The sequence below is a fragment of the Lemur catta genome, chromosome 13 (assembly GCF_020740605.2).
Source record: "Lemur catta isolate mLemCat1 chromosome 13, mLemCat1.pri, whole genome shotgun sequence".
NCBI lineage: Eukaryota > Metazoa > Chordata > Mammalia > Primates > Lemuridae > Lemur > Lemur catta.
The window spans coordinates 23,231,558-23,303,298 of record NC_059140.1 but is presented as its reverse complement, the minus strand read 5'-3'; the positions used below and the strand labels follow the sequence as shown (position 1 = coordinate 23,303,298).

The 71,741-nt window shown below is 46.2% G+C and overlaps 1 protein-coding gene across 1 annotated transcript; it reads right to left on the bottom strand.

Annotated features, from left to right (window-relative positions):
* Positions 1-24,227: 24,227 nt before the first annotated feature.
* LOC123649063 (solute carrier family 15 member 1-like) lies at positions 24,228-57,662 on the bottom strand. The gene is made up of 23 exons (XM_045566988.1): positions 57,524-57,662; positions 57,328-57,344; positions 56,877-56,958; positions 56,636-56,777; positions 55,634-55,753; positions 53,019-53,118; positions 52,715-52,805; positions 50,851-50,934; positions 48,358-48,440; positions 46,181-46,267; positions 45,522-45,611; positions 43,209-43,253; positions 43,052-43,084; positions 42,881-42,969; positions 42,243-42,324; positions 40,131-40,250; positions 38,918-39,064; positions 37,448-37,497; positions 31,850-31,957; positions 31,243-31,351; positions 30,232-30,375; positions 26,518-26,625; positions 24,228-24,632 (listed from the first exon to the last, which is right to left on the bottom strand). Exons 1-23 carry the CDS (start codon positions 57,660-57,662, stop codon positions 24,441-24,443), a joined length of 2,262 nt encoding a protein of 753 aa, XP_045422944.1. The 3' UTR covers positions 24,228-24,440.
* Positions 57,663-71,741: the final 14,079 nt, after the last annotated feature.

Genomic DNA, 71,741 nt, shown 5'->3' with positions numbered 1-71,741 from the left:
GAGACATTGTGTCTCCCTCTCCCATGGAAGGATTCTGTCCTCCCATTAGTCCAGCTGAGGACACAATTTTATTAATTAAGCAAGACAATCGGGTACCTGGTTCAGGAAAACAGCCTTTTAAATCATAGCAGTGGGACAGGCAGATGAACCTGAGCATGTCAGTACACATAAAAGGTTTCTCCAGGGTAAAACAGACTGAAAGAGATTTTCAAAAGCAGAATCTCTTGAGCAATCATCAAGGCCGATGTGATTAATGGGGTGGGCATTGGGCCTCTCCCGGTCCTGCAAGGCAGAGCCTCTTTAACTTCTGTGCCCTTGCCACTTGCCTCACCCAAGTCCCTTCCCCGGTGGTTTGAGCCTTCTTCTTCCAGCTCCTCCAACCACTGGCTTCTGGAATTGTTCCAGTCTCAAACCTTCTGCTCCAGACCATGACTTTGCAGGGGGAATTGAGCCTGCTCAGCCCCTGGGTCCAGTTCTCCACTCGGCTTAATCACACCCAGACTCCCCTGGAGAAACAGATCGGACTTAAAGATTCCATCAGAGGGAAATGACTGTGCATCCCTTTGATGCAATGTTGTGTTTCTTCCACCAGACCCCACACCCTTTATCTGAGATCAACACAACCAGAGCAGGAGTTTGAGCTGGTTCAGCTAGGAAAATACCATTCATACCATGACAATACCAAGGTGTATGGAAGACCTGCAGAGACCAAGTGATAGTGAGGAGCCTAAACCAGGAAAGACGCTTGTGACAAAATGTTCCAGTGAAATAGGATTGGAATGTGCATGATGCCAAGATTATAGCCTTGTGCAAGAATATTTCTCAAAGATATGCTATCAGAAGTATCTAGGTCTTGAGTCTTAGGGCTGCTGAATTAGAACATTTGGGATAGAGCCTAGAAATTTGAAATTTTTTTAAGCCAGTCAAATTTAGCAGTGGGCAGTTGTATACCAATTTCAGTGACACTGATGTTAATAAGTTCTGATAACCTGCTACCATCAGACCAGCCAAGTAATTTGAAGTTTAAATGAGTTTTCCAGTTAGTTCTTCTGCACTGGACAGAATGACTATCATGTAAAGAATTGTGTGCTCAGGACATTACACTGCAGCAAAGACTTGTCATCCCAGATTTAGTGAGATTTAAAAAAATTTTTTTTTTGCTGCCTATTTATTCATTTATTTATTTAGAGACAGGGTCTCGCTATGTTGCTCAGGCTGGCCTTGAACTCCCGGCCTCATGTGATCCTCCTGCCTCAGCCTCCCCAGTAGCTGGGACTACAGGTGTGTGCCACCACACCAGAGCCTAGTGGGATTAATGATGGACTTTTCTTAACCCATAATTTTCACTACTGCTATTTTACCTTTACAAATAAAAATAAAGTATTTTACTTTTACACTTAAAAATAAGTGAAAATAAAAATTTAAAAATATATGAAGAAGGAGGAAAAAGTGAATTGCATAGAGAAGGACCCAGAAACAGGACACAGGTAGGCAGCCACTGAATGGCCCAGGTGACAGATGATGAAGACAGGGCCTTTGCAGTGAAGTTGTAGAAAGACAGGACCTTTCGACCTAGACTTAGGAAACTCGGGTTTGACGCCAGCTCTGGGTTACAAGCTGTTAACTTGGGGTACGACACTGAGCCTTAGCATGTTGTGGAGTCTTAATTGAATCATTACTGACAGTATTGAGCACTTTCTATGTACCAGTCCCTGTTCTCAGCGCTTCACGTATCATCCAATCCTTACAGAAACCCTTTGGGAGAGTAGTATTATGCCAATGTTTCATATGAGAAAACTGAGAAACAAGTTAAGCAACTTGCCCAGCCACTCAGCTAGGAAGTGTAGGAGCTGGGAAATAGGTGGGAACCTGCTTTGCCAGGCCTATAGCTCTATATAATGTCAGGAGACAGCATGTTTCTTTTTAAAGTGGCAGTGATCCCTTTAATCAGAAGGAAACCTTTAGATTCTTCTTGGTGACTTCACACACTGCTCTGTTCCCAAAGGGTCTCTGAGAGCCGCACAACCTGAGATGGACACCCAGAACTAGATCAGCTGGGAAAACACCACCCCTGCCTTGACAAGGAAGTATTATCATGGAAAGCCCGTAGAGGTCAGCCTTCTCGCACTACACCTGCCTTGCTACTCGGTGTTACCGAGGTGTTACCTGCACTTTGAGCTCCGTGAACTGGCTCCTTAAGCCAAAGCTTGGGTTTCCCTGTCAGCAGATCCGGGCTCAAGTCCTAGCCCTGCCACCTGCTGGCTGCGGGATCCCCTGCAACTCATTTAACCTATTGGCTTTCAACCCCACCTGCTGCGCTTGGAAATTACCAGGCATTGGGCATTTAAAAAGGTGACTCTGGACAGAGTGGGTAAGTGAGTCAAAATAAAATGAAAAAAAAGAAAAAAGAAAAGAAAAAGGTGACTCTAAGGTGCAACCATGCTGAGACCCCTGATTGACCCCTCCAAACGTTTGGTTCCTTTTGTGTAAAATGGGGGATCCAGTCATAACCAAAACTTATTGAGCACTTACGGGGAGGGGGGTGTATCAGAAAAAGCCCATGAATCCAGTACTATCTTCCTCTGTGTTACAGTTAGCGTGTGGTTAGTGGCAGAACTGAGACCCCAAACTGCTGTTGCGACTCCAGGCCGGTTCTCTCCACTGTCCCACTTTGCTCCAGCAACAGATACTTTTCACGCGTGGTCGTTCTGAGGATCAGCTAAGAAACCTGGAGCACAATGCCTGGCACATGAGTCAAAAGAAGTAACAGGCTCATTATTAACTTGAGATTAGAATTTATTCTAACCTACATCTTTCTAGGTATCCTGGAGTTCTCTCTCTATATATCCCCACCCCCACCAATTAAAGCAAGGCACTGTGTTCCTTTTCAGTGATTACCAGATGCGTAAAAGTCAAAATCAGCGCCCTTACCTTCAGTCCTAGATCTCCCGGACCAACTTTGCTCAGCTACAGTCTACATCAGGTGGTCCTTTGGGGTCACTGGAATGTGTCTGTTTGCTGCGGCAGAAGAGGACACTGGCTTTCCAGCCAGGGCGTGGGGGCTTGGAGGTGGTGAGGCTGCAGCACAGCTTGAGCCATGTCCCTTTTGTCTTCCTGAGGGCTCTGTTTCAAGAAATCTTTGCCTAATGTCTTCAGGTATCTGAATGACTGACTTCCTGATGCAGTCCCCAAATCTCAGGGCTATGGCCCCAGGGGGTCAGCTGAGGGCTGTGCCTTCTCAAGGTGACGGTTTGAACCCCAAGGATGTGAGCAAAGCCCTCCTTGAAATCCCCGCCCCCTTCTGCTGTGTGGCTGGGAGGCACCTGGAGACTGTTAAGGTGCGGACTGCTGGGTCCCTCTCCAGAGGCTCTGACTCAGTACAGCTGTGCTGGGGCCTGAGCCGGGGTATTTCTAAGCGGTTCTCAGAGGCTACTGATGCTGCAGGTCCAGGAACCACACTTTGGAGACCACGGGACCAGAGAGACAGCTGTTACCATCACCTGAGTCTTGTGAGGCTGCCTCTTGGGAATTCTAACAATGACTTTGAGGCCACCTCATGCCTGGCCTGGTATGCCCTCTCACATTCCTTGGTCACATTGGAGGATGGAGGACCATGGGGAGTGGTAGGAAGCAGGAAGTTTGGAACTCATACCTGGGACTGGACAGGGATGGTCTAGAGTTAGGGAAATCTTACATGCTAGTATTTTTTTTTTTTTTTTTTTTGAGACAGAGTCTCACGCTGTTGCCCAGGCTAGAGTGTGGTGGCATCATCCTAGCTCACAGCAACCTCAAATTCATGGGCTAGAGCATTCCTCCTGCCTCAGCCTCCTGAGTAGCTGGGACTACAGGCATGCGCCACCATGCCTGGCTAATTTTTTCTATATATTTTTAGTTGTCCATATATAATTTCTAGTTTTAGTAGAGACGGGGTCTCGCTCTTGCTCAGGCTGGTATCGAACTCCTGACCTTGAGTGATCCACCCGCCTCGGCCTCCCAGAGTGCTAGGATTACAGGGGTGAGCCACTGCTCCCGGCCCCATGCTAGTGTTAAATATCAAAGTCGAGGGAGAAATGCAAACCTTAAATGCTGAGAAAGTCTTAAAGGTAACCCGTAGACAGGTCCAGAGGCAGCAAGTGTGGGATGGTGATGCTGGGAAGTGGGATACACCGCCAAGATGGACCCTCCGGCAGAAGGACTGGATGTTCTGGGTGCTTTGCATTTTTGGGTGCAAAGGCAGCAAAAAGGGAGGTGGGGTCCTGAGCTCATGGGGGAGTAACTAAAGCCACAGGGAGTCAGAAGACTACAGACGCACTCTGCTCCGACTGGGGCCGGGGCAGGGGGCCAGAGTCCTGAGAAGCTACCCTGGCAAAGCCATGTGAAAATATCCATGTGATGGACATATGCTTTTCCCCACAGGAAACCTAAAAATAAACTTTTTGTATGATTCCTACTGAGGCAAGAAATTGATCTTGGGAAACCATTTTGGTAGAAATTGATGTTGATGGCTTTGACACACCGTAGACAAGGAGCACCCAGGCCTCTCTGTGGCTGGTCTGGCCCGCCGCTGTGCTGGTTCTGTCCCAAACCCAGAAACATGCCCTTCCTTCATCGCGAAGTCGCACTGTCTTCCTCTACAATGTGATTACGAGCAAGCAAGATGGCTCCACTGGGGTCAGGCGCGGTTAGCGGCTTTCTCTGCAGGAAACAGCAAAGCCCTAGCACTGTCCTGAGCTTCTCCCAAGCTCTTCCATTAATCATTCAGACTCCCTTGGACATTTCCAGACCAAATGAGGGCACATTGCTTTAAATGAGAAAAGAATTTGACCCAGCCTAGGAGTGATTTTTTTATAAGGGAAAAAACTGTACACTGACTCATCGTAATAAAAAACATTTTCAACTCACTGCTCTTCAACCGGTAAACTGATTTTATCGGAGCATCTTAATAGCAATAGGCCAGTGCACGTGCTCTGAGAGGCACTGGAACCAGGTCAAAGGAGGCTCTTTTCCTTCCCCGAGAGCCTTGGATCTGAAGGCTCCGCATTCTCCACGGTAAGCACATTTTAGTTCTGTCTGTCGTGTGTTTTCCTCTTAATGGGGTTTTAATTGCACTGAAATCTATATTGGCTAAAATAAGGTCCAGTAATAGACAGGAAGTATAGTAAGATGAGTAAGCACAGAAGGGGAACAGGAAGTGGAAAAAATGCAAATGTGATGGCCGAGAGCTAATCGTGAGAAAGGCCGGGAAGGGCTGACATGGGCTTCACACATTGTGTAATAACGATGCGGGAGGGCCTGGCCCACCGTGGACAGACAGGGGAGCTCGCTGATGCTCAGCGCTGCTCCTCTGAGGGGTTTTTGAAAGCATTTCCCTAACTCAAAAAAGATCTGTGAAGTGAAACTCAGTGTGTTCATCGGGCTGAGTGTTCACACAGGCGTTGTTTTGAGAATTTTCTCAGGCCAAGACCATGTTACTGTTGTCACCATCTGGGGGACAGTTCTGCGTCTATTGTTGGCCACACCTTAATGACAAGGTGGCCTCTAAACACCCTGTGACCTGGTCGTTTCAGCCACACAGATGCTTGTTGGCATTTGCTTTGTTGAGTCCTTTCTTTTCGCCCCAGTCCCTTAATGCTGCAAGGCCTACAGGATTTTTGTGAACAGTAACAAAAATAAAAACAAACAAATAAACAGAGAACAATACTGGAGTTGGCCAGGACATTTTGTGTCTAATTGGCCAGGACATTCTGTGTCTAATCTAGTCTCTGACAATGTGGACCTTTGGGGGCCTGAGTGTTTTTTAATAACCCCCAGCACATCCCACACAGCCAAATTTACACTCAAAATATGGGAGAATCTGTTTTAGTGAAATAGAAGCCTTTTCCCTGATGCTTTAGTGCACAGGACGAAAGCAAGGGACATCTCCTCTGAATATTTTTGAGGACAGTTATTCCATTTCATGAAGGAAGAGCTTGGAAGGTACAGAAAACTATATCCCCTGAGGTGTGGTTCGGTCTCTGCCTAAGGCTGGTGCTTGGGATGGACCCGAGGCCGGCTGTGTTTGTGCTTAACCACTGCTGTCCCCAGCCACCGGATTACCCCGAGGGGTTGCCAAGGGGCACTACTAATTCTGCTTAGGGGTGTTCCCAGCATCCTCCTTCCTGCCTCCAGCCACGCTGCCTGCAGCTCTGTCAGGGTAAGTTCTACTGGGGGCTTTTGTGTGCTTTGCTTAGAGTCACTTCCTGTGAAACTCCAAAAAGATGCCCCCAGAGCTGATGCCTCCATGACTGGTGTGTCCACATGGGGCGGTGCTTCCTGAATATCAGAAAGCCACCTCAAACTCCTGTCTGGTCATCTGTCCCAGGAAGGCTGGGAGGAGCGGCTAGGAAGAGGTGGTGGGACCCTTGGGCATGCAATGGAAGGTTCTGGAGGTGACAGAGCTTTATGCCACCAGCTGGCACGTGGCATGACATCTTTCATAAGCCTTGGCCTGTGGCAGATCACTAACACCCAGCCCTGGAAAGCATCCCGGCCTCCTGGGCACATCACCATGGATTTACCTTGGCAGGAGGGGAGGACAGTGCCCCAGCCATCCTTGGCCTGGGAGGAGTGTCCTCTCTTCTAGACAAGAGCAGCAGCTGATTCTTACCTTGGTGGACATGAACAAAGGCCACTCAAAGGAGAACAAGCAAAGGCCATGTATTCAGAGCTTGCTGTAGCAAGAGAGTCAGCCACCATCACTTGCGTTTGGCAGAGATTCAAACGCAGGCAGGGGAGTGGGAGAGCTTCATAGTGGACACAGGGGATGGCTTCAGGTGTGCCCTGAAGGCTGTTGGCCTGGGGCAGGCACTCCCTACGACAGGGCAGCCTGTGTGATTGGTTACAGGGCACGGTTAGCTTTCTCTGGTTGGTCCTAAGTTAGAAGGGGGGGGACAAAAATTGGGGAAGCTGTCAGCTATTAACCAAGTCCTGACCACTTGGGCCTATTATTAGAGGAGTTATGGTTTTGCTTCCTGGGCTGGTTGCTGGAGACAGCGGGTCAGAGTTCTATTTTTGTGGATGGCCTGGCCACTGTCCATTTGTGCATTCAGTCTCTTGCCTTCGTCTTATTGCCCAGGTGTTCCAAGGAAGGATAAGAGAGACTGGAGACCACCGAGGTCAAGGTGGAGAGTGGGGCGGAGGAAAGGGCTCCTCAGCCCCAAACCAAAAGGTCCTGAGGAGGGCGGCTGGCACCTCCCTCTAACGGTCTAATCACGGAGGGCAGAAGGAACCACCAGACCGACACCAGACCAGACAGAGCACGGCCCTTTCTCACCTTCCCCGTGGGCTCCAGTCCTGTGCGCTGGTGACCTCATTTCCCTCCCGACACTCTTGCCATGAGTAGCCCATGAAGGCCCTAGAGTACCTCACCCTGGGATGCCCTCACATACACACCCAGCTCCAACGCCCATTCTCTTCTCCTCCTGCCCTCAGCCCTCACCTTCTCCTTCCAAAGCCCCATTCTCAGAGTGTGAGGTCTTGGGGCATTGCAAAAAAGCAAACACACCCTAAATCTATCGAAATAAAAAAAAAGGAAGAAGATAAAATTCGTATGGAATTGCAAGGGGCCCCCAAAAGCCAAAACAATCTTGAAGAAAGTCAAGGGACTCCTCCTTTTCAATTTGAAAAGCTAATACAAAGCTGCAGTCATCCAAACAGTGCAGTCCTGGAATAAGGAGAGCCACATAAACCAAAGGAAGAGAACTGAGAGTCTAGAAACAAACCCCTCCCTCCATGGCCAGGTGACTTTTGACATCGGTGCCAAGTCCATTCAATGGGGAAGAACAAATGGTGCTGGAACAACTGGATTGCCACCCGCAAAAGGATGAAGTTGGATCCCTGCTTTACACCATATGTAAAAACCAACTCAAAAGTGGGGAAAAAATGAAATCCTAACCCCTAAGCTGATGGTATTAGGAGGTTGGGCGTTTGGGAGGTGATTAGTTCGTGACAGTGGAGCCCTCATAAATGAAACCAGTGCCCTCATCAGAGGCCTCAGAGAGCTGCCTCGCCCTTTCCACCACGTGAGGACGCAGCGAGAAGGTGCCCTGTGTGAACCAGGAAGCAGGCACCAAATCTGCAAGCACCTTGACATTGGACTTCCCAGCCTCCAGAATTGTGGACAATACATTTCTGTTGTTTATAAGGGGGGGGAAAAAGCACACAGATTAAGGTGTGAATGTGCCTGCAGTGCCCTCCCCAGTAGTTGGCATCTCTAAAGAAGCTGACACAGCTCCCATGCCTGATGGTTCTGGAATGGGACTCAGGAAAAGCTGCCCGGCAGTATGGGAGGGCTGTATCTTGGGGTGGGGGATTCATGTCCTGGGCAATGGCAGGGCCTCTTTAACGTAGTCGGCTTGCTGGAGTGAGAGGACAAGTGAGCTGAGGAATCTGATGCCACCCTGCAGTGGTACAATTCATAGCAGCCTCACCACCCACCTGGCCTCAGGGGCCAGCAACTGCCCTCCTGGGTAGCTCACAGAATTCTGTTCCTTTAGATTTCTGCTCAATACTTTGGTGCTTATAGAACATGTTTTGCCCATAATGCAGAGTCTGCGAGTACGAAATCTGTGGCTTGGCATCTGGAAGAGAAGCCAGAGTGCTGGGTCCGAGCCACCTTTGTTCAGTCAACAGAGAAGATTCTGTGTCTCCCACCTTGGCCTTGACATGAAGTTCATGTGCCTGGTGCTATACAAAGTGGTAACATCTACTCCCAGACCAGAAAAACCTCTCCTCTAATTTAGAGACAAAGAAAATAATCTTATTATCAAGTAAGCATTTAAACCAGAATGTGGTGAATATCACAGGTGCTCTGCTCAAGGTGGATGCGCCCACTACATTAGGCGGCTTTTGCAATGTGGGGCCAGGTGACACGGAGGCCCTTCTCCTCCAAGGAAACTGGCAGATCAAAGGGATGTCCCTTCCTGGGTAATTCCATTGCAAAGGGGTGACTCTCAGGTCCTGCAGGAAATATTCCTGAGCTGTAAGACTGGCTTATTTAGCCATTAAAAAGATTCCTATACATTTGAACAGGATAGAGAAAAATTCTGAAAGAAAAGGGAGAGGTGGGGGCGTCTCACTCTTTTCAACTGGGAGAATTATGCCCCTTATGTGCCTGATTTCAGGAACCAGGAGCTGGTTCAGAGGGACTGCTCTGGAAACCGGCCACTGATCAAGCCCGGTGTTGATGTCACCTGTGAAAACTAGCGGGCATGGACGCAGTTTTTCCCTTTCAAATGACTTTGTATCATCTGCCTGCCCCCTGCAGCCCAGAGTGAGAGCCTAGGGGTCTTCACTCTTGCCAGAGAAACACTCTCCAGCCAAGGGGGTATTATGAGGGCTGACGTCACCCTTTCCTCCTCCTCCCCTTCCCCACTAACTCCACGGATCTCACATCTCACGTTTTATCTCTGGTCCTGACTCACCAGATAAGGTTTCTATAACAGAGATTAAGGACAAAAACAAATGGGAGGCGGTGAGTCAGAGCCGTTCAACAAGGGATTTAAGCAGCCCTGCTCTACAAGGTGACTCAGGGCGCTGATGCCTTAAGCAGAAGACCAGAGCCTGCCAGGGGATCACAGTTGCTGCACACAGATGTGTTCTCCTTTTTCCTCTGAGTAGTTTCTTCCCAATCCAGTCCTTTCTGGAAATCCAGCCCCTGTCCCCTCTACTACTTCTAGGACTCTACGTGCGGTAGGTGTCCCACTGTTTCTAAAACACCCCCTAGAAGCTTCAGGCACCTGTATGGTAGGTTTCTAGCAAAGCTATCAGACGTTGAAAAAAGATCTCAAGTAAGTCATAAATGCAAACCCTCTGCCTCCAGGGAAGGCATTGCCTGATGTCTTCAAGGTGGTAAGTGCAGTCTTATCTTAAATAAAATATCAACATTGCCACAGTCTACTGAACATTCATGCATTCGTTTACTCGGTCATTTAACAAAAATGTTAAATGTATTGATGGCCAACTCTGTGTCGGCCAGTGCTCTAGATGCTGTGGATATAGGACAGATCCTGCCTCTGTACGTCCCTACGGAGAGACAAACAAGTATGTCGAGCTGTGGGGTTTGAGCCACCCATTCCCCAAGGATGCTTAAGTGAGCCCTGGCACACTCCAGGAACCAGCTGTGTCCTGTCCCATGGTCTGAATCCCATGTACCTCATATTCCTGAAAACTGCTTAGGGAAAAGACCAGGAAGCCTTTCTTGCAAAGTATCTAGTAGCAGATGAGGATGCAAGGAGGCTTAGCTCGGCCTTGGCATCTGGCCAGTCTGTGGTTCAGTTCTGCAGTGGGCTCGCCTTGGGAAGGTGGGACAGCCAACTTCCTTGCCGTGGTGGACATCCTGACCTTGTGTACCGAGACTGCCAGTAAGTCTCACCAGTGTAGTGATGAAGCTGTTCAGATTTATTGTTATACCTGAATACCTACTTTTAAATATGAGTTAATATTCTAAATCACCATGTAATGAAAATAACATGTAATAAACAGAATGTTTTTTAAGCAATGTGAAGGTCTCAGTCCATCGGACTGCTTTTTTTTTTTTTTTGAGACAGAGTCTCACTCTGTTGCCCAGGCTAGAGTGCTATGGCATCAGCCTAGCTCACAGCAACCTCAAGCTCCCAGGCTCAAGCAATCCTCCTGCCTCAGCCTCCTGAGTAGCTGGGACTACAGGCATGCACCACCATGCCTGGCTAATTTTTCTATCTATTTTTAGTTGTCCATATATAATTTCTACTTTCCAGTAGAGATGGTGTCTTGCTCTTGCTCAGGCTGGTCTCGAACTCCTGAGCTCAAACGATCCACCTGCCTCGGCCTCCCAGAGTGCTAGGATTGCAGGCATGAGCCACCATGCCTGCCCCCATGGGACTGCTTTGATGGACTTGCATCCTTACCACTGACCCAATCTTTAGGTTCAGGAGTTAAAGAATAGATAAATCTTTACCTTTGACACTTGCCACTTGGAGAAGAAGGGAAGCTTAATAACTTGGTGACATGATTAACATCATCAGTACCTTGCCCTGGCAAAGCTAAGCCAAAACAAACAAACAAACAAACAAACTTGCTCCCCCACCGACTTTAGTGGAAAGTGAGTGACTAATCTTATAAAAATGTGGCTTAGTGACCACAAGCGATATTGGCTTTGTATTGAAATGCCAACATTTAAAGACTGACTTCTAAAATTTTTAAAGATAACCTTGCAATAAGATTTAAATAATGTTTGATGAAATTTCAGATTTATTTTTGTAGCCCACAAGTTTAGTCTTTGATGATTATATCTGGCTTTGGCATCAACTGCATATTGATTTTAACACTCAGCCATTTCCGTTCAGCCGAAGTAAACATGCGAAGCACCTGCAGTCTCACGGAAGCCTCGTAGGCTGAGTCTACGCCACTCTAATGACTGGTCTGTAGGGATGTCAGCCGGGGACAGTGAGAGCAAAGGGTAACCAAGATAGCTGAAGAAGTCGCGATTGCAGAGTTTGTGATTGCATCAGTCTTACAGCTCACTTGACGCCAGATTTCTTTCTTGAGCCCAGTGCCCTGGTTGGTACCAGCATCTTAGCACCTGGGTCCCCTTCTTGTCCCACTCCTGCTCTGAGTTCTTTTGTTCAGGGGCCTTGGTTCCTCCAGTGCTGGGGCCTTGGCTGTCCCCCACGTCTACCCTTGAAGCCCTGAGCTTGTGGCTATGCCCCTGTCGTCCACTGTCAGCGTCTCAGAAAGAACTTCCTACCTCTCAGAGTCTCTCCCCCTGACCCCTCTGTATGTCCCCTCCTGTGGCCGTCACTTAGCGGTGCCCCAGCTCTCTAGGTTGAGTCAGATCTACTCCGTGTTGGCATAACCAGAAAACTCCGTGGCAAAGGCGCAGCTGCCATGTTGCTAAGTGTAGCAAATGGGCTCGATCAGAGCGGTAAGAAAAATAAGGCAGAATTCAAGAAATCTTTGAAATAAAAATAAAAGAAGAAAAACTACGTCATAGATACAGGTATTTAGAGAAATAGCACTTGTACCAAGCCAGATAACACTTGGCCTTGAGTTGATACTGACTGTATCAGTGGACGAGCGCGAGGATCCCACGAGACCCGGCCAGGTACCGGGGAGGGCAGGCTCCCAGCCGCGGTATCCCACTGCACCTCCACTGCCCGCCCGCGACAGTGGCGTCGGTGCTCACAGATGCTTGCCATATAATTAAATGAATTGGAAGCCCTTTTGTGTCTGTCTTTCCAAAGCATGCTCATTAATATCTGATTTAATAATTTATAATACTTGTTTTTTCAGTTTAAATTTTTTATTCTGAAGAAAATCTCAGGCATCAGAAAATATACAAAAATAGTACAATGAATGCCATATACCCTTCACCTAAATTCTCCAATTTTAGCCATTTTTACATCTGTGCTTTCTTGCTGTCATTCTCTGGCTTTCTTTCTCCTGCTGTCTCTCCCCTTCACCCATCTCATACGAACAAAGACATTATCTTACCTAACTAGAGTGCAATTAGTCAAAGTCAAAAGATTTAGTAATAATGCCTCCTATTATCTAACCAGTTGTCTGGCAATGTCCTTTAGAGCAATTATTTTAGATTGCGTTGTCATGGCTCCTTACTTTCCTTTATTCAGAACCAGATCCTCTGCTCTTTCTTTTTGGGCTCCCATAATACATTTTTGTTGTTGTTGTTGTTGTCGTCTTTATGACATTGGCATTTTGTAAGAGTTCAGGCCATTTGATCTGTAGACTATGTCCTCATTTTATCTTTGGTCGTTTCCTTATGATTGCAATCAGCTTTCCTCTTGATTAGAATTGGGTGTTTACTTTTGGCAGGGTTCCCACATAAACCATGTCGGGTCCTCCTCAGTGCGTCACATTAGGAGGCAGGTGATGGCAGCATGTCCCATTGTGGGGAATCACTCAGTCCCGGGAGGGCCCTCCCACTCTCTCCAGTGCCAAGTCCCCTTTTTTCCCTGCCAGGGGTGGGGAACCCACGGCCTTACGATGACTTGTGGCCTTCTATGTCCTTAAGTGCAGACTTTTGACTGAATCCAAATTTTACAGAACAAATCCTTTTATTAAAAGGGATGCAGCAGAGAAAGATGGAGCTTTTTTTGCCTTCTTCGGTGCTTAAAAAAGAACAATCTTGAAATCAGAAGGCTGACTCACTCCGACTTTGAGATATAGCCTGTACCCCACTGGCTATATCTCCAGAGAACTCAGGGTTCTCTGGAGAAACAGAACCAATGGGATGTGTGTGTGTGTGTGTGTGTGTGTGTATTAGAGAGAGAGAGAGACATTTACTTTAAGGAACTGGCTCATGCAATCATGGCGGCCGTCAAGCCTGCAGGGCAGGCTGAGACCCAGGGAAAAGTGGATGTTGCAACTCAAGTCTAAAGACAGTCTAAAGACAGAATCCCTCTTTTCCTCAGAAGACTCTCTCTTTTTCTCTCAAGGCCTTCCACTGGTTGAATGAGGCACCCTCCACCCCGCAACAGATCGTGAAGGGTGATCTGCTTTACTCTAACTCTACTGATTTAAATTTTAATCTCTTCTAAAGAATACTCTTACATGCCAGAAGTGGATCTCTAAATTAAAAAAAAAAAATACCCTCACAGCAACGTTCTGGTATTTCATCAAATATTTAGCCTAGCCAAGTTGAGGCATAAAATTAAACATCACCCCCATCAAACTTTCACCCAGTGGTTTTAGCACCCACTGATAATTTTAGCCTTAATCAGTCATTACAATGATGTTTCGAAATGGCACAAGTTCTAATTCTCTCATTTTTTTCTACAATTTTTAGCCGTTTAAAACATTAGAAAATTGCAGGTAAAGCTAAATTCTCTTCCCACTGTTTCCTAGTGGTATGGTATGTATATAATTATTACTTTGATGTTTATAATTCCATATCATTTCATTTTTTAAATATTTAAATCTTTGCTTCATGTGAAACTTATTCTGAGTACAGGGTGACCTCTGGAATCAACTTAATATTTCCCCAGATAACTACCGTGTTTTCCTATAACCATTTGTTGAAAAGGACTGGTTTTTCTCCCACTGATTTGATATGGCTATTTTATCAAATTCTAAACTCCCATATAATTGGGGTCTATTTTGATTTTTATATTCCATTCCATTTGTTTGTCTTTTCATGCACCTATGTGTTAGGCTTAAAGACTTCACCCTCCCCAAACTTCCATCCAAACCTCCTATAAAACCACCCTTCTCCCCTTCCTAGGGGTGTATTAGGCACACTAGCCTTTGCCAGACCCCTAGGGCAATACAGGAATGAAATGCAAAAGGGGAACTTACTTTCCTTATCCATCCTGATAAGGACTACTGCATATATCTCCCAGTTGTTCCGTAGGGAGATAAAGGAATGGAATGGAAGAAGGGAACTTACTTTCCTTATCCCTCCCAGTTGTTTGAAAAGTACTTATTCCTCCAAGAAAAACACTCTATAAAACCCAAGGCTCTCCCCTTTTCTCTTGTGGACACATATTTTGGCCTCCACACATCTGCACCCAGATGCTTAAAATAAACAGCATTTTGCTACACATGAGGCTTTGTGTCTCTCTCTCGGCTCTGGACCTAACACTATGTTCCCTGTTTTAATTATAGAGGTTGTAGAATATGTTGCATTATCTCTTGGGAGACAATTGTGTTTGAGTCTCTTGCATTTTTGTACATCTTATGAGCTGAAGATGCCTTTGTCTTGGACAATCTTTACAAGGCTATTTAGAAGATAGAGACAGCTGTGGCAAAGGGCAGGCAGGCTTATGCCTAAGGTGAAGGACTTGGATTTCCTAAACTCAGGGCTCCTCCCCTTAATGTAAATAATCCGCAGTGCAAGCAGGTGTCACCTGGCCCTCTTCATGTCACCTTGTGGGAATTAGGCTTGGGGAACCCATACAAGAAAATACTGGTAATGTAGACTTTTGGCTTTCCCTGGGAATCTCACAGTCCTTGAAAGCATCCTGCAGTCATCTCTCCTCAGCGCTCTTCTTTTTTAGAGTTTTCTGGTATTCTCACATGTTTATTTGTTCAGAGAATTATCTAGTTCCAACACAAAACCAATCAATCTAACAAAAACTTCTAATATTTTTATATGGCGCATGTTAACTTTATAAATCAGTTCAAGAGGCCGGGCGAGGTGGCTCATGCCTGTAATCTTAGCACTCTGGGAGGCTGAGGCGGGAGGATCACTTGAGGTCAGGAGTTCGAGACCAGCCTGAGCAAGAGCGAGACCCCCTGTCTCTACTAAAAAATAGAAAGAAATGATCTTGACACCTAAAAATATATAGAAAAAATTAGCTGGGCATGGTGGCGCATGCCTGTAGGCCCAGCTACTTGGGAGGCTGAGGCAGGAGGATCACTTGAGCCAAGGAGTTTGAGGTTGCTGTGAGCTGGGCTGACACCACAGCACTCTAGCCTGGGCAACACAGTGAGACTCTGTCTCAAAAAACCAAAAAACAAAAAACCAAATCAGTTCAGGAAAAATCTGTACCTTCATTGTCAAATATTCCTCTTTCCTGTTCTCAGGGTCAACTCTGTAATCAAGGTCCTTATCAATATACACTGGAATTACAGCCCTTCTTATCATCACATCTTCGATTTTTAAAACAACTGGTTAGGAGACCCTTTGGAACCTTATGATGAAAAAAGCATAATGGCCAAAATGTGGGCTGGCATTTGACAGAGCCTGTCCTCCATCTGTGAAGCAGGTTAGGAGTGAGCCGACCCCACCGGGCTGCGGGAAGAGGACACAAGTTAATGTACGCAGGGCAGGCACGGGGAAGGCTCAGTGAATGGTAGCACTTGTTATTATTTAGGTCATTAAATATGAGATTTCTGATTTCAAATCAAAAGTTTGGTCTATTATATCTCAAACAAGAAGCAGTGCAATTAATCAAAGTATGCACCTAAACTATCAACACAGTTTCGCCATCTTAACGGTAGCTTGTTTATGCCAGCAGCAAAGAAGCCTGGAGAGGGAGATGAAATTACGAAAGGCGTTTTCCACAGCTGGTTGAGAACTGAATATTTTTCCTTGCAAGAAGTGGTCCAAAGCCTGGAAATGTGGGAGTCAGTTGGTGCAAGTTCTGGTGAATACGGTGGATGACAGAGAGTTTCCAAGTCCAGTCTCTGTAATTTGAGCAGGGTTGTTTTTTGTGACATGTGGTCTTACGAGAGGTTGACCTCTTGTCTCTGTTGACCAATCTCAGCTGCTTAATCGCAAGCATCCTCATCATTTCATCCAGTTGGTTGCAGTAGACATTCACTGTAATCGACTGACCAGGTTCTGTGAAGCTGTAGTGGATAATACCAGCGCTGGACCACCAAACAGACACCATTAGCTTTTTTTTTTTTGATGAATATTCGGTTTTGGACTGTGTTTCAGCACTTTATCCAGTCATTGTGCTGAATGCTTGTGATTGTCAAAAAGAATCTATTTTTTTTTTATCACATGTAACAATACGGTGTAGAAATGGTACACCTTTATGTCATGACAGCAAAGAAAGGCAAGCTTTTAGACAATTTTTCTTTTGATGTTTAATTTATGTGATACCCATCTATCCAGCTTCTTTATCTTGTTGATCTGTTTTAAATGGTCTAATATTGTTGGAATAGTAATGTAAAACCTTGTTGTTAATTTATGCTTAGGTTGAGATGAATTTGCTCCCACTACAGTTTTTAGTTTTTATCCACCTTGGTCTCAGGTTGTCCACGTGGCTCATTTTTAAGATTAAAATTACCAGAATTAACCTTCTTAAACCATCGATGTTCTGTGTGTTCATTGGCTATATCCTTTAACACTTGGTTGATATTTTGAGCTGTCTGTATTAGACTGGTTTTATGACAGAACTCATATTTAAAAATAATATGAATATTTGACTTATCTATGGTTGTACAAAAGTTGTTCTAAAAAAATTTGAAAGATAATCACAAGTCATGCGTTTGAAAGAATGAGGATGTACCTTTATAATAAAAATAAAACAAGAAGTGTCAAAGTGCAATGTCACAGATATTAACTGTCAAACTTAATACTTAAGGAAATCAGACATTTCATACTTAATAACCTAATGTAATTGTTCCTTTTTTGTAATAGTGATCTTTCATCTCATTGGGTCCTAAAAACTCCAGTTCTAGCTATTTTAATGTGTGCAAAGCTGCATGGTGAGGGACTGAGAATTAAGTCTTACAATATGGAAATATGATTTATTGAACTCCTATTGAACATGGAATCCTTAATTTGATTAATATGGTTCCTATCATCTATAAATAAAATCCTCTCCCTCAAATTTATCTTTTAATTGAAAACATTTTACATTTCTTAGGCAGGCTTCTACTTAATCATTTTGGTAATTTAATGAGAATGAAAGCCCTGCTTATTCAGAAAGGGATAGTAATTGATGATTTTGTTCTATGTTGGAGCTGTTATGATAATTCTGAGTCCTCTGTCCTTGGAATTGTTTGGTTCATAGATGAAACTGACAGAAGGCACTGCAGACTCAGAGGTTTACTGGAATCTGGCAATTTGCTCTAATCTAAGAGGTATTTTTTGATTCTCAATATTTCATTTGGATCTTAAAGGTCCTGCCTTGAGGTCGTAATAAAGTGAATGATTTCCATAATAATATGCTAACCTTTTCTTAAAGCCTAAATCTAACATGCAAGGGGACTCTTAAATTGTTAGAACAAGTCACTCAACACGGCCACCTTGTCCAGAGACAGGGGAAGTCTGAAGGCCTGCGTGTGCCCTGTGGAGACGCCAGTGGGGGTGAGGCCTGGTCTCCCTCCCCCGGGTCTAACAGACTGCGGAAGACAATTCTCACCACGGCTCTAAGACCCGTTCTAAGTGGGGAAGCCAACAGCTAGTTACCATCACCTGGTGAGCAGGGGTGAGAACCCCTGATTGGCACATTCCTCTGGAAGGAAGTGGTCACGGAGCAGTGCGTTTTAGGAGGAGTTGGAGAGACAGCAAGAGCAGGGCACTGACATCACAGGCATCTGTGGCGACGTCTGCAGTTTCTTCTCTCCCAGCCCTGGAGGCCAGAGTCTGAGATCCAGGTGCCAGCAGGGCCACGTTGCCAGGGAAAATGGTTTCCAGCTGGAATTCTATATCAATTCTGAGAAACAGCTGGAGAATCTCTCCAGGAGTCCAGACAAATGAGAAGTCCTCTGTGGCCAGTCCCAAGATCAAAACTTCTAGAACTATAAATAGTCAGCATCTGACGAGGCCTTCTGTTGTATGGGCATGAAAAATTCCCAATAACATATTTCTGGCATTTACAAAAGCCTTTTGGCCTCCCATTTTCCCACAAGTGTGTTCTTCTGCCATCTTGTGGCCAACCTGGGGAACTTCCAGACAAGCAGTTTGCTGTGACCTCATCAGTCAGAAGAAAAGTTCAAGGGCAGCTGGGCTTGCCCAGCCATTTGGCAAAAGGCCTGTGGTCATTTGACCAGACCCTGGGGCCATCCAGCTTCTCAGCCTCCCCTGCTTTAGAAACAGGGAGGCAGGAGGTGACTGCTTTGTTCTGTGGCTCCTGCAAGGGGACAGCTGAGAGAAGTGCCCTGGGGCCGCATCTCCAGAGCCCAGCCCCGCCCAGCCTCTGTCCTCCCACGTGGACACAGCCCCCACTGTGATCCCAGTCATGGCTGGAGCCCGGGGATGTGGTCTGGGTGCTCAGAAAATGCCTGTAAACTCCATGAGAACAGGGCTTTATAAATATTAAATATTTTGTACCCCCAGTGAATTAAGCAGCATTTAGCGCACGGTAAGCTCTTCCTAAATATTTGTTGACGAAGGAATAATTGCTAGCATTTATAGAGCATTTGCTATGTCCAAGCGCTTTGTATATATTAATATTTTCTCATTAAATTAACAAACTCATCCGCTTTGTCAAGGACTGTCCTGGGAATGCCCTCAGTCCTGGACACATGAGGACAGTCGGTCCTTTTATAGTAAATTCTTGAAACACCTCTCTGAGGTTGACACGATCACTATCCCCATGTTTCAGATGAGAACACTGAGTCTCAGAATTTTAATATATTGTCATTATCACGTTGTCACACAGCTCGTAAGAGGCCCCCTATTTGAGGACTGTAATCCAAACCTTGGCTTCTGCAACCTGCATTCTGTCCACTGTTCTAGACTATTCCCTGAGGTGAAGCGCAGTTCGTGGGGACCTGCTCTGGGGAGCCTGGCACCTTCAAGCTGTGGGTGGGCAGGGCTGTCGCTCTCCAGGGCTCCCCGGGCTGTGACCGTGAAGGTGTGGAGGAGACGGGAGTTGTCCTCAAGTCCTTTCTGAAGGATCACGTCAGGCAAATGACAGAAATATAGAGGTGAGCTGATGGAGGTGGGGTGGGAAGAGAACTAGAACAAGAGAACCCCCTCTTCATAGTAGTTGAACCTTGACATGTGTGCGGACTGGAAGTTTCTACCCAGGCAAGGTAGCCAGGAAGGCAGATGGAAACGTGGATTTCCTACTTCCCAACTGTGGTTCCTGTTTCCAGTCACACACTGTTCCAGTCACTTCTCTGTCTGCTGGGAACTAACAGCCTAGCTGTGGGCACTCCTAGAAGGCGAGAGAACAGGGTGACCATAAGCCACAACCAAGCTTGGGGTTGTCTCTGTCATGCTGCTAGATCTTGGGCGTGTCACTTAACCGTAGTGTGCCCTCATTTTCTGACATGTAGCGTGGGCTTGCTGATGGCACTTTGAGAGTCAAATGAAATAAAATCCTGGAAGCCCTTAAGACCAGGCCGTAGTGAAATAGCCAATTTCTTTCTCTCTTCTCCCACATTCAATCCGTCAGAGATTCCTGTTGGCTCTACCTCCAAAGCGTGTCCAGGATGTCACCACTCCTTCCACCGCACTGCCAGCCCCTGGTGGGAGCCGCCCTCCTGGGAGGTCACTTGAGTACCTTGTATGGACACTGACCTCTTTCAGTTGACTTTTAAGACAGCAGTTGGGGGTGGGGGGTGGTGTTCCTGCCACACAGCAGTCAGCTCATGTGACTTCTCTGCTCAAAACCCCCCAGGAGGCCGGGGACAGTGGCTCACGCCTGTAATCCTAGCACTCTGGGAGGCCGAGGTGGGTGGATCGTTTGAGCTCAGGAGTTGGAGACCAGCCTGAGCAAGAGCGAGACCCCGTCTCTACTAAAAATAGAAAGAAATTATATGGACAGCTAAAAATATATACAGAAAAATTAGCCGGGCATGGTGGCGCATGCCTGTAGTCCCAGCTACTAGGGAGGCTGAGGCAGTAGGATCGCTTAAGCCCAGGAGTTTGAGGTTGCTGTGAGCTAGGCTGATGCCACGGCACTCTAGCCTGGGCAACAGAGTGACACTCTGTCTAAAAAAAAAAAAAAACCCAGGGACTTCTCAAAAGCCAAAGTCCTCACCCTGGCCTGCAGACCCAAGATGAGATACACACCCCTTCTCTATCTGCCCTCAGCAACCTGTTCCCCCCGCTCCCCACTCCTGTGTGCTGGTGCCCAGGCTGGTCTTTCGAGACTCCGAGGTGCCTACCTTGGGGCCTTTGCATGGCTGTCCCCTCTGCCGGGCACTCTCTGCCCTCGGCTCACATGCCACCGACCCATGAAGCACCCTCTGACCTTCTGCTCTACTTTTTAAATCCATAGCACCTCCTACCTTCTGCCATACCACATAATCTTCCCTAATTCCCTTACTTATCACATTTATTGTTCACGGTCCATCCCCTACTGCTACAATGCAAGCGCCCACAGACTCCGGGCCCTGGGTTCTCTTTGTTCCCGGATGTGTCCCCAGGCCTGGACTGTGGCCTGGCCATGATGGCTGCTCGGTGAGCAGGTGCTGGTTGGATTCCATGGAGCAAGAGCTCGCCCAGGCTCCGCTCTTTACACCATAAATGCCTTGTACCAAGCCAGGGAAGCAAGCACTGTCTCTACCTTACAAATGGTGACGTTGACTCCTGCGGTCCCTGCCCAAGATCAAGGCGCTAAGAAGGGAAGAATCAGGAGCCAGACTTAAGTGTTCTCACCCAGGTCCGGCTGTCCTGCCATGGACACCCTCCTGGGAGTGCAGCTCAGCCGGGCTCTGGGGTGCTCTGCGTGTGTCCCCACCCCCTCAGTACCTTCCTGGCCCACTCCCTCCCCCCATGCAATTTGCCCCCAGATTGCCTGTTTTTGCTGAAGGAGCTCCACTTGCCACAGGTCCCTCCCAGCCCACACTGCAGAGAGCCCACCCCACTCCGACTGTCCTCTGGTTTGGGAGCCACCGCCCTCAGCTACTGATTCAGTACCTCACTGGGTGTTTCCGGGGGTTCCATTTGTTTCTCTCGCCTCGTCTCCCCTGTTCGCTGTGTAGGGAAGATGGACACACAGGCGCTCTCTCTGGGGTGCCTGCTGCAGGGCCTTAGGAAATAATTAGTGGACGCACATGGGTTGTGAGTTTCCGTAGCTGGGTGGGACCTATTAACAAATTCTTTCCAGGTTTGTAAACCGAACCAAGGATTCAGGTCAGACCCATGACCTCACCAGTGACTTACTGAGACAACACTCCAGGCTGAGCCGGGCAGCTGGGTCGAGCGTTCTCTCTTCCCCACGGGTGTGACGTGGGGAAGGGGCTCTTGTCCCACTTACCAGCCACTGCCAAGCTGGGGACACACGTGCCAGCCAGGTTCTGGGACAGATGGCCTGGGCCTCCCTTCCCTCTCCTTCCTGTGGCGATGGGGACACGGAACTTTTTAGGAGCAACCTATAAAATAGAAACTTTTTCTTGACTCAGCCAGGAATAGGACAGTTCCCAAGCCCAGAGGCCTGTTGGCACCTATTCTGACTCCCAGAAACCAGAAAGCTCTTAAGGCCTCACACTGGCCTCCAGAACATTCAGGCCTAGAAAATGCATGGCTGTTTGTTCCAGGGGGACCAGGATAGCAACCTACCAGATTCAGTTCCTGTTCCTTTTGAATCTTTTTGTTTTTTGTTTTGAGACAGGGTCTTCCTCTGTTGCCCAGGCTGAAGTGCAGTGGCATCATCATAGCTCCCTGCAGCCTCAAGCTCCCGGGTTTCAGTGATCCTACTGCCTCAGCCTCCTGAGTAGCTGGGACTATAGGTGTGCACCACATCCAGCTAATTGTTTTCTATTTTTTTTTTTTTTAGTAGAGACAGGGTCTTGCTATGTTGCCCAGGCTGGTTTCAAACTCCTGGTCTCAAGAGATCCTCCCACTTTGACCTCCCAAAGTGCTGGGATTACGGGCCTGAGCCACTGTGTCCGGCCCCTTTTGAGTCATTAAATGTATGTGTAGAGTGTAGGAGTCTCATTAGAATGTGCCAGACAAACATCAAGTGAAAACCTGAGGGGTTCTGAAGTGATGGAAGCAAGACAGAAAGCCACCCTCCTGCTGCTGGGGTTGTCACCTGAGAACCTGGGAGCCCTGGAAGCCCGGGCTCTCTCTCTGCTCACTGCCCGGGATCAGTGCCTGAGACAGAGCCTGGCACACAGCACATTCTAGAAAGCCCATGAGCCCTGGGCATCCCAGCCAGGATGGAGGCAAGTGGAAGGAGAATTGCCTTCTCATTTCTTCCACCCTGGTGGCCTCTGGGATGAGGGGGAAGAGGAAGTTTGTGTTTAATGGGTACAGAGTTTCCAATCTGCAAAATGTAAAGAATTCTGGAGATGGATGATGGTGATGGTTGCACAACAATAACAATGTTCTTAATGCCACTAAATTGTACACTTAGGAAAATGTTAATGCTATCACATGTATATTTTACCTCCATTTAGAAAAATAAATAGGTAAAAGAGCCCACCATTTCTCAGCTGTCCTGGGTGTAGGCCCAGGGACTTGCCTAACCCTAACCCCAACCTGCCTCTCCTCTCTCCCAGGTGGCGGCCTCTCCAGGTGAGACACTGGTGACCTCCAGAGCAGATCGCCAGGACCTGGCTGGAGGAGTCACCCGCTGGGACTCCACTGGCGATGGGGGCCTTCAGAACTCAGGTCTGGCATCATCACGGGAGCCCTGACTGCTCTGAGGCGGCACACGTACTCGCTCCTTTCCGTGTAGTCCTTGGGAGCAGGTTTTCCAGCCTCTGCTCCCCACACGCGGCCCCTCCTGTCCACCGAGGCCAGGCCCGGGGTCCCTCCTGGCTCCCCAGCAGACAGCCGCCTCTCGGAGACCCTGCAGCTCCCACTCTGCCTCGCCCCCGCCCCCTCCCATGGCCTTAGCCATCACAGGTTGGCTTTTTGTTATAGGTGAGGAGACAGGATAGTCTGGTGGTCAAGAGACAGGGCGTGCTCTTGGCTCAGACATGCTGGGGTTCAAATCCTGGCTCAGCCAGTTGCTGGATATATGGCCTTGGGCCAGTTACTTAAACTTTTTATTCCTCATGATAAATATCTACAGGATGAATTAGGCATCGTTTTTTATTTCTTTAATATTTCCTCTTTGTTTTTTATTTTTGCTATCCAATCTTTGTCCTAGGCATTAAGTGTTTATAATGTTTTGAGAGAAGTTTTACTCCAGAAAAATGTGATGGGGATTGAGAGAAACGCTGTGAGATGGTTCACAAATATGCACTTCATGATCCTAGTCACAAAAGAGAAGTCTTTCTATCTGTCTACCTATGTATCCATCTGTCTGTCCAGCCTGGGGAAAAACAGGACCAGGGAGAAACAAACCTTGATGTTTCATGTCCCTGGGATTTTTCATATGTGCATATTGCTTTTGTTAATACTTTTATCAACTTCCTATGAAATTCTAATGAGCATATACTGCTTTTTAATCCCATAACATGTTAAAGTTTTCTTACACAGACACATGAATACTTACTCTTAAGAACAGAAATTTATTTCATACCATTGACACTTCAAAAATCATTACTGGCCTTCACCAAAGCAGTCTTTTGAGTTATACATAATTTAAAAAGAGGTAGGAACTGGAATAACAAAACAAAACAAAAAAACTGAAGTTCAAGTTACCAGATAATACTAGCTGGTACTTATTATAGACCGTTCTACAACCTATAAATTGACTTTTGGCATTGGTTCCTGCCTCATTTAGCAGAATTTTCAGAAATGTGTTAAAAGGAAAACAATATGGAACTTTGTTGCAAAATTAAGTTAGTCCAAAACAACTTCATTTGTGTGATAGGAAAGGAGACAAATGCAGGGTATGTTCTTAGGGTTGTGAGAGTGTGTGTGTGTGTGTGTGTGTGTGTGTGTGTGTGTGCGCGCGCGCACGCGCGTAAAAAGAGACTTCTTGCAGGGTTTTAGAGTTTTAGATTCATTGCTGGCTTCATAGCTTTCATGGTTTGGCTGCCAATTCTGAAGTCTTCCCCACCTGGGGCCATCCATGGGGTGTCTGTCCTGCCACCTGGGGACAGAGGTCATGGCATGTGCTGGGCCCAGTCCTGCTCCACTTGCTTCCTGGCCTTCACATCTGTGTCTCTGACATGGGCCCTGACGTCGTATACAGGTTACTCTTTTCTGGGCTCTTTTTCTTTTCATCTTCATCAAATTGAGCTTCAATCTCTGCTGGGTTGACATAAGTGTAGAATCGAGCCATGATGGCAAATATTACACAGACAACCAGAAGCAATGCAGCAAATAGGATGTATTCAGCCCACTTTGGAGTTGGAGTTGGAGCAAGGAAAAAAAACACAAAAATAATACAGGTCATAATAATGTATAGATTGTGTGTATTTATCTTGCTATGTCCGAATGGAAGGTGATTTGAAGTTACATTATGGAAAATTGGTAAGTGACTAATACAGATACAGTATGGCCAGTTTTTCTGGAATGCCCAAGATAGATAGATGCCAACATAAATGACATTTTCCTAATAGCACTGGGGCACAGCAACAAAAGACTTTGGGAAGATGAGAGAGAATTTCCAGAAATCCCAAGCCTTCAGCCACGTGGCTGCTCCTGGAAGGATGAGGCCCAAGAGAACACCAAGCAGCACCTTGGGGGATAGAAGAATGTGCTGAACAGTGTCAAGTCAAGACCCCCGTGTCACCCCCTGGAAACACCTGGAGCTCATGAGCACATGGCATTAGCACGTCCCCTGATGGAACCCGGTGCAGGAAGTAGTGAAACGGCTGGGATAAGACAGCTCCCTTAGGAGGCAGATCTGCTGCAGTGCCGGAGCAAAGAGTTTAAATATCAGAAAAGCCCTCACTTTATTGTAGCTGGAAAAATTACAACCACCTGTAGAATGGTTTTACCTTCAGGTATGGAACTTTATGAAAGTTTATGGATAATGTGTCTGCTTTGGGGCTGTTAAGCTGCACTCATGGAAGCTGGGAGAGATGTTTCCTTTGGGAGTAAATCACATAAGGGTGCATGTACATTTTTTTTTAATTGAAAAAAATATAACTAATCACCACTGACTAAATCACAAGTACACATTACATTGCTTTTTTTTTTTGAGACAGAGTCTCACTCTGCTCACTCTGTTCCCCAGGCTAGAGTGCCATGGCATCAGCCTAGCTCACAGCAACCTCAAACTCCTGAGCTCAAGCAATCCTACTGCCTCAGCCTCCTGAGTAGCTGGGACTACAGGCATGCGCCACCATGTCCTGCTAATTTTTTCTATATATATTTTTAGTTGTCCAGCTAATTTCTTTCTATTTTTAGTAGAGACAGGATCTTGCTCTTGCTCAGGCTGGTCTCGAACTCCTGAGCTCAAACAATCCACCCGCCTCAGCCTCCCAGAGTGCTAGGGTTACAGGCATGAGCCTCCACGCCCGGCCTTATATTGCTTTTCTAAAAACAATCAGATCACTAAATTTTATTAAAAAGATATTCTGAGTTACCCACTCCATGTTCCCTCAAGGGTGCATGGACTTTAACCCAATATGTTTATTTTGGTCGTCAATTCCTGATATAGTTTGGCTATCTGGCCCCTCAAAATCTCATGTTGCAATTTGATCCCCAGTGTTGGAGGCGGGGCCTGGTGGGAGGTGTTTGGGTCATGGGGTTGGATCCCTCATGAATGGCTTGGTGCCCTGCCCGTGGCAGTGAGTGAGTTCTTGCTCTTAGTTCACCAGAGAGCTGGTTGTTTAAGAGACACTGGCACCTCCTCTGGTGCTCCCTCTCCTGCCATGCGCCACACCTGCCCCCCCTTCACTTTCTTGCATGAATAAAAGTGTCCTGAGTCCTTTCCCAGAAGCAGATGGTGGCACCATACTCCTTGCACAGCGTGCAGAACTGTGAGCCAAATAAATCTTTTTTCTTTATAAACTACCCAGTGTCGGGTATTCCTTTATAGCAGCACAAAACAGAGTACGGCAATGACCAACTGCATAACACCAAGTGGACACAAGAAGAATCATCAGACACTGCCATAGGCTATTTGGTGACAGCCCTATGGGGCTGGCCTGGCAGCTTTATCCAGCCATTAGCCCAAATGGCCCTGTAGACCATGCAAACAGCTAGGGAGGGTCATGACGACTATTAGTATTGGCAGATAAGACAGGGCTACATGCGATCTCCCAGCCACCAAGTACCTGTTTGCTGAACTGGCCTGCCCCTGCCACGATGAGCACAATGATGTTGCCAACAGCCACCGTCAGCAGCCAACTTGCTTGAACCACTGTCTTCATGTTGGAAGGAGCCTGAGGAAGCAAAGCAAAGAGAATCCCAGTCTAGATGTCGGCCTCACAGCAGGAGAACACAACTCACCGGTTCATTTCATTGAGCAGTCTACCCTACAAGTGCATGTGAAATGTCAGGTTGGTTTAAATGTGCAAAGGTTCATCACTTGGGTAACATGACAGCCAGACACACAGGAGCACACAAGAGCCCCTGCGTCTCACTCCACATCCTTGTCGAGCTGATTTTTAGTTAAATGGACAAATCTACAGACAAATTCATTCCGTCTCTGAAGAAGAATTTCCAAGCAAAGCCATCAGCATGGCATGTTCCTCCCCACAATGGAGGCTTCTCTCCAGGCTGTAACCTTGCCCCTGTGTGGCTTTCCTGCCACCTTACCAACATCTCTCTGCAAACTCTTGTCACCTGTATTACAGTCACCTCGTTTATGAAACTGTGAGGTCATCACAGAACGGGATTGTCTAAGTCACATTCACCATCTTCACTATAAAAACGGAAGTGACTAGGCATGGTGGGACACAATGACTATGACTGCAGTTTTGTCAAAATAGTTCAAACATTAAGCTCTGATGTGGGTGGAACAAACCTGGCCTCATTAGCCTTGAGACAGTGTAGGGACAGGGCTTGGGCCCCTACGGAACCTGAAAGATAATGAGGACATGGGCCTGTAACTGAGCACTTCTGTGCATAGCTGGTGCCATGTGGCTGGTTCAGAACGTAGACCCTACTGACTCTCAGGACCCTGGAGTGTCACTAATACACTTTCTCCTCCTCAGGACTCTCAATCTCTAGTGTATGACGTGGGAATACGGACACACGTGGACATGTGCACTCTCAAAGCTGAACCAAGTAATATTCTTTTTTTTTTATAATGTATAATTTGTAATTTTTATTTCAATAATAAAGACATACTAAAAGACACAATGAAGGAGTCAGAGGCTGGAACCTAAAATTAGAATCCCTTGGATTTCAACAGCTACAGATGCAGACTGACCAGGGGTGCCCTGTGGCGAATCAGATATCATGGCTGGGTAAATGATGGCAACGCAGATTTGAAACTGTGAACAGTATTTGGTGAAGTTCCAGACAAAATACATTTTTCCCTTGCCTTACAATGATAGGTACATTTCTGGAAATTTGGGTGATATTACAATGGTGAAAAAAATACTTTTGTTTATATGTAAAGCAGATTTAGGTTCTGGGCTCAGATCATTTGCAATAGGTTCTTTTACCTCCAGGAATGTCCAGCCACGTGGCACACATGGAATTCTTTGTTATACAGGATTGTCCAGCTCTTTACAGGATGTCTAGCATTCCTGCTCCTATTATGACAATAAAAATATCCCCCCCCACCCCCCGCCCCAATAGTTCAAAATGACACTGGAGGTGCCACTGCCTTCACTGAGAAGCACTGACTGAGAGGGACAGAAGTAGACAGCCAAGCCCCTGGGAACAAGAAGGAATCCACAGTGGCCAGAGTTCTGAGAAGGAGGAAAGGAGAGAGATGAGGTCAGAGAAATTGGCAAGGTCCCTATTATACCTCATTGGCCACAGTGCAATCCCAAGACTCAATGCCAAGGGCAATGGTGGGGGCCACTGTTAGGTTTTCTGCGAGGGAGTGACATGGTCTGGCCTTGCTGTGGAGTGGTCACTCAAAACTTGTTACTCAGCAGATTGCACTGGACTTTTCTGAGAATTTCACACCCTCGTTCATTCACTTCATTCATTCAATACATAAGGATGGAAGTGTGTCTCAGTGATCTATTGCTGTTACAAGCTACACCAAAATGTAGTAGCTCAAAGTAACAGTTTGTTGTTTTCCCTTATTCTATGGGTTGGCTGGACAGTTCTTCTGCAGGTCTCACCAGAGTCACTCATGCTGCTGTCTGTATTCAGCTGAAGGGTTGGCTGGGGACTGGGCACAGCTGTGACAGCCAGGATGACTGGCTCTCTCTCCATGTGCCTCCTTTATGTGGGGCTACTTCTAAGTATCATGCAGCATTCCAGGAGTGCAAAGGAAGGACTGGGCCAGGCCTCTCGATGCTTAGGCTCTGCAACTTGTGCAGCCTCACTATTGCCATGTTCTATTGGTCAAGACCAGTCACAGGGCTGGTCCGGGTTCGCCAAGTGGAAAAAGAGACTCTACCTCTTCCTGGGAGGAGCTTCAAAGTGGCATCACCAGCAGCGGCACTTTTGGAATTTACGGCCATGAAACATTGTACCTAGCTCTGGACCAGGCCCTGGGGTTACAGCCTGCCCCTCTGCGGCCTCTACAAAACGTCAGAAAATGCTATGAGCCCAGACTCGAGCATTTGGGCAGGCCTGCCTGAGAAGTCTCCGAGGTTTCCAAGAAAGACAACTGTCCTTGCAGGAGCCCAAGCAGCACCATGTCTGCCCTGGGGGAGGCCGGAGGGATCCAGGGGACATTGCTAATGGCTGTTGTGATATCATTTTTGCGGGATGGAGTGGAAACTGCCCTGGTTCCAGACATCTGTCTTTCTACTCTCACTTGCAGGCTGGGTGACACTTGCCATTTTGATTTCTTCTTTGGTCAAATACCCTCAAAGCCCCCTGTCCTGCTCGCTGCGCTGTGAGGATCCACAGGTTTCTAAGGGACTGGATAAACTCCAGAGGGACAGACGCGGCACTCAATGAACAGTTCACTGAACTGGAGGGCCAGGAGCCGGCGCCGCTGAGGTGACGGGAGGGTTGTGGGGATCAGTGCGTCTTGCCAGCAGGCATGGTGAAATCGCGCGGTGCAGAGTGCCCATGAGTACACCTTCCCCCTTCTCTGCCTACTCTCACCCTCCCTCTCCCTCCACTCCCTACCTCTCCTGTTTCATCTTCTCTCTCCATCTCCCAACATGTTCTTTCCATCCATCCTCACTTCCTGCCCTTCACCGCCTTCCCACACCATTTCTTTTTCTATCTCCTTCTGCTTTCCCTCTTCTAGCTTCCTCCCTCTTCCCTCCCTCTCCTCTTCTCTCCTGCTTCCCTCTTCTCTGCTCTTCTCCTGGCCGCCCTCCTCCTACCTCCTCTCTCCCCTCTCTTCCTATCTCACTTTTCCTCTTACCTTCATGCCTCCACCTGCTCTTTTACTCCCCTGGTTTCCTCTCTCTCCTCCTTGCCTCCCCTCTGTCCCTATCACCTCTCTCATTCCTTCACCAGCTCCTTTCCTCCAATCTTCTGTCCCCTCACCTCCTCCTCCTGCCCTTTATCATCTCTCTCACTCACCAATTCTTTCCCTCAGTTCTCTCTCCTCCTCCTCCTCCCCCTCTCACCTCCAGCGCCACCTCTCCTCCCAGTCACCTCCTCCCTTTTGTCCCCACATCCCCTCTTCCCTGCACCTACTCCCGTGGACCTCCCCACCGTCTTCCCTCCTGCCTCCCTCGCTCTTCCGCTCCCCTGCTCCCCAAGTAATGTTCTTATTCAGTAAAGACAAGACTTGCTGATCTCAAGGGCCTTGTTTTGGGGAAGATGCCCTAATGCTTTCTAGAACTTTCTAATACTATAAACATACAGCCATGTCCAATTTAAATTACGTCGCACCAGCATTTTCTGAAGGCAGGGGTATGGCAGAGGGGTGGTAAAAAAGATGAACAAGAGACCTGAGCATATGAGGACTTCAATCCCGTGACGGAGAAGGCCACCTCGGCACAGGTGATAAGGAAATACTGTGGGATTTGCAGAGCCATGTTCACTGTGTTGGGTGAAATATCTTCAAACTCCTTTACCTCGGGGCAGCCATCGTCCTACGCCAACAAGGCAAAAGAGGGAAAAGAAATTAAAGTCAAGATGGCGTCTAAAATAAATTTTTTTTTTTTTTGAGACAGAGTCTCACTCTGTCACCCTGGCTAGAGTGCCATGGCATCAGCCTAGCTCACAGCAACCTCAAACTCCTGGGCTTAAGCGATCCTCCTGCCTCAGCCTCCCAAGTAGCTGGGACTACAGGAACATGCCATCATGCCTGGCTAATTTTTTCTATATATATTTTTAGTTGTCCAGCTAATTTCTTTCTATTTTTTTAGTAGAGATGAGGGTCTTGCTCTTGCTCAGGCTGGTCTAGAACTCCTGACCTCAAGCGATCCACCCACCTCGGCCTCCCAGAGTGCTAGGATTACAGGCATGAGCCACCACGCCTGGCCAAAATAAAGTTTTTTTAAATAGGCCAGTTGAGTATGACTTTCCAGGCTTATGTGATGTGATTTATCAAGTAAGTACACATTTTCAACATAAATACACAACACTGCATTTTATGTTTGTGGTGGGATAGCCTTTGTAGGATTTGAGAATATGTTCAATAGCATTTTCCTCTTAAATAAGAGAGTAGATTAGGTTGGTTTAGAACATTGCCATCTCTTTGAACTATAAGATCCTAAAGTCCATGTTCATAGTGCATAAGGGAGCATCAGACACTGGTCAATGTGAACTTTTAGCCAGAGGAAGTCAGTCTGTTTAATTTAGTTCTAATCGTTATCTTAAGTCTATGTTAAAGAGTTAGTGGTGAATTAATTCTGAGCCCATTTAAGACACAGATCCTAATAGTACTCTAGTTAAATCATTCCTATGTCCTAAGTGCTGTGAGTAGCACTTGGGACACACTGCAGGGAGTCACTCACCTTCCTTTTGATCACAAAGGTGTAAGCACTGCCAAACCCAAGGTAGAAAGATGTGAAATCACGTGGACACTGCGTTGGAATCTCTGCTGAGTTTATTGTGAGGCTTTGCCTATTAAAAGAAAGAACAATATAGGTTAACACTCTTGGTATTAAAAGCTTCAGTGTATTTTTTTTTTTTTTTTTGAGACAGAGTCTCACTCTGTTGCCTGGGCTAGAGTGAGTGCCGTGGCGTCAGCCTAGCTCACAGCAACCTCAAACTCCTGGGCTCAAGCAATCCTACTGCCTCAGCCTCCCGAGTAGCTGGGACTACAGGCATGCGCCACCATGCCCGGCTAATTTTTGCTATATATATTTTTAGTTGGCCAGATAATTTCTTTCTATTTTTTTTTTTTTTTTTTTTTTTTTTTTAGTAGAGACAGGGTCTTGCTCTTGCTGTGGCTGGTCTCAAATTCCTGACCTCGAGCAATCCACCCACCTCGGCCTCCCAGAGTGCTAGGATTATAGGCATGAGCCACCGTGCCCGGCCTTAAAGCTTCAATGTATTTTTGAAAGAAAAAAACTTGAAATCTTTGAACTTTGAAGCAAAGAGTTCAGTACAGGTACTTACATGCCAGAAGGAAAAAACTGATATTCGCTGGCATTGTAACTGGTGACATCTTCATAAACCTTCCCACTCACGGTGACGTTGATGACCTTATTAAAGGTATTCACAAATCTGAAACAGGAAACCATCTGTCTTGTAACTCTGAGGTCCCCAAACCCTGCTGCGGCCTGGTACAGTCCACGGCCCGTTAGGAAAGGGCACAGAGCTCCGCCCCCTTTCTGTCCCCCCAACCCCTCCCTATCCATGGAAAAATTGTCTTCCAGGAAACTTAGGGAGGGGGACACACAGCAGGAGGTGAGTGGCTGGAGATAGCTAAGCTTTATCTGTATTTACAACCTTACCGCTGTACCCCATCCATGGCATCACCTCCTGAGCTCTGCGTACTCCCCATACACCCACCCCCCCATCCATGGAAAAATTGGCCTCCAGGAAACCAGTCCCTGGTGCCAAAAATGTTGGGAACTGCTTTGTAACTGAACTATGGAATAATTTATTCTAGGTCACAGTACCTGTAACTGAAGTTGGGCAATGCTCTCTTTTTATTAAAAAAAAAAAAAAAAAAGGAATTCAAGATGTTTACAGAACACTTCTAGAGAATAAAGGCAGAAAGTCAGCAATGCTAGCTTTGCCCTTGCTCACTCACTCATGAAAACACACCTAAAAGAACGTACTGATCACAGTGTTTATACGTGCCAGGTATTGTCCTAAGGACTTTGTGAATATCACCTAGTTCCATGATACTTCAGGATATTCAGCAGGGACTGACATAGGTACTGACCCTTCCCTTCGAGAAGGCAGCCATGCCTTGTGTTCCTTGCTTCAGAAGCTTTAGAGCTCAAGTAATGAGGGACCAAAGCCAGACGTTGCCCAATCCCTAAAAGACAGCCCCCAACTAGCTCACCCATTTCCTACCTCTAGGAGGCTGAGGCAGGAAGGGCTCCCAGGGTTGGGGAGGAGAAGTGGCCAACCAGGTAATGAGAGAGTTTTAACAGAGATACATTTTTAAGGATATAAAGTAACATTTCAGGCTGATCACACTTCTTGTTTTGTTTGTTTTTGAGACAGAGTCTCCCTCTGTCACCCTGGCTATAGTACAGTGGCATCATCACAGCTCACTGTAACCTCAAACTCCTGGGCTCAAGTGATTCTCCTGCCTCAGCTTCCTGAGTAGCTGGGACTACAGGTGGCCTGGCTAAATTTTTCCATTTTTAGTAGAGACTGAGTCTTGCTCTAGCTCAGGCTGGTCTTGAACTCCTGACCAAAAGTGATCTTCCTGCCTTGGCCTCCCAGAGTGCCAGGATTATAGGCATGAGCCACTGTGCCTGGCCCTGATCACACTTTTATTATATTGTGAATAATATTTATATGGTCATATTGCAAATCCTGTTTATTGGTCTGTTTTTTAGACTCAATCTAGCACATGGAAAACACAGAAACATAAACATGATAAATGTTAACAACGTGAAACACACTGGAGCTGAGGTGAAAAATGAAAGCTAATTTCTTTACCCTTTATATTAGCAAGTTAATAGATGTGATTCTAATCATATATTCTGTGTTATTTCATGTTTTAGTGCTAACTAGTAAAAGCTATATCAGAAATTGTTGTCGTGACAGGAGAATGGGGAATAGGGTTCAAAGCTGAAGTGAATAGGGAACCTACTCTTACTTTTTCCCAATTTATTCTTATTTTTCATTCTTATTAAAAAATTATTAAAAACTTACAGTAAATTGGCTTTTTGACATAGAGTTCTATGAATTTTAACATGTATCTAATAATAGATTCATAAATACTGTCCCAATCAGATTACGTGGCCACCCGAATGGTACTATCCTTAGTCAAACCTCTCCTCCACTTCTAAGCCATGACAACCATTGATGTGTTCTGTGTCCCTATAGTTTGTTTTTGCTTTCCCAGAACCTTATGTATTATAAATGGAATGACAGAGCATGCAACTTTCTGAGACTGGCTTCTTTCACAGCATAATGCACTTACAGCATAATTCATTTGCAATTGTTCCTCTTTTTTGCTAAGTAATATTCCACTGTATGGATGTCCTATAGTCTATTTATCCATCACCTGTTGAAGGACATTTGGGTGATTTCTGATCTTTGGTGATTATGAATACAGCATCTATAAACATTCCTGTACAGGTTTTTATGTGAACATAAGTTTGCATTTCTTGCAAGTAAATATCTAGGTGTGGGATGGCTGAGTCGTATGGTAAGTGTGTGTTTACCTTTATAAGAAACTGCCAGACTGTCTTCAGAGGGGCTATATCATATTGTACTCCCACCAGAGATGCACAGGAGTTCTAGCTGCTCTGCATCCTCACCAACACTTGGTACTGTCAGTTTTTAAAAAATTGTCATGGCTATCCTATAGGTGCATTATAACTCACTGTGGCTTAGTTTATATTTCCCTAGTGACCAATGACATTGAACCTCTTTTCATGTGGTTATTTGCCACTTGTGTTAACGTATCTCCTCTGGTGACATGTCTGTTAAAATCTTTTGCTTTTTTTTTTTTTTTTTTTTTGTGTGTGTGTGTGTGTGTGTGTGTGTGTGCTGTTTTTACTGGGGTATGAGACCTGCGGTGGGAAATGTCACTGTGGGGTATGGTCTACCCCTCCTCACAGGGAGTGTCCCTTCTAATCTTCCTGGGGTGCTTTGTGGAACATTTTCTTCTTCCTGGAGTTGCTCTGGCTGCCAGCAGCCCCTTCAGGCCCATGGCTGACTGTTCCCTGCTTGGAAGAGGATTTCCTCTCTTTCCCAGAGGTGCTCTTGTTGCCCGCCTACTCGGGATCACTGACTGCTCTTCTCTCCTTGGGTGAAGATTTCTTCTTCTTGGGAAGACTCACGCTGCCAGGGGCCTCTGCAAGGTCACGAAACCACCTCCTGCTTGGAAAGAGGTCCCTTTGTCTTGGGTTTGGAGACAGACAGATGGGTGGTCTTGCATCCCATTCTCCTGAGAAAACTCCTGGGGCTTTTGCTTTTTCTTCTTTTTGGGTTTTTCAACCATCTTCTCACGCTCCTCCCGAGTACTCTTGCTGTTTTCTGAAGCAGCGAGGACAAGAGCCACCAGTCGTTTCTTCTCCTGTGTCTCTGGTTTCCGATAATCTCAGCAGCAGCTTCCTCTGCCTGAAGCATGGCTTCCTTCCTGACATCCAGACTCTGTCGTGGACTCTCTCCAGTCTCACAGGACAGCTGCTCCTCAGCTGGTTCTGGAAGCTTCTCCACCGGCACACTCGCGGGCACCTCAGAGAGGCAATCGATCGGTGAAGCAAGGCTGCATCTGTTTGCCAGGCGCTGCGGCCTTTGTACTTGGCAGCTGCTCGGCCCAGGAAGGTGGAGGGGACGGTGAGTCCAGATTTCGGTGTGTTGCCCCTTGTCTCCAGGGCTCTGGAAACTTGGTCCCTTTGCTGGGTCCTGGGAATCACTCAGACACCAGGACTTTGCTTTATTTTTTAATTGGATTATTTTCTTATTATTGCGTTGTGAGAGTACTTTATATATTCTGGATACAAGTTCCTTGTTAGAGATGTGATTTAAAACTTTTCTTCCAGTTTGTAGCTTATCTCTTCATCCTCGTAAGAATGACACTGACAGAACATTTTTAGTTTCGATGATGTCTAATTTATCAAATTTTTCTTCTATGGATTGTACTTTTGGTGTCATATCTAAGGGCCCAAGATCACAAGGATTTTTTATGTTTCTTATAAAAATTTTATAGTTTTACATTTTACATGTAGATCTATAATAAATTTTGAGTTAATTTTCATATAAGATGTATAAAAATTTTTATATAAATTTTATATAGGAATTTTGCATAAGATGTGAGGTTTAGGTCAAGTTCATTTTTTACATGTAAATGTCTAAATGTTTCAACACCATTTGTTGAGAAGACTTTCTTTAATCCATTGAATTGTCTTTGCACCTATGGCAAAAATCAGTCGGCTTCACTTGTGTGGGTCTATTTCTGGACTGTTCCATTGATTTATGGGTCTATTGCTCTGCCAAAACAACTTTGTCTTGATTATTGTACCTTTAGAGTAAGTTTTAAAATTAACAGTAGTAAGACTCTTTCCACATTATTCTTTTTCAAAATTATTTTAGTGATTCCAATTCATCTAACTTTCCGTATAAATTTTAGAATCAGCTTGTTTATATCTATAAAAATAATGCTATGATTCTTAAAAATTAATTTATTTTTATTTATTTATTTTTTTGAGACAAAGTTTCACTCTGTTGCCTGGACCAGAGTACAGGGGCATTATCATAGCTCATTGCAACCTCAAACTTCTGGGCTAAATCAATCTGCTTGCCTCCTTAGCCTCCTAAGTAGCTGGGAGTACAGGAGTGTGCCACCACACCTGGCTAATTTTTTTTTCTTTTAGAAGTTTTTGTTTGTTTGTTTTTTGTTTTCATTTTTGTTTTGAGACAGAGTCTTACTCTGTCACCTCGGCTAGTGTACAGTGGCATCATCATAGGTCATTGCAACCTCAAACTCTGGGCTCAAGCGATCCTCCTACTTTAGCCTTCAGTGTAGCTGGGACTACAGGGGCCCACCACCACGCTCAGCTAATTTTTCTATTTTTGTGTAGAGACAGGGTCTTGCTATGTTGTTCAGGTTGGTCTTGAACTCCTGGCCTCAAGTGATCCTCCTGCCTCAGCCTCCCAAAGTGTTGGGATTATATACGTGAGCCACCACACCCAATTCAATGATTTTTTGATAGGAATTGAACTAAACCTATAGATCAATTTTGGGAAAATTGACATCTTTACCATACAGCCTTCTGGTTAATAAAAACAGATGTCTCTCCATTTACTTAGCTCTTTGTTGATTTCTTTCCTAAGCATTTTATAGTTTTCAGCACTTAAATCCTGCACATATTTTGTTAGACTTATGTCTAAGTCTTTCATATTTCGGGGAGCAATAGCAAAAATGATATGGTTTTTAAATTTCTGTTGTCAATGGTTCATTTCTAGTATACAGAAATGTGATGGATTTTTCATTGTTGCCTTTGCATCCTTTGATCTTTCTAAACTCACTTATTGATTCTATGAGCTTTTTTTGGATAAAGTCCTGGGGACTTTCTATGTAGACAACTGTCATCTGGGTGTAGGAATAGTTTTATTTCTTCCTTTCCAATCTAGATGCTTTTACTTCTTTTTCTTGTCTCATTGCTCTGGCAACCAGAAGGATGTTGAATGGGAGTGGGAGAGTGGAGACTCTTCCCTTGTCCCTGATCTTAGTGCAGAGCTTTAGACTTCCACCGTAATGTTAGCCCGAGTTTCTGTAGGTGCCCCTTTTCCCTCCTATTCCTAGTTTGCTGAGAGCTGTTATCACGCACGGATGCTGAATTTTATCAAATACCTTTTCTGCATCAGTTGATAATATCATGTGAATTTTCCTCTTTAGTTTATTAAGATGATGGCTTTTATTGATTGTTTTTTTTTTTAATATTAAACCAGCCTTATATTCTTGGGACAAACCCCGCACTCTCCTTTTATATCCTTGTTACACCTGGACTTTACTACGGGTTTGTATTACTTCCATAAGAAGCTGATATAACTTAAGTGTTGAAGAAATATACATACCTAATTCCATTTTGTCCTTTATCTGGCTTCTTGCTAAGGCCATCATTTACCTGAGAGACAAAACAGTAATATAATTTCAAAATATTACTCATTAGAATAAGTTCAGATGAACTTTTCAGTCTCTGAGAAGGCAGCGTTGACACTTATCCTAGGAGCTAAGGGCCTGATTACATTTGAAGGGCGATTTCTTCAGGCCTGATTTTCCCTTAAGGCTAACATGAGCCTCTACAGTGTTTGATCCTTGCTGGCCTGTGGTTCCAGGGAACACTGCTGTCCGAGAACTTAGAACAAACCACTCAACAGCTCCCTAATTAAGCAAATGACCAAGAGTCTTAATTCTGTATAGCAGTTCTGTAGAATCTCACTTAGTTTCACCTTACAGAACGCCTGCAACTCTTCATAGCTGCTTCTTGTACTGAATGTCATATCTACATATCTATATTTTGTCATGAAATATTTTTTGTGTGTAGTATACTACTGCTTTTACTTGACATATTCACTATATTTTTTCAGGGACTGTTCTAATTTTCCGACTACTCGGTGCAAATGTTTAAAATTAATGTAATTAAAAATATATTTAAAACTTCATCCCAAAAAGTGTCTGAGGAAGAGAAAATTAAAGCTATGAATGACTTCAAAGTGCCCTTATTTCTGGGGAAAATAGGGGACTTCCAAGGGAAAAGGAATGTACTGTAGTTGACTATAAATATAATCTGTTAACAAATAAGTACAATTTAAACTTATTTTAGTTCAAACCAAAACCCAAAACCCAAAAAGACTCTGAGAATACACCTGTGTATTCTGTGTGACTTGTGTATACACAGAAACACACACAGAGGCACACGTTTGCTCAGACCACATACAATGTCTAGAAGTTTTTTTTTGTTGTTGTTGTTGTTGTTTTTGAGACAGAGTCTCATTCTGTCGCCCTGGCTAGAGTGCTGTGGCATCAGCCTAGCTGACAGCAACCTCAAACTCCTGGGCTCAAGCAATCCTCCTGCCTCAGCCTCTCGAGTAGCTGGGACTACAGGCATGCGCCACCATGCCCGGCTAATTTTTTCTATATATTTTTAGCTATCCAGCTAATTTCTTTCTATTTTTAGTAGTGATGGGGTCTTGCTTTTGCTCAGGCTAGTCTTGAACTCCTCGAGCGATCCGCCCACCTCAGCCTCCCAGAGTGCTAGGATTATAGGTGTGAGCCACCGCACCCAGCCTAGAAGTTTTTTAAAAAGTTTTATTTTTTAATTAATATTAAACCTCCCCATCCCCCAGTCAAAGTTTTCTTGGAAGTACTTGGAAGTCGAGTACACTTTCCAAAGTGGATTTGAAGACTGGCATTCTTGAAGAAGGGGTAGACTGAGGATGACCGCATATAATACTACACAGGGGCAAAACAAAGTCACACCAATAAGAAGCCCTGTCTCACGTCCCCAGCAGCAAGGACCCAGCTGTAGGTGCTGAACTACTTACCACGTGGTAGTAACTGGGGTCCCACACGAGGAGGGTGTGGCGCTGGCCCTGCTTAAAGTCCTCAGTTACGGCAGTGACTGGTGAGCCAGCAGAAGAAATGTTTATACTTGTCAGTTTGTCTATGTCAAAAGTCATAAATTCATCTGTCTACAGATAGGGAAGGAGTCATGGTTAGTACCACAGAGTCTGGTTCGGCACTGTGCACCTGCACACTGGAACAGCACATAATTTGACAGTCCATGTTTCCAAGTTCATGTTCGTACATATCAAAACATGCCTGTGGGGAGCTGGCATGTACGTGCCTCAGTCTCCTCCCTACTCTTACGTTCTCTGTCATGAGGGTTTTTAGTATTAACACTACCCCGGGAATTAAGCTTCTCACCAAGCATTTCACTTTTATTTTGCTCTATGAAGATAAACGCTATGGAAATTATTTCCACCACTGGGCAGAGAACAGCACCGGGTTAAAAGCACCAACCCTGGTGAAAATCAATACTGGGCTGCTCCAAGCATTAAGAGTCAGGATTTTTTTTGTTTGAGGTTACTAGTTTGGCAAGGTCTCAGTTCTCCACCATGGCCAAACAGGAATGAGGCCAGCTACATCAAAATCTCTGGGGTTGGGACCCAGGTATCAGAATTGACGAAGCTCTCCAGGTGATCCCAAGATGGACTCAAGGTTGAGAATCACTGATCCGGCACAATGACCGTCTTAGGGCTTTCTGAGCTTGGCGCTGGTGACAGTTGGGCCAGGTAAGTCTTTGTTAGGGAAGACTGTGTGTAGCACCCCGGGCTTCTACATATGAGACAGCAGCAGCACACTTCAGTTGCAACAACAACACATGTCTGCAGAGATTGCCCAATGTCCCCAGGGTCCAAATCACCCTCAGGTTAGAACCACTGACCTAGATCCCTGCTGTTGAAGTGGCTCCATGCCCCATAGCACGTGACTAGAGAGCTTGTTAGACATGCAGCATTCCAGACCTACTGATTAAGAACCTGCCTTTTAACAAGCCCCCCAGGTGATCTGTATACACAGTACAGTTGGAGGCACACTGGTTTCCAGTAAAGCCAAAATGAGATCAAGATATTTAGACATTTCACCTCTGGGTGGTCTGGGATTTGTACAAGGACCAAGAGGAACAGCTTCCCCAAATCCTATCATAACTCAGGTAAGACGATGAAAAAAGAAAATGTTACATTTCCTTGTACTTACTTGAGACATTGGGTCAAGTGTCACCATGTTCCCAGGAAGAAATATAGTCATGGTATCATTTCCTACATTCAAAACTTTAATTTGGACTTCGTTTCCTTTGGGAAACACTGGAAGAGTTTTCTGAGCAAAATAAAAGAAAATTGGCAGTGAGGTCTTCAGTGGAACGTTGAAGAGAATCTCACCCTGGCCCGGGGGCACTTTCCCAGCTGTGAGAAGCTGCCTGCCTGAGACATGCCAGTCACTTGCCTCATGGCACCCACAGAAAATGACATTTGTGTAGAATATTGAAGTAGTCAGAAAGAGGGCGCTCTTTGTCCTCTCTAGCCAGGGCCAGGTCAAAGGATGCCAAGATCTGAAGCCTAATATCTGGGTGGTCAGAGCAACCACAGCCTAAAGGAACATCCCCCTTGTGGTGACACCTGAGACCTGCTCTTCCCTGAATCCAATGTCCTCCCAGTACTCAGCACTGGACATGGCGCCATAAACATCTTCTCACAAATTCTTATGCCCTCCTGCCTCCACAGCTGTACTCAGAGTTTTTGTCTTTTGTCTACAGCGCCCTCTCTCAAATCCCAGTATCAGTGAAGCAACCCATGTCTGCCTTGGCCCACAACTCAGTTTCCGTTTTCAAGAGAGAGTAAGTACCTCACGTTCCTAGCAGCACTATTTAGTGTAGCCAAAAGGTGGAAGTAACTCAAGTGCCCATCCAGGGATGAAAGAATAGACAAAATGTGGTGTAGACACACAATGGAATGTTACTCAACCTTAAAAAAGGAAGGAAATTCTGACACATGCTACAACAGGTAAACTCTGAGGACATTACGTTAAGTGAATAAACCAGTCACAAAAGGACGAATACTATATGACTGCACTTATGTGAGTGATCATATTCATAAAGACAGAAAGTAGACTGGGGGTTGCCGGGGCCTGGGGGAGGGAGAAATGGGAGTTGTTTAATGGGTGCAGAGTTTCAGTTTTGCAAGATGGAAAGAGTTCTGGAGGTTGGTTGCACAACAATGTGAATGTCCTTAACACCATTGAACTGTGCACTTAAAAATGAATAAGATGGTAAATTTTATGTTATGTGTATTTTACCACAATTAAAAATAAAAAAATTATTTTTAAGAAATTAAAAGGGGGAGGGAGAGAGGGAGAGACAGAGAGAAGAGGAGAGAGGTGGGTCAGGGAGGGGACAGAGAGAAATGGAGAGAGACCCTCTTACCTCCTTTCTTATGTACCACATAGCCCTGTTTCTGGGATTTGATGTCAAATAACAGTATTAAGAGTCTAGTATTGCCCACTGTGGTCCAATAGATGTGTGGATTATCTTGGGAACTAATTGTTATTAGAAAAATTAGAATCCAAAATGCATTTTCACATCAAAAAAACAATTTACGGCCGGGTGCGGTGGCTCATGTCTGTAATCCTAGCACTCTGGGAGGCCAAGGTGGGTGGATCGTTTGAGCTCAGGAGTTCGAGACCAGCCTGAGCAAGAGCGAGACCTGTCTCTACTAAAAATAGAAAGAAATTAGCTGGACAACTAAAAAAAAATATATAGAAAAACATTATCCAGGCATGGTGGCGCATGTCTGTAGTCCAAGCTACTTGGGAGGCTGAGGCAGGAGGATCTCTTGAGCCCAGGAGTTTGAGGTTGCCATGAGCTAGGCTGATGCCACGGCACTCTAGTCCCCGCAACAGAGTGAGACTCCATCTCAAGAAAAAACAAAAAAAAAATAGTTTACACATTTTTGAAGTGATGCTTGTTTGTGAATGATGATCTTCTTTTGGCCAGATCTCCTAGGAGTTCACACAGTAAAAGAACATGCTCCTAAACCTCTCTCCTGTTACAAAAACTGTACTATCAATGCCAGCTTACTTACGTGAGTTTTTTTCTCCTAATGAAGGCCATCCATTTGAATACTCCCAGCTGTACCCGTGGAGGGATAAGAACCCACAGTTCACCCCTTCCTCACACCATCTGCAGCTCCAGGCCTTGGTTTCTAGGGACAGCCCTGGCCTCCCCTAATCCTCTCAGTCCTGGAGAAGGAAAATTCTGAACGCACCACCTGAGCCCACCAGGAGAGGACAGTGGAGAATCAGAGGACAACTCACGTCAATTTCCACCTGCACAATTGCAGCCACCACAAAGGCCATGGAAGCCAGGAACATTCCAACTGTCATCCTCCTTAAGGAGCTGATTGGGACAAGAAGAGAGTGACTCCCACAGCCAGTCTTGCATAGAAGAGCTAATGATAAGCCGCCAAAGGAAACGCCTCCCCCACCCACCCCCCAAACAAAACTAACTTCCTTACAAAAGCACATGTGCTTGAAAAGGTCTCTCCCTCTGTTATGCATGACCAAAATGCCTGTGGGGAGTTTGCATGTACGTGCCCCAGTCTCCTTGGAGGTGGATTGATGGAATATACCTTCTCATTAGCATATTTGTGCTTAATTTCTAGAAACTAAAGTTCAGATTACAATGAACACTTCTGTCATCTACATACCTAAGAAAGCCTCAATCAGAGGGTTTTTCAGGCTTCCATTAACAGCACTTTTATTCTAAAGGATATTTTCAGAAGCCTCGGCACACATGCATCTGTTTAATTCATTCTTCAAACCCCATATCTAGGTGCTGCCGTGGGCGGGGCTGCAGGTGTCCTTTCCATGGAGCCCCTGGGTGGGGACCCCAGCCCCCTGCAAAGCCCCGGGACCAAGGGAGCCTCAACCAACCCAGCCAAGTAGTCACCTACGTGAAATTGAAACCACATTTTTCAATCAGAGGATACACCACAGCATCGAAGATGGGGACCATGACAATAATCAAGATGGCATTCAGGGTCTGCAGACAAAGTGGAGGGAAAACGTTAAATGTCTCCAAGACGACTTTGATCTCTGACAGCAACTTAAGTATTTTCTCCTACCTGCATCTGATCCGGCTGAATTTCTATAGCTCCCTAAACAGAGAATTAAAAATCTCATTGAAAAATGTCATGAAAGGGAAGGAGAAAGGGGACAAAGGGACAAAAACAAAGGAGTAGTGACCAGGGAAGGTCCAATGTCTTGACATCCCAAACTTACAATTTTTCCGCTCATGGTTGTTGCTTGCAGCGTCCACCGGGAGCCCTTAAAAACAAACACGGTTACTGCATCATTGGGAATGTGGGTTTTTAAAATATTGCAAGTCAGCGTTGAGTCTTTTCCAAATCAGTAATGAGGTCTGAAATGTTATGGGATTTACAATGGTTTTAAGCACCTGGTTGGCCTCCCAGCTCTATGTTAACACTAGGTGTAAAGAAACGGTTGTGTTTCTGTCGTACCGTGAACAGAGTACAGGGTATTCCAGCCCCTCATGGAGAGGCACAAAGTACTGCCCTGAGATGCAGCTGTCTCTAGAAATACACAAAGGCATTTCTGAGGCTTGCGGGAAAGCACGACACCGTCTGCAAGGTGAAAGCAGCTCTGTGCCCTGTGGATCGTCTGTATTCACCAGCCTGGAGGATGCAAGAGCATTACTACGACGGTTTAAGAGCCGTCTTTGACATTGTGTGCTGGCTGAAACCAGATCTCCATCACGAGAGTGAGTGATGGATTTAAACTGGGCACCCAGTGATACTCAACCCATTTTACAGTGAAAGATGGCCCAGGACTGTACAAGTACATATTATTATTTCCACAGAAGACTAAACATGTAAATGTGTCAATATGAACCTGTCAACTCCACTATGAGGACATCATAGAAAGTCAGGAAACTGGCCGGGCACGGTGGCTCACGCCTGTAATCCTAGCATTCTGGGAGGCTGAGACAGGAAGATAGCTCAAGGTCAGGAGTTCAAGACCAGTCTGAGCAAGAGCGAGAATGCGTCTCTACTAAAAATAGAAAGAAATCAGCCAGACAACTAAAAACATATAGAAAAAATTAGCCGGGCATGGTGGCACATGCCTGTAGTCCCAGGTACTCAGGAGGTTTGTCAGAAGGATTGCTTGAGCCCAGGAGTTTGAGGTTGCAGTGAGCTAGGCTGACGCCACGGCACTCTAGCCTGGGCAACAGAGCGAGACTCTGTCTCCAAAACAAAAAGTCAGGAAACCTACGCATGTCTGAGTTTTTAATATGAGCCTGTTACCGAGTACTTTACATGCTTTCACTAATTGGATCACTAATTGAACCCACCTTGAGGTGGGTTACTATGAGCCCTTCAGAAGGGTCAAGAGTTACTACCCCAAGTTACACAGCTGCTAGGTGAGGAGTGTGTGTCTTGTGCACTTCTGACCCCAATAACCAGCTACTACCCAGCATGCAGGACTGTCTCCCTTCCTGTTCTTTACGATGGTAGTCTAAATTTCATACTTACAGATAAGGAGATTAATGTGTATGCTGAAATTTCTTTCAAGAAACAGTTTACTGGCCAGGCGCAGTGACTCACGCCTGTAATCCTAGCACTCTGGGAGGCCAAGGCGGATGGATGGCTCGAGGTCAGGAGCTCGAGACCAGCCTGAGCAAGAGCGAGACCCTGTCTCTACTAAAAATAGAAAGAAATTATCTGGCCAACAAAAAATATATATAGAAAAAATTAGCCAGGGATGGTGGCGCATGCCTGTAGTCCCAGGTACTTGGGAGGCTGAGGCAGGAGGATCGCTTGAGCCCAGGAGTTTGAGGTTGCTGTGAGCTAGGCTGACACCATGGAACCCTAGCCCAGGGAACAAAGTGAGACTCTGTCTCAAAAAAAAAAAAGAAACAATTTACCTCTGTAATAATCCTCCTGTACAATAAAGCCACGTCTTCATAAATTTTTTTTAAACTCCAGTTTTTAAAAGAAACAGTATCTATTTGCTTTGGCTAAAAGCATCATGTATTGACTTGTCTGACACTATTGTGAAAAATTCTTGGGTATGTGTCCTAAGGCTGTGGTAGAAAGAGCACAGTCAACCATCCGGTTCTAGGTCCCTGCTCAGAGAGGGCTGACTTTGTTGGAGTCATTTTCCATCCCAGGCATTCCATTTGACAGTGGAAGACATTCAGGCCCTCTTAGTTTAAAGAATCTGTGGATGCCATAAAAGGCAATACATCTTTTTATCACACTGTATCAGTAGGAAAACAAACTGTTTACTCTGTTTTGCAAGAGTTCTGGATGGTTCGATGAAATCTTTCCCAAGGCTACTTTACCTGAAGGTACCTAATTTTCTTCATTGTTTTGCAACAGAAATGTGGATAGAACCACCTAGAATTGTTTTGTTTTTACAAATGAACTCAATGTGATCTAAAATTAAATGAGTGAAATATACAAAAGAACCTGGGAGGAACTTCTTAGGAGCTAAACACCAAGTGCGGCCAGGCACATGCAGTGCCCTGTGCACATTTGCTGAGTGAAGACATGCAGAGCAGCTTCACGTTACCTGCTGGTCAAACAAGGCCCAGAACATCGGGAGTGGAATGTACAGGAACATCACCCTCGTAACCATCTTAATTTGGCAGATGAGCCGCTCCTGCAGTTGGGGTGGGAGAGGACAAATCAGCCACGACCCGTGTCACTCAGCTGTCAGGTGCTGAGTTTCAGTGCAGAGGCGGATATTTGTATCCAGAGACAAACTGGGAGCTGATTCATTGATCACTGGTTTCTTTAGAAAACTGAAAATTTCTAAGCCATTTAAAATATAAGTGCAGACATTTATTTAGGAGGTAAATTACTTGAATTGACTAAATGTAAATGTCACCAAAGGTAAATCCCACCACCACCTCCAGCAACACTTAAGTCTTCTATATTCAAACTAAATTAATTCTATGTGATCACAATCACATAGAATTAATGGCAGATTATACCAAATGAAACACTATGGAAAGGTAATATTGTTTCCAGATGAATTATATCCATTATTTATCAAGTTCTTCTCAGTTAAAAAAATGCAGTCGTGCATAGTGTTGTGTGACACACTCACGAAGGCTGGGGAGATACAAGTGATAGTTCTGTCCATGTGGCCTTAACAATCTGAATTGGGATATTAGACGTTCACTTCCTGCAGGAATTGGGATCACGGTGGCAATGATGGTTACTCACGTCATACTTCTCTTTAGCCCAGTCCAGCCAGTGCTCCCTCTTGGGAAATGTCTTACTCCGATGTCTAAATCGATTTTTGATGGCAAACTGAAGGAAGGAGAAAAATCAAATTTCAAAACAGAATCAATGACTTTATCAGGGACACACATTTCAATAAACTCCCTTAACTGGAACAATATGTTTGTGGGAAAAGCAAATTATAAAATTATTTGCATACTAGTATATGAGCATGTTAAAGGCACAACTGATACATTTATTTCCAGTCTCTTTCTACCTAAGAGCGTTTGACTTTGGGGAAACAGAGTCACCCTGTCTCTACTCTTCAGATCCCCTAGGGAAGCAAGTCTAAGAGAAATATAACAGACACATTTGCATTTAAGTTTTCTGGTAGAAACATTAACAAGCAAAAGTGAAACAGGTGAAATTTATTTAAAATATATTTACTTTACCCCAATAAACTCCAGCTATGAATTTAATATGTAAACAATATTTTTTAAATGAATGAGAATGTTTACATTCTTTGCTGATACTGAGTGTTCACCAATTAGGGAGTATTTTGCACTTTTGGCACATCTCAATTTGGATGCTAAATTTTTATCAGAAATATTTGATCTGTATTTAAATTCATAAAGTTTATGTTTGAAAAACTAGATTTACATACTAAGTTGTTCCAAATATGCTTAAAAGCTTTCCCGTAACTGAATTGAGTATCAGTTTTTGAATTTAAAAGTGACAACCTGCTACACAGAAACACATTTATATTTAAAAAGGATATTTGGAAACATTTTAAAATGCGGTAACACTGGTCAGATAAATATGCTGACCCACCCTTCATTGCATTAGGGGCTACTGCGATTCCTGGCTAGTGCTGTTTAGGAGAGGCCTTTAGGAAAAGCAAGGTTCCTTTGCAACAATGCAACAAGAGAAGGAGATGTTTGTCATAGCTGGGGACATGCATGTGATTAGAAGGCAACAATTCAAAGCTACAGACTGATTTTAGGATTCCAGGCAATACAGTTCTCATGACTCTAAACAAACAGCTTCAAGTTCTGGAGTTTGAACTATCTTGTCAGTTACTTGTTAAGGAAGAACCTGGATAGATTGTTGGTAAGGTCCCCTCTTTGCTTGAAAAAAGCTGTTTGGTGGGAATAGATCTACTGTTAGAAGAAAAGGGAAGACCTGCACCTGAAAGGAATTTTTCTTGACAAGGAGAGGACACATTTATTTCACAAAGTGAAACACAATACAATAATTTGATTGTATAATATAATACAATTGAAATACAGTAAAATAATCTAATGCAATAAGGCCAGGTAAAAAGAAAGTAATCTAAAATTATCTTAAGGCTACCTTTCCATCCAAAAGATTACCCCTGCATTTTTAAAATATAAATAAGTTACCCATTTTTCCCCTGTTATACAACATATACAGTATGTTCAGTAAAAAACATAGGGAGTATATGGGGAAAATTACTTAATTCCATTATGTAAAGATTCCTACTCTCAACATTTGTTTCCTGCTTATAAATGGACCTGTGTGTACATACTCAATGTAGATGCATTTGGAAGAAACTGTATTCTACACATTCCTATCATCAAATATTCCTTGATAACAAGACTTCTGATGGCTGCATGTCATGGCACAGACGGACTGTAAGTTAAGAATCATTTTCCTTTTGGAAACAATTTGGTGGACCTCAATTTTTGCTGTTATAAATATTACAATGATTGTGCGTGAATCTGTGTTCGTTTTTAAAACTTATTTATTTAGTCTTAATTCCTGAAAGCAGCAGTATTGCCTCTTAAGTGTGTGACCACTTGAGGCTCTTGCTACACACTGCCAAGCCGGGCCGCCCCGTTCCCATCCACTGCACCCCGACAAACATCAGGCAGCAGCTGCCAATCTGAACAGGGAAGAGTCGTTTTGATTTGCTTTTCTTTGACCACTGATCTTATTTTATAAGCTCAAGAGCCATTTTCGTTCCTCCCTTTCTGAGTTGTGTTTGTGTTTTTTTCCATTTGGTGAATTGTATAAGAGATTTCAATTTATTAAAATAGTTAAGAACAGTAAAGATATGTTTAAAGGAAAGTCAAAGCTTAATCGAATTTCAATTTAAAGGAGGTAGGAGGTTCTGGGGTGTTTAAATGTCATTGAGAAAGAGCTTCAGAAATACTCACACCAATGCACTTGACCACTTTAGCCAGGACGTTACCCTCTGGCTGGAACTTCTTGTACATTCCACTGCCAATGACAAATACAGCTAGATAGTGCAAAAGAAGATGTGTTAATAAGGTGTTTTCCAGAGCTACCTGTGACCTAGAGAGATGTGCTTTTATTTGAGTTATGACCTTGTTTTGGAAATAACTGTACTACTTATGGAATGGCCTTGCCTACCTACCTCACATTTTAGAAAGAGCATTTGATTCTAACAATCACAAAAGCCTCTCAGTAATGTTATATTTTTGTTCTACTATACAAATCTTTAAGCCTAACACTGTCTACTTCCCAGAACTCGAGGCAGCTCATACACACTCAGGGCAGCTATTTAAGCACAAGTTCTATCTCCATGTAGAGGGAGACATCAGGAGCAAGCACTTTCACATAACAGATTAATGTATTGTTCCACACAAACAGTAAAGGTAGGTGTCAATCTGTGGCTGCAACGGCAAGAGGAATTTTCTTCCTTTTAATCTTCAGGAAGAAAGGAATTAAGCTGTTGAGTCTTTTATTCAATCATATGTGGCAGATTTTTTTCTGTGGTCACTGTACAGAAGCGCAGTTACAATTAATTACATTTGCAGCTACAGTTTTACAAAAGTTAGAAGCACTTTTTCAATGAGACCATTCTTCCATGGACCTTCTTAGGCATATTATGAAAATAACTCAGAAAAAAGCATTTCTGCAAGAGACTCTGAAAATAGCACCTGTACTAGGATTTCTGATTATCCAATACCACAATTCAATAATATAAAACCCCTGATGCCTGGCTTGAATTCCACTTGTTTTCTGCAATTAAGAGGACCTGAGGTTTTTGATAGGTATCAATCTCTAGCATATCTCCCAGTATGTGCCTGTCCTATGCACGTCCTTTATAGCTGACGGAAGAGATGTTCATTAACATTCCTGCCCAATGCTAACCTTTCTGAATACACATGGATGGTAAAGATGTCCAACAGATTGGATCTACATTTTCTTTTGTCAACTGATACTTTAATCTTTAAGCTTCTGATTAACTGGAGCTATTTCAACAAAGAAATTTCTATAGGTGGTATTGATGCATAGGATTTGGCCTGTCCTAAATTCCTGCATAAGAAAAAGCATAATCTTTGATATAAGAATGACTTGTACAGACTAATTGAGAGTTTACATAAAGTGCTTAACACAGTGTCTGGCATAAAGCAAGCCTTGCTGGAACGCTCTCTGTCTCCCACCCAGCATTAGGGAGGAGAAGGCATAAGTGAGCCTTCTAGGGCAGTGTGGCAGTATCTGCAGGATTATGGAAGAAAAGAGTTATATTAAAAAGTGGAAAATATGGAGCTCTTGCATGAATGCACGGAGAAAGCTAAATGGTAAGCAAAGGAGGTTAAAAATGGGCCTATTCAATACTATTAATATTTGAAAACAAAAATTGGAGAGAGAGATGTCATCGCTAGGCGAGCAAAGATGACAGCGACCTCTTCTGAGTGGGAGAAGAGGCTCTGAAGACTTGGGGTGGCCGCAGGGCTGTTTCCTTCTCGCACCTTTCTCAGCCGTCTTTCAAGTTAGATCATTCTGTGGAGAAAACTCTTCACATTTCATAAAAAGCCAGTGCCAAGAACTAAGGTGCAAATTAATGTATCTAATATACACATATATTCTTTCCGTAGGGAAGGGATTCTAGTAGAAACTAGAATCTCTAGTAGAGATTATAGGTTATGGAAATTTATATGTTCATTGGAAATATTTCAATGGTAGTGGAACCAGGTTGTCATTTCAAGCAAGTTGTAGGTAAGCACATGTTGACAAAAACAAAAGCCTTCAGCCTTGGGTTCAGCTAGTCTAGCAGATTCTGTCACCTTCATCTTAATCTGCCTAGATAGTATCACCTTCAGATGTCCAACTCAGTTGATTCCTTTCCCTGTAAACCTTTTTTTTTTTTTTTTGATCGTATTCCCTCTGAAAGGATACACCAACCCTACTTTGAGTACTGAGAGCATGTTTAACATCTCATGGCAATTCTTCACACTACTTTTTGTTGCAACTTGTTACATAGACTTTTAAAAGTTATTCTGACTGGCCAGGCCCAGTGGTGGCTCACACCTGTAATCGTAGCAATCTGGGAGGCAAAGTAGGGAGGATTGCTTGAGCCCAGGAGTTCAATACCAGCCTGAGCAAAAGCGAGATCCCATCTCTCCTAAAAATAGAAAAATTAGCCAGACATTGTGGCATGCGCCTGCTGCCCCAACTACTTGGGAGGCTGAGGCAAGAGGATTGCTTGACTCTGGAAGTTTGAGGTTGCAGTGAGCTACGATGATGCCACTGCACTCTACCCAGGGCAACAGAGTGAGAGTCTGTCTCAAAATAAAAATAATAATATTGCGACTAATAATAAAGTTATTATTCATCACAATAATTAATGTAGGGCCTGACCTAGTCCTAGGCTTTCATTAATTCTACTGATTTCTACTTACTCAGGGATACAGCCATGAGGGCAGCAGGAACCCCAAATGCCAGTGGGTAACAAGCTTGTTGACTGTGAATTCCACATTGTTGAACTGCGGAGACATTATAAAAGTAAAATGCATTGTGGCATTGGCAATGCGCATACAGTTCCCATTTTTAAAAACCACTCACTGGTTATTAGGAATTGCTTTTCCTTCTGCATGGGCCTTACTGAGGTCATGGCCAGCTGAGCAAAGCAGCACTGTAGCAGAAAGCAGGAGATGGAGACAGGCTCTAATCTTAGCCCCTAAGTAGATGTGTGATCCTGGATAGGCCGACATCAATTGGCCCCTGGTTGTTCTGTGGATTTTCTTAGCGAGGGAGAGAAATATGACCTGGATACAATAACTTGATTATATGGGACTCAGTAAATAAAATCAAAAGTACCTGTGGAAAATCAGTAGTGTGTGTTCCTGTACTCATGCCAATCAGGTGACAATTAAATGAACAGGGCAGGGGCTGACAAACTTTTCTGTGAAGGGCCAGATAGCAAATGTTTCAGACTTTGTGAACCATTTGTTCTCTGCCACAACTGCTCAGCTCTGGCTTTGTAGGGGACAGCCACAGACAATAGAGAAATGAATGATCTTGTCCAGATGTCTGCATTTGTCCCAGAGGCCAGAGTTTGCCAACCCCTGACTGAGGGGTATTTTAGCTCTGAAATGCTAAGATTGGAAAGGAAAAAAATTAAGACTTTGTAAGGGGCAACAGAGATTCCTGGAAATCCCTTCAGTGGAATGACGGAGCCTCCAGGAACTTTCTGATCCTAAAAGGATTTCGATTTTGTTTAGGTTTCACAATTCTCTAGAGAAAGATGTTAACTAATAGAAAAGTGATAGCTGTGCAAAACATTTTTCCCCCTGTAAAGAATACGAATCTATTAGGCAAATCCTCGCTTGAACTGATTATGACAGCTTTCTAGTTCCCTCATTAATTAATAAGTTATATGAAATCTTTCTCACATCCACTTTATATGAGTCATGATTTTACTTCAAAAAAATTACCCTTTAACAGATTCTATAAACCAAACGTGCACAGTCTAGCAGAACCTGGAGTTGGGAGAGGTGAGGAAACATGTGAAAGAATAAAAGCTGTTAAATTTTATATGCAAAGCAAGGTGGAATGGAGTCTGTGTGTCATCTTCAAACTAATACTCTTTGTAGAACTATATAAATCCCCAGACAATATTTATTTCATAATTGAATCTGATTCCAGTGTGGACACCATGATGCTGTTAGTGTGGCCCTAATGCCAAACACTTCCTTCCACATGGGAAATTAACAAACTCTCCATGGAGCCTTAGTAGCACAAACATGTGTTATTGAGAGTTCCTGATACTTACCGTCTCATTCTCCTCTTCTGGGAAGTTCTTTTGGAAACACTTAAGATAATTAGGAAAGCAAAGAATCACACTTTGCCCACCTAACTCTACCGAACTCACCGGAACATTACTGGGGGCAAAGCTTGAAGGCTAAAAAGTCAACTCTTGCTTCTGAACAGCCTCTCATGACTCTAATCTCATGCCATGACTAGGACTTCACATTAATAATCACTTAGAAAGCTGCGTGCCAATGCTAAGGATGTTTCAGACTCTTCCATGGTCATTGGGGTTAGGGATTCAAATAAGAGTAGAAAAGGAGGTAAAACTTGAAAGAAAACCAGCTCATGTTCTGTATGGCAGGGTACATCCCAGCACGTAGCTGACAGCCAACGGAGAGGGCGAGAAGTGAGGAAGAAAAGAAACAAAGAGAACAAGGACTCAGCCTTTCTACCTGGCCTTCTTCCTCACAATTGAAAAAGGGAAAGCAGAAGTCCCTTTCAGAGATTTCTTACCTCTGAGCATGGGAGTGATGATGGTAGAAATCAAACCTCCAACATTAATAGCCAAATAAAAGATGGAAAAAAATCTGCTTCTTTGGTGTTCCTGTCGTGGAAAGGACAGAGGTAAAGTAAGATGACTTTGGCTATGTATCAACTGAGCAGATGGCCAAGTGACTGCACTTCCCACTTCACTTTGGTCCCTGTCCTGCTCCCTGACGCACTTGAATCAAAAGGGGAACAGACTTGTGCCAGGGGCATCCGACTCCCAGAGGTTTATGGTTCATTCCTGTGGCCTCTGGGGAGGACCTGCTCTTACCTGGCCCTCTTCAAACTGATCTCCACCGAATGCAGACACGCAGGGCTTAATTCCTCCCGTGCCCAGAGCGATGAGGGCCAGGCCGATCACACACAGCGCCCTGGGAAAGAAAGGCCGTTAGGGCCAGGACGGCAGATCGCGACAGCACAAGCCTTCTCCTTCTCCTGATGTCCCTCAGAGGACCAGGCGCAGCGACCAACACAGAGAGGGGACTCAATGTTCAGGAGAAGCTAATCCACATGCACTCTGATGGTTGAATGAAAACTTGAACCCCCGGGCCTTCACATCCCTTTGAAAATGTAAAGTAATAGCTTGAAATCTGAACAAAGACTTAGCTATGGAGGAATTTCCAGCTCTATTATTTCTAATGTAAGAATGGGTAAATGTGGCTGGTGAAGGTGGCCACACCTGTAGTCGTAGCACCCTGGGAGGCCAAGGCAGGAGGATCGCTTGAGGTCAGGAGTTTGAGACTGGCCTGAGCAAGCCTGAGACCGTGTCTTTACAACAAATGGAACAGTCAGTCAGTTGTGGTGGTGCCCATGTGCAGTCCCAGCCACCTGGGAGGGTGAGGCCAGAAAACCACTTGAGCTTGAGGTTGCAGTGAGCTATGATGATGCCACTGCACTGTAGCCCAGGTGTCAGAGAGAGTCTCCATTGCAAAAAAAAAAAAAAAAAAGGCCAGGAGCAGTGGCTCATGCCTGTCTGTAATCCTAGCACTCTGGGAGGCTGAGGCAGGCGGTTTGTTTGAGCTCAGGAGTTCGAGACCAGCCTGAGCAAGAGCGAGACCCCGTCTCTACTAAAAATAGAAAGAAATTAACCAGACAACTAAAAAAAAAAATATATATATATATATATATATAAGAAAAAAAATTACCCAGGCATGGTGGTGCATGCCTGTAGTCCCAGCTACTTGGGAGGCTGAGGCAGTAGGATCGCTTGAGCCCAGGAGTTTGAGGTTGCTGTGAGCTAGGCTGATGCCACGGCACTCTAGCCCGGGCATCAGAGTGAGACTTTGTCTCAAAACAAACAAACAAACAAAAAATAGAATGGGTAAATGAAAGGGGAACTGAACAAATGTAAGTATTCTGTCTGGTACAATCATAACAGACATTATATGACATTGGAAACCATGATTTCATTGCAAAGCACAATATCAGGTTAGGTGGTACAATCTAAATTTGTTTACAAAGTGCAGAAGACTGGAAAGAAATGGAGTATAAGATTTATTATTATGTCTAGGTGGTAGGATTAAGGGGTATTTATTTTAATATACTACTGTGTTTTCCAGGTTTTCTGTAAATATTTTACCTCCTGAATTGAAAAAAAAAAATTCCTAGCATTTATCAGCCCTCCGTTTGTGGTTTTATTAAATTTCCAGTTAGGTACTATAAATTTCCAGTTTTACAAGCATGCATGCCATATCTTCTGGGTTGCTAACATTGCTTAAAAACACTAAAAAAAGCCTTATGAAATAGATAAAGTCAAGGCAGATGTTACACAAAGAAACAATTCTGTAAAAATCATGCTTCCTGAATTAACTAGACAAAGCACTTCTTTAATCTTGTTTGCCTCTTACTACAACTTGTGTTATTAGTAAGACACCAAAACCAGGGCCAGTTGAATATCAGATACTATTTACTCCTGTGAGAATTTTAGGCGTGTTCCAATACTAGCTCCATGACATGAACAATAAGCAGCTCAGATCTCCTCAGCACATAGCACCTGCCAGGCAGTGTGCTGGCCACTTCACCTGGAATGAGCCACAACAGTGCTGTATGAGGCAGGTGCTATTACACACAGGGAGGCCGAGGCATGGAGCAGAGCACTTGCCCAAGGCCAGACAGCTGCTCTGTGGGAGAGCTGGAACCAGGCCCTGGCAGGCTGAGCTCACAGCCACTCCTCCCACCAACACAGTCCCCGTGGGCACCAAGGGTGTTGCATCAGGGACCTACTCTGGACAATAACCTGATCGACTGACCAACCAGAAACGCAGGGATTGCCAATCCTAATTTCAGTTTCTATTTATAGTTCCCCAGCATATACGATGGTTCACTCATATCAAGGAACTGAAGCGCAAAAACAGGAAATGTGATAACTCTCTACAGTTAGTCCAGTAGGCCAGACTGCAGCAAAGGGAAATTAACCCACCGGAGGAGCACGTGTCCCTAACACTTGTCACCGAGAGCCTAGCACAGAGGGCTGGAGCAAACATGTATGAAACTGCACTACGGAAAGAGAAGCAGAAGTGCAGTACAAGACGGAAGATGGAGGTACCAGAGGGAACCTGGTGGTGTTGGGGACCAAGGTCTGTGGGAGTTATGTCCCCCCAGGAGACGTGGGGACTAACAGGAACAGGCCCACTGACCACACATCACGTGGGGTGTGACAGCCCAGGGCAGCCAAGCCTCACAGGGAGCAGCATCTCCAGGCGCCCGTGAGGATAGTATCACACTGAACACCCAACTCTTCATCCATTAGGCAGCCTCCTCCATACCCCGACGGGGGCGGGGAAGCGTCTCTGCACTCATGGGGGCGTCCAGGGAGAAAGAGGAAGAGTTAGGGCACCAAATAAGCCCCTGGTGGGAGGGAAGGGGCAGGGGTTAATGTCAACTCACACATGGGTAGCGACGCTGTCAGGGGTCCCGTCGTGGTTGTGGTCTGTAAGGTCGTTAATGGAACTTATCGAAACGACCACTTGTCCGATGGTGTAGACGATGGACAGCGACACGATGGTCCTGTGTTTAAAGCGTTAAGAGAATCCAAGTTAACTGCACTATGGTGTCCTCCTCTGACCCCACCACAACAGACCCCGTCCTTCAAAACCTACAGGAGCCCAGCCATGAGCACACTTGTCTCTCAAACTTAAAACTGGTGACTCTCAGGAACTTAGAGCAAAGTTCTGGCTGGAGGACCAGGAGAAGGGAGAGGTCCACTTTATCTTTCAACTATTCGGAAGGGTCGATGTTTTCTTTTACCTAACAGCAGAATTTAGTATTTATATCCTCAAACAGTGAGAGTTATTTATCTTAGAACTACTGATGATATTCAGCCAGGACTGGACCATTGGCTATTTTTGTAGAATTCTGTGGAGATGAATGTTCTTGCTTCCGTGCATGCTATAGTTTGGTTTGTTTGGCCCTCCAAATCTCATGTTGAAATTTGATACTCAATGTTGGAGGTGGGGCCAGGTGGGAGGTGTTTCGGTCAGGGGGGCAGATTCCTCATGAGTGGCTTGGTGCTGTCCTCATGGTAATGAGTGAATTCTCACTGCATTAGTGCCTGCAAGAGCTGGCTGTTAAAAACAGTCTGGTGCCTCCCTTCTCTGTCTCTGTCTCTCTCTCTCTTTCTGTCTTGCCATGTGATCTCTGCACATGCTAGGCACTGTTTCTGCTACTACTAAAAGAGGAGACAAAGATGTCACGTTATGTTTGTCTGGATTAGGGGAAAGGCCTGCTAATGCTCCTGGCATGCACGTTGCTAAATGCCAGGCACTGTCCCAGGCTGTCCTAAGAGTTTACGTCCCTTAATTCTCCGTTCCCAGATTCCACCACCCCAAACCACAAAGCTTATATTTACCTCTTGGCTTGTTAGGGAACAAGAAAGGCCCAGCCACTCACTTGAACTTGCCCAGCCAGGAGTCGGCGATTAGCGCTCCGAGAATGGGCGTCAGGTAGCACAGAGCGACGAACGTGTGGTAGATGGCGGTGGACAGGTTGTCATCCCAGCCGATGAAATTGGTGAAGTACAGAATCAGGATTGCTTTTCGCAGAGGGTGGGTGGGGGAGGAGGAACAGCGTTAGGACTGGCCGTGGTGGCCCCTGCCCTCCACCCACGGGGACAAGGGGTTAAAGCAGTTACCTCTCATCCCATAGTAGGAAAATCTTTCACAGAACTCATTGACCACGATGAAGAAGATGCTCAGCGGGTACCCGAAGCAACTCTGGCAGAAAGAAACACGGCACAGCACTGAAATGCGCCTCACCGGCGCCGTCCCCAACCAGTGCCCACGGCACGCAAAGCAGCCAGGGCACATTCAGTGACTCCCGGTGACAATCCAGAGACGGGGACTAGAATTAACATGTTTTATTTGCTTACACGAATCATTCCACAGACAGACAGCAATGGCAGAAAGCGTCTAGTTTGATGGTCTAAAAAGGACTCTACACAGCAGGACGTCGCACCCCGACACCCAGGCTCACCCCCGCGAGGAGGCACAATACGTATTTGTCAGGTGAATGAACATGTAGGAGTAAAACAGATTGTAAAAGTCATAAAATGAAGATGGGGGAAAAGGAAAAAGGACACTCACCGTTGATCTGGACATTCCTGAAAGGAAAACAGAACACCAGTATTAAAGTCAAGCCATCGTAGTACTGTTGGCCGCGTCTACACGGACACCCCCTGTCTTCTTGCGGCAGTCAGAGGGGCCAGGCACGTGGCGGCTCCTGCTGTCCCAGGACCCCAGCCCGGGACTCGAGATTCGTATGTCGAGTGGGGCCCGGCACCTGTGTGTCCTCGCAGGGAGCTCCTCCGGCAGTCTCGTGTGCAGTCAGAATTGAGAGCCAGCGGCTCGGAGAGTCGCACCCCGACCATTTCCTCCCGAGCCCACTCCAGAGGCTGCCCCGCAGGGTGAAACCCAGACATGTTCGTATATTCTTTACTGTCTCCCAAGGTCATCGGGTTTTTGTGAGGATTAAATTACTGCAATACCAAACCCTAGGGGTGACTGACACACAGTGAGGATTTTACTGGCATTTCCCATCACCTGGGCCTGCCTTCCGTCCCCAGCTGCCTACGGGATGTCCTGTTGCAGTCAGCATTTCTCATCTGCCACGCCTGTGTCAACAGGATTCTGTCTCAGAAAGCTCAAGTGCAGAGGTGATGTTTACAGCTACACTTCACACTGAACTCCAATTTCAACTGCACAAGACTCTGTTTGCTTTGGTACCATTGTGTTTGTAGTTGGTGTCCCAAGGGTAAATCCCATTAGCATATGCGAGTGGTCCCATGTTCCCAGCATCACTCTCCGACCCCATGGATTGATTGACTGCTCAGAGCCAAGCCCAGCTTAGAATCCAGACCCGCCAAGACCTGGCTTAGCCTGTACATGGCTCACGGGAATCACTGACTCTCCTTGGTATTCTAAGCCTAGCAATGGTTTTGCATTTCTTTTGGCTACAGAATTGAACAGAGTAAGTGCATATTGTGGATTTCTATGATTTCTGACTTGTAGTAGAGGCTGGGGAGTCGGGGAAAACAGGAGAAAACAAGGATCCCACCCCTTCCCACCACTTAATGAAATCTCCCCATTGATGTATTTCCTACTGTTTGTACAAAGCATGCTGCGTATTTGGGACCATTTAGGAAAAGAAACTCTACCTCTGACATTTTATTACCATGAAGGGTGTAGAGATGCTTTTCTGGGAGGTGGATACAGGAAGCTGGAAGGATCAAGGCGTTTAGCTGGGGTCTGAGAGAGAAGCCTTCACCTTCAGGCAGAGAGAATGGTTTCCTGTCACCACCCAGAGCCAAACTGAGGGGATGATGGAAGTTTCCAGAGATGTCTTAGGAATATATTGCTGAAGTGGCAAGGTGGGGTAAGCAGAGTAGTGGTCACCCAGAGATGTCATGTCCCAATCTCTGGAACTCATGGGTGTGTTCCCTTCCATGGCAAAAGGGACTTTGCAGACAGGACTGAGGACCTTGAGATGGGGAGTTTATCCTGGATGATCCGGGGGGACCCAATATCATCATAGAGCCCTAAAAAAGGGGCCGGGCATGGTGGCTCACGCCTGTAATCCTAGCACTTTGGGAGGCCAAGGTGGGAGGATTGCTCAATGTTAGGAGTTTGAGATCAGCCTGAGCAACAGACCCCATTTCTACAAAATATAGAAAACTTAGCCAGGCATGGTGGCACATGCCTTTAATCCCAGGTACTCAGGAGGCTGAGGCAGGAGAATCGCTGAAGCCCAGGAGTTTGAGACTGCAGTGAGTTGTGATTGTGCTACAATTGTGCTGCACTCTATCCCGGGTGACAGAGCAAGACCCTGTCTCAGAACAAAAAAAAAAAGAAAAAAGAAAAAAAAGAGCCAAAGGAACAGATGTGAAAGTGGGAGCAAGGGAGTGACCCCTGGACTGGAAGGGCCCATACGCTGAGGAATGCGGCAGCTGGGACAAGCGAGCAAAGGCAAGGACACAGACTCTCCCCTAGAGCCTGCAGACAGACACAGCCCTGCTGACACCTTGACTTTAGCCCAGTGCAATTGATCTGGACTTCTGCCCTCCAGAACTGTAAGATGACATTGTTTTAAGTTTGGGCTATAATAAAATACCCCAAACTTAGGGTATAGGCAGTAATACACATGGGTTTGCCTTAAACTCTATGAATATAGATCTTTAATTACTATTTATGAATAGTTAAGGCTCAAATTTCCTACTAAATTTTATTTGTTGGTGAAATCTTATTTTTTGTCAAAGCTACATTTTTCTACCTAGCAGCTTAGAAGTGCATACCTGATATCTGCCTTTTCAGTTGGATTGGCAGAATCCAAGCTCTGTTGCTTGCTCTGAAAATAGTTTTGGATGCCAGGAATGAAGGGAATGCCAAAGCAGGTTCCACGAGGACCCCTGGGAAGGCAATGGCCCCTGCAAGAACTCAGCTTGGCCTCGCTAATAGCAAAAGTGGCTTTTGAGTTGCAGAATCTCTCAATATCACTCCTGCACCTGGTTCATGGAAAGAAACGGGCTTTAGAATGAGGAGGTTGAACCTCAGCGCAGAGACCTTCTTCCTCACCATGTGGCCTTGATCCAAGTCCTGAACCCCTGGGCCCCCACTCCTTCACCTAGAGATGCTGCCACCTTCTTTGCAGGTTGGTTAATAAGACTGAACCTACATGAATAAAACAGGGTTTGTTATTTACTGCATCTCGGGAAGACAATTGGGTAGATTCTTCACCGTGTGGATGGATGTTTAGAATGACCTGACTTAGAAACACGGATAAGAATTTTCTGTGGGGAGCCCTGGCAGGGGCGAGGAGGTGGCCCTTGAAGAAGAGGCCACCAGTCCAGGGTCCCCCACATTGACTACAAGCAGAAGGGCCTGGTGAGGTCAAATGATTTATCAATCCTTCAAGAACTTAGAAAGTCAACTAAACCCCAATAGCAGGAAACGAGAAATGTGGGAAAACTGGCACTCTCAAGAGAATGTGGCTCTATTAAGTGACTTGGCATGACGCTGCTGTTGGGAACAGCTTAGCCCCAGGGACCTCACACATAGGCCACCAGGTGAAGGCTTGACTGCAGCCAATCTGAGCCCTGGTAGATGCCTTGGGGTCCTCCCGGAACATGAGAGGATGGCAGACCCGTGAGGCACCCCAGCTCCCTCTGGCCACCTGGGCTCGGCGAGGTGGAGAGATTTCTGCCCAGCCCCTCAGAAGAGAGATGTGGAGCAGGAAACCACTTAGCTGCAGTCCACGTCTGCCCCCATCCTGCTTGCCTATGTGAGTGACACGCTGTATCCCTGTGCCTGTCCCAATCACCACTCAGGTCTGGCATGTCCTTGACAGACATGCATGTCCTGGCCTTCACCTGTCTCTAAAACAGCTCCTCCTGCCGCTGGGTGTGCGCTGCTCAGGCCTGGGGCAGCTCCTGGCCAGCACCTTAGTCTCCCAGGGCTGCCATACAAGGTGCCTCACACTGGGTGGCTTCAAACAACGGGATGTGTTGTCTCACAGTTCTGGGGCTGGACGTCTGAGACCAAGGCGTCGGCAGGGTTGGTTCCCCCAGAGGCCGTGAGGGAGGATCTGTCCCTGGCCTCTCCCCCAGCTGGTTTGTTGCTGGCACTCCCTGGCATTCCTTGGCTTGTAGGAACATCACCTCGATCTCTGCCACCAGCTTCACCTGGCCTTGTCCCTGGGTATGAGTCTGTGCCCAAATTTCCTCTTTTTCTAAGGACACGGGTCATAGTGGATTAGGACTCCCCCCACCTTACTATAGCCTCACCTGCAACAACCCTAGTCCCACATAAGCAAGGGCGCACTCTAAGCTACTGGGGGTTCTGGCTTCAACATATGAATTTTGCAGGGGACACAACTGAACCATAACAGAGGCCATCTGCAGTGCACGACTTATTGCTTCCGGTTACAGATATTCTCCCACCTTTTAAAAAGGTTTCTACACATGACTGTCTAAAACCATAGGCTCAAGAGCCCTGAAATGGCTGCTAATAGTTTTGTAATCTAACTATGACTTTTGGCATTTTGTTCCCATAATCACAGATAAGAACATTCCTGTTCTCGTTCAGAAAGAAATGATCCGTCTGCGGGAGTTGCAGATCTTTCTGGAACGAGCATTATTTGCCATAATTAAAAGTCCAAAGTGTGAACCACACACTCCTTCTATCTCCAACCAGTGAGTGGTTCCACACCAGCGTGGTGCTGAGCACGGACACACTCCTCCCCACGGCAACCGTGAGGCAGCCGCCGGCCTCTCTGCCTAATGGCTGGGAAAGTCGAGGCCCCCAAAGAGCTTACTTTACTGAAGCAAGATCACAGGGGTCGAGAGAGTTAGAACTGGAATATAAATGCAGGCAGGCCAAGCTCAGCTCCCCTTCCTCAACCATGTGGCCACGTCAGCAGCAAAGTGCTGGCCTGGGCCCTCCCACGGCACAACTTTCGGGGAGCCACTTGACTCAGTTTCCCCATCTTTAAGAAAGAAGAGGGCTGGGCTGGTGTCTGGCACTCTGGGTCTACACTGCGTCTGCCTGGGTCTGCATTAATTCAAGAGCCGTGTTAACTCTGAAGCAAGGCAGGCGTCAGGCTGTGTCCTAGCTGTCCTGCTCACGCTCCACCCGCATGAGAACCCGCCATTCAACCTGTCTGTAGCTTCTCTCAGGTTAACCCCAAGGACAGTGCAGAGCTGTCACAAAGCCAGGGGCCACAGAGAGGACCCCAGTTCCTCTTAGAACAGGGCTTTCTGTGGAACTCCAGGGTCACCTTGCCAGCCAGAGGCAAGAGAAGTGCAAAGACGGTCACCCAGCACCCACTAGAGAGACGGAGGTTCTGCCCCCAGGGTGTCACCTGCGTGGGTGCAGCTAAAGCACGCTGTGACCAGCAGCGTGGGAACACGAGCACCAACAGTGCCCAGCAGGCAGGCAGGTCAAAATGACCACAATCTTGGAGTCTGGGCGCCCCGTCGGTGCCATGATCACTCGGGTGGGGACATCAGGTGCCCTGCAACTTCCCCAGACCCCGCAGACCTCCAGGTTGCTCTGTTTCCCCCCTCAGTGCCACCCCCTTCCTCTCCACTCCCCCCAGCCACTGGCGACAGTGAGACCAGCATCTGCAGCCCAGCAGCCCCCGGTGCACCAGGACTCCCGCTCTCCCTGGTGCCCCCGCCCCCTCCGATCGGGCCTACCCATGCTGGTGGCTCCTGGGCTCCCTGGGACTGGCGGGAGGACTTTTTACAAAGGTGTCGCTCCTCCGACTTGGTTTCCAGGCTCTGCCCAGCTCTACCTGTGCGGGGGGAGGTGTGCGAGGAGGGACAGGCCTGGGCTCCTCCCTCGGAGGTGGCCACGCTGCAGGGAACAGAGGTTATCGCTGCCTGAGCCCCTGCAGTGGGACACCTGTCCCTGGCTACCGCCCTGGGGCCCTTGTGCCGGGGGGGGGGGGGGGGGGGGGGGGTGGGGTGGCAGAGGTGCTTGTGACAGACAGGGATCCCAGACTTGAGCCACATCTGTAATCAGCAGGGTTGTGAAAACACAGGTCCCCAGGCCCCAGCCCTGGATGGGCTGTCTCGGTAGGTCGGGTTGGGGCCCCAGAATGTGCATTTCTGACAGGCCTAAAGTGATGCTGCTGCTGCTCTGGGGACCCCTGTGCTCCAACGCACGACAGTTCTGGGCAAGGATTGCAAACCGGGAGGAACGCTCCTCAGTCTGCTGCGTGGCTTTACTTGGAGGGGGAAACTTTGAGAGCATTGCTGGACAATTCCACACTTCCTTTCTTTAAGAATAACAAAAACAAAACAACCATACAGTGTTTATCTTCCATTTTCTGATCTGGGGGGTTTGTGTCCTGCACACTGAAACACTAAAAAGGAAAATGAAGGTGAGTTTCTACTGCCTTTGTCAAAAATCCTGGTGACACACACGAACTGTCATCTGGAACTATCTTAACCTGCTCTGCTGTCTGCACGGGTCAGCGGCGTCCAGCACGTTCTCTGTGTTGCGCAACCATTGCCACCATCCGTCTCCAGAGCTTTGTCATCTTCCCACACGGAAGCCCTGTCCCCACTGAACAACAGCTCGCACTGTCTGCCCCACCTGCCCCCGGCAGCTCCGTCCTCCTGTCTGCGTCTGTGGCTGTGACGACTGCGGCTCCCGCGGGCCAGTGGAGTGGCTCGGACCTGCCCTCAAGGCTCACGCACCGTGCAGGGTGTGTCAGAGTCTTTCCTTAGCAACAGTGCACTGCGCGCGTCCCCCACACTGTGTGTGTCCCCCATACTGTGCGTGTCCCCCACACTGCGCGTGTCCCCCACACTGCACGCGCCCCCCACACTGCACGTGTGTCCCCCACACTGCACGTGTCCCCCACACTGCACGCGCCCCCCACACTGCACGTGTGTCCCCCACACTGCACGCGCCCCCCATACTGCACGTGTGTCCCCCACACTGCACATGTCCCCCACACTGCACGTGTGTCCCCCACACTGCACGTGTCCCCCACACTGCATGTGCCCCCCACACTGCGCGTGTCCCCCATCTGTCTCGGTTACCCTGTGTGTCGGAGCCAGGCTCCCAGGCAGCTTTCTGGAAGACAGTGGTGTGTGGGGAGAAAAGGCCCCTCTTCCCCAGAGGCAGCCGGACCTGCCCTTCTCGGACTTTCTTCACTGGCCTGCGGAGCAAGAAACCTGCTCAAATTGTTGCTCACTTGATACGCACAGGGGAGCAGTGGGTGTCACCTGCGGGCACGGGGCTGCCAGCAGAGGGACCTCATCAGGGTCATAGTGGCTGAAGGGAAACAACCTGTCCGGGAGGTCTAGAAGCGGCTTCATAGTTGTTGTTCTGTGTCAGATGAGCCTGGGGTGGAACAGACTAGCCTAAACAGACCAGCCGGGCTCTAGAGTCTCGCAGGGTCCCCAGGGCAGCCTGGACTTGGAGGCAGGAAGTTTCTGGGCTTGTGGCATAGGGTGACAGACTTCGGGGCTTCCCCATCCTCCACCTGGACTCGGGGTGACATGGAGTCTGCCTCTCCTCACCGCAGCCTTTGCCCTCAGCCCTCCGTGCTCACTGCCTGTGGCCGTCATAGCAAATCCCCATGACCTTGGAGGCTGACACTAACAGGGTTCTGTCCTCTCACAGGTCTGGGGGCCAGACGTCCAAACCCAAGGTGTCAACAGCGTGCTCCCTCCAGAGCTCTCGGGGAGAATCCCTGCTTGTCTCTTCCAGCTTCTGGTGGCTCCAGGTGACCCTTGGCTCGTGGCAGAGTCACTCCCACCTTCGCCTCTGTCTTCACCTGGCCTCCTCCTCTGTGTGTCCTCTCCTCATCTTCCCTTATAAGGGCTTCGTCACTGCATGTGGGGCCTCCCCAGCCCAGGATGAGCTCATCTCAAGAACCTCGACTGAATTCCGTCTGCAAAACCCTTTTCCCAAACAAGCCACATTTGCAGGTTTGAGGAGGGCGCGTTCCAGGAAGGGAATGGACAGAAGTGGCCTCTGGTCCTGGATGAACAGAACTGTCGCTGGGCCTCAGAGAACTGTCGTTATGCAAACTACTGGGGGAGAAGCAAATGTTCTTGCTGATCCGATCAGCACGCAAGGGTGGCAGTCAGTCTTCAGACCCAGATCTTTCATTGTTTTCTATTCACCGAAGCTCTTAAATGGACAAAGTTGCCATAGTAGTCCACAGCGTGCTCAGCCGCTCTGTCCCTGCCCTGCGCTGGCCCGGGAACCTTGACGGAGGAGACGGTGTAGACCTTAACTCTGGGGGACAGCGGCTACGGAGAACGTGCTGCTCTCCTGCTCTTCCTGCTCCAGCGCTGGCTTTGTCAGGTCATTCACAGGAGCTCCAGGCACTTAGCTGGGATTCAAATCTAAGCTCCCCCTCCCCGCCCAAAGCACACTGCTTAGAAGCGAGTGGAAACGGCTGTGGACTGATATTCTGCACACCTTGGCTAGTGCAGGTCACCCCAAACTGACTCGGGTAGTGGAGAAAAGAGGAAATATTGACATTTACAATTAATTTCCCTGCTATCGGTACGTGAGTATTTGCACATGATAAACACTGTCAGAGACAAAGTAAGCAAACTGCTGTGGCTGGAACTGCGTCCTCCCCACCCCGAATCCACAGGTGAGGCCCTACCCCACGTGGTGGTGTCAGGAGGCGGGGCCTGTGGGAGGTGACTAGGCCGTGAGAGGGGAGCCCACAGGCTGGGACTGGTGCCCGTACAAGAAGGGACACCTGAGAACTCCCTCTGTACTCCATGTGAGGACACCAGGAGGAGGTGGCTGTCCGCAAGCCAGGAAGCCAGAACAGTAACGTGAATCTGATTAATATGGTTCCTATCATCTATAAATAATATCCTCTCCCTCAAATTTATCTTTTAATTGAAAACATTTTACATTTCTTAGGGAGGCTTCTACTTAATCATTTTGGTAATTTAATGAGAATGAAAGCCCTGCTTATTCAGAAAGGGATAGTAATTGATGATTTTGTTCTATATCGGAGCTGTCATGATAATTCTGAGTCCTCTGTCCTTGGAATTGTTTGGTTCATAGATGAAACTGACAGAAGGCACTGCAGACTCAGAGGTTTACTGGAATCTGGCAATTTGCTTCAGTGTAAGAGGTATTTTTTGATTCTCAATATTTCATTTGGATCTTAAAGGTCCTGCCTTGAGGTCATAATAAAGTGAATGATTTCTATAATAGTATGCTAATCTTTTCTTAAAGCCTAAATCTAAAATGCAAGGGACTCCTAAGTTGTTAGAACAAGTCACTCAACACGGCCACCTTGTCCAGAGACAGGGGAAGTCTCAAGGCCTGCGTGTGCCCTGTGGAGACGCCAGTGGGGGTGAGGCCTGGTCTCCCTCCCCCAGGTCTAACAGGCTGCGGAAGACAATTCTCACCTCGGCTCTAAGACCCGTTCTAAGTGGGGAAGCCAACAGCTAGTTACCATCACCTGGTGAGCAGGGGTGAGAACCCCTGATTGGCACATTCCTCTGGAAGGAAGTGGTCACGGAGCAGTGCGTTTTAGGAGGAGTTGAAGAGACAGCAAGAGCAGGGCACTGACATCACAGGCATCGGTGGCAACGTCTGCAGCTTGTGCTCTCCCAGCCCTGGAGGCCAGAGTCTGAGATCCAGGTGCCAGCAGGGTCATGCTCTCTCAAGACCCCAGGGGAGACTGTTCCTGGCATTCCTCTTGGTTACCAGCATCGCCGGCCACCCTTGGCATTTCTCGATTTGTAGAAGCATCACTTCCATCTCTGCCTTCATTGTCACGTGGTCTCCCCGTGTGCGTGTCTCTTTGTGTCTATGCTCCTGTTTTTATGACATGCCAACTGCACTGGATTAGGGCCCAGCCCACTCCAGTACGACCTCATCTTAAGTTGGTTACATCCACAATGACCATATTTCCACATAGGGTCACAGTCCTTCTGTCTCCATCCCATGGCCGCCAGCCTAGCTTTAAGGTCTTCATTTTTTCTGCCCCGTCCCGGCCTCCTGACTACCTTCCCCACTTCCAGACCCGAGCCAACTGTCCACGGCTGGGGGTGCAGGCATGGTGGGCATGGGATGCACAGAAGCGGTCAGAGCGAAGGGAGGGGCTTTGCCTGGTGACTAGGGGACCCCCCTCCCCTAATGCACACACGCTCACATGGGGCTGACTGAGGAAGGCCTGCCCCTGGCACAATCTTCCCATAACCACGAGGGGAGCTGGTTCTATTCGTAGAACCAGACAAGGGTAACGTGGGTGAAGAAAGACTGAAAGAGAATGAAAGGACTGGAGGAACTGGGACACGGGTGACGCTGCAGAACAGCGGGAGCAACCAGTCCTGAAGGCCGTGTTGTCTCTGGACTTTCAGTGATGTGCACCAAAAAGTGTCCGCACTGCCCAAGTCAGTTTAGACTGGGGTTTCTGCTACTTGCAACCAAAGGTGACCACACCAGCAGAGCTTTTTTCTGTTTCTAAATGATTAAGTACATGGAAAAAATTTTTGAACAAATCAGGAAAACTTCTTCCTGCCTGCCTGGTTGTCAGTGCTGAGCATGTCGGTGGGGACACCTTCCTCTCTTCCTGGATCCCTGGGTTTTCGTCTCCACACACGTCTGCCTGAGTGGATGCAGCAACCTGGCTTAAGGCTTGAATGTCCAGTGGAGAGAGAGTGGGTGGTGGGCTAAACTCCTCAGCTGTCCTGCAGAATGGGTCACCAAACTCTATGTGGTGGGGAAGGCATGATTTTCTAAGCCTGGTGAGCAAACTGCTGAAGAGAAACAGTAGGCACAGACAGCATATTTCTCCCATCCACGTACCGACCAGGCCCAACCCTGCTTAGCTTCCGAGATCAGACAAGATCAGGCGCGTTCAGGGCGGTATGGCCATAGGCCAGATAGCATATTTCTGAGCAGAAGAAACAACTGTTTTTTCTCTGCTGTCATACCACAACAATCAACACAGAACATTTCTGTGACCCCCTCAGATATGTGGGGATTTCTCCCCACCACCAAGCGAGCCGTCAATTCTGCAACGAACATCAGCTATGTGTCCTCTAATTCAATTCACTTCTCACACTATTTACCTGGAGGTAGCATCGGATCCCCAGGCTAAGGGCTCAGTCCCCAAGACTGCCCCAATTCTGACGCCAATCAAAAGCCTGAGGGTGTGGCCTATGCTTCTGACCGACTGGCTATAAATCAGGGACCCCATCACCCCTTCCTTGGGTTTGATTAATTTGCTAGAGCGGCTTGCAGAACTCAGGGAAACACTTATGTTTACTGCTTTGTTATAGAGGATACTACAAAGGACACAGATGAAGGGATGCACAGGGGGTGGGGGAGGGGCACAGAGCTTCCATGCCCTCCCTGGGCACGCGGCCCTCCAGGAACCGCCACTGTTCAGCCGTCTCCTGAGCCACCTCTTGGGCCTTTATGGAGACTTCACTGGACAGGCACGACTGAAGCATGGACAACTGTGTCGAAATGGGGTTGGATAAACAGATGTGATCTAATGCTACTACACTGAGTGGGAACCCCAGGAAGGCCCGTCTGTATCAGAATATCACATACATTCAATAAAAAGACACTTGTATTAGGACTTCTCCATGAAGGTAAGGATTGAATACAAATATTTACTTCTACTCCCTCCTTAAACTCATTAAAATGACAGTAAGGATGGTGAAATGTATTTTTTTTTTAAATGTATAAACCCACAAGAATTGACAATATTGACAATTTTGGAAGCTAAAAGGCAGATAGATGAGTGGCAAGCAACTTAGCAGACCTCAGACAGTTGAAGTCAAAGCAACAGTGGGGAAAGCGACAGAACAACTCAAATTGTACATGCACCCACCCACACCCAATGTGTACACACACATATGTACACACACACCTACATGTGTGCACACACATACACACACACATCTCAGGAATTGGCAGCACCAGATACCTTGGGAAGCAGGGGTGAACGTGGGACAAGTAGGAATTAGACCTTTAAATCTCTCCTCCCCGACCCCCTGGGCAGATGGGTGGTGTCACCTGTGGAGATGGTAAAACCCAGAGTCAGGGCTCCGGACAACAGGCATAATTGAGGGCAGAGCACTAGAAGACAGACCAGGGGTGAAAGGAAAGTTTGCACACTGAATGCTCAGAGCCTTCCTCCCCCACTGGGCTCTCAGGGCAGCCACGCTTTTACCCTCCTGTCTGAAGAATGGAAACTCTTCTCTGGGGAGCCTGATCAGTTGAAGAGAAAAAAATCTAAAAATGCTGCCTTCTGGGATTCTGCAGTTAAATGGCTCCTCTAGACTTGCCTATAGTGAAGACCACAGTCATGTGCACAGAGTTGCCAATCAGCCTTTTTCCCCCCTCTCTGAGATGGGAGCAGACAGCCAAGAACCCTAAGACATTGGACAAAATCCACTATTTGAAAATCATGCTGAGAAACAAGCAAATCAGGGGATAAAAACAACTTGGAGGAAATAGAGATCAGACAGGGGAAAAAACTCCAAAATACCTGTATTGATAGTCTGAAAGTCATAAGACAAGATGCTGTAATCATGAAATAGGAGTTGGATACAATTCAGATAATTAAAAGGACATTTTGGGCCGGGCACGGTGGCTCACGCCTGTAATCCTAGCACTCTGGGAGGCCAAGGTGGGAGGATTGCTCAAGGTCAAGAGTTTGAGACCAGCCTGAGCAAGAGTGAGACCCCGTCTCTACTAAAAATAGAAATTATCTGGCCAACTAAAAAAAATATATAGAAAAAATTAGCCGGGCATGGTGGTGCATGCCTGCAGTCCCAGCTACTGGGGAGGCTGAGGCAGTAGGATCGCTTAAGCCCAGGAGTTTGAGGTTGCTGTGAGCTAGGCTGACGCCACGGCACTCACTCTAGCCCGGGCAACAAAGTGAGACTCTGTCTCAAAAAAAAAAAAAAAAAAAGAAATCATGCTAAGATGTGCTAGCAAGAAAATAAATGAAATAAAATAAGAAAAAAAAAAAGCAAAAACAAACAAAAGAAATCAAATTACTTCTGCCAGCTTCTGGAGAGGAAAACATTCTTATATGAAAGATCAATAATAATCAGAATGGCTTGAGCTTTTCAACAGCAACACTGAAAGCTGAAACACTATGGAGCAATACTTTAAAAATTCCCAGGGATTTTCTTGCTGATTTTCCTGAGTTCTAGATTCTTGTTATCAGACCTTTATCTGATGTGTAGTATGCAAAAATTCTTTCCCATTCTGTAGGCTGTCTGTTTATTTTCGTGACTGTTTCTTTGGCTGTGCAGAAGCTTTTTAATTTAATCAGGTCCCATTCGTTTATTTTTGTTGTTGCTGTGATTGCCTTAGGGGTTTTCTTCATAAATTCTTTGCCTAGACCAATGTCTGTAAGAGTCTTTCCTACATTTTCTTCTAGAATTCTAATAGTTTCTCCCCTAAGGTTTAGGTCTGTTAGCCACCTTGATTTGATTTTTGTGAGAGCTGAAAGCTGTGGGTCCTGTTTTAGTCTTCTACATGTGGCTATCCAGTTTTCCCAGCACCATTTATTAAATAAGGAATCTTTTCCCCAAAATATGTTTTTGTCTGCTTTGTCAAAGATTAGATGGCTATATGAGGATGGTTTTATGTTTGGATTTTCTGTTCTGTTCCATTGGTCTGTGTCCCTGCTCTTGTGCCAATACCAAGCAGTTTCAATAATCACAGCTTTGTAGTATAGTTTGAAGTCTGGTAAACCCTATCAAAAAATGGGCAAAGGACATGAATAGAAATTTTTCAAAAGAAGATATAAGAATGGCCAACAAACATATGAAAAAATGCTCAACGTCCCTAACCATCAGGGAAATGCAAATCAAAACCACAATGAGATATCACTTAACTCCAGTGAGAATGGCCTTTATCAAAAAGTCCCAAAACAACACATGTTGGCGTGGATGCGGAGAGACAGGAACACTCATACACTGCTGGTGGGACTGCAAACTAGTGCAACCCCTGTGGAAAGCATTATGGAGATACCTTAAACAAATTCAGGTAGACCTACCATTCGATTCAGCAATCCCATTATTGGGCATCTACCCAGAAGAACAAAAGTCATTCTACAACAAAGACACCTGCACCCAAATGTTTATAGCAGCACAATTCATAATTGCAAAGATGTGGAAACAACCCAAATGCCCATCAATCCACGAACAGATTAGTAAACTGTGGTATATGTATACCATGGAGTATTACTCAGCTATAAGAAATAACAGTGATACGACATCTCTTTGGTTCTCCTGGAGAGAGTTGGAACCCATTATATTAAGTGAAGTATCCAAAGAATGGAAAAACAAGCATCACATGTACTCACCGGAAAATTGGTTTCCCTGACCATCACCTAAATGCACATCGGGGAAGGGTACCAATTAGATATCAGACTGAGGTGGGGGGTGGGGGGAGGGGTTGGGTGTATGCCTACATGATGAGTGCCTTGCGCACCCGTCTGGGGAATGGTCATGCTTGAGGGTGCAGACTCGGGGAGGTGGGGGGGCGGAGGGGATGGAGGTATGACTACATGGTGACTGCCAGGAGAACTGTCTGGTGAATGGACACGCTTGAGGCTCTGACTTGGGGGGATGGGCAGGACATGGACATTGTATATAACCTAAACTTATGTACCCCCATGATGAGCTGAAAAAAAAAAAAATTCCCAGGGAAAATGGTTTCCAACTGGAATTCTACATCAATTCTGAGGGAACAGCGACCCCTGCTGAAGTCTCTCCAGGAGTCCAGACAGACTAGAAGTCCTCTGTGGCCAGTCCCAAGACCGAAACTTCTACAACTATAAATAGCATCTGACGAGCCCTTCTGATGTATGTGAATGAAAAATTCCCGATAACATATTTCTGGCATTTACAAAAGCCTTTTGGCCTCCCATTTTCCCACAAGTGTGTTCTTCTGCCATCTTATGGCCAACCTGCGGAACTTCCAGACAAGCAGTTTGCTATGACCTCATCAGTCAGAAGAAAAGTTCAAGG

Bases quoted from the DNA above. Each gene is read 5' to 3' on its own strand.
- LOC123649063 (XM_045566988.1), bottom strand. From the start codon at position 57,662: ATGTCTGGGTTTCACCCTGCGGGGCAGCCTCTGGAGTGGGCTCGGGAG. The intron at 53,119-55,633 runs GTGAGTTGACAT...TTTCTTTCCCAG, and splicing joins GACAGCGTCGCTACCCATGT to GGCGCTGTGTGTGATCGGCC. The intron at 42,325-42,880 runs GTAGGTGACTAC...TGTCCCAATCAG, and splicing joins AAATGTGGTTTCAATTTCAC to CTCCTTAAGGAGGATGACAG.